Source organism: Lutra lutra, chromosome 12 (genome assembly GCF_902655055.1).
Source record: "Lutra lutra chromosome 12, mLutLut1.2, whole genome shotgun sequence".
NCBI classification, from domain to species: domain Eukaryota; kingdom Metazoa; phylum Chordata; class Mammalia; order Carnivora; family Mustelidae; genus Lutra; species Lutra lutra.
The window spans coordinates 12,874,434-12,935,381 of NC_062289.1; the positions used below are offsets into that span (position 1 = coordinate 12,874,434).

Below are 60,948 nucleotides of genomic sequence, written 5' to 3' on the forward strand. Positions count from 1 at the left end.
TTTGAAGTGATCGGTTTTCCATTTCCATGGGATCCAACCTGGGAGCTCCCCCCGACACCTAAGTATCTGGGGGTCTCATCTTACCAATTAACTATTCCGAGTCTCCCTGCTTTATAGCACCTGCCCTATGCTTCAAAATTACATTGTACAGTCTGGAAGCAGTCACAGTTTTAAAAAGAGCTGTATTAACCTTTATGACCTCGAATTTGTATAATCGCAGGAAGTACTATTAGGAGTAATGGATTTTAGGCAGAGGTCAATATTTTTTGTTTTTGGCTACTATTCAACATTCCATAAAAGACACGGACTCCTCCCACATGTGTAAGTAAGGCGTGTGGGAAAGGAACAAGAGGCTTACAGCAGGGCTTGGTATCAAAATTTTTCTGGAAAGGGCAAAACAGTAAATATTTTAGGCTTTGTAGTCCAGTGATAATCTTTGTCTCAACTACTGAACTCAGTCATTGCAGAGAGAAAGCCACTATAGATGATATGCAAACAAATGGGTATGGTTCTATTGCCATAAAACTGCATATACAAAATCAGGTGGCAGGCTGGGTTTGACGCTAAGATCCGTGTGGACTGGCCCCTGGTCTACAGAAATGGAGAAGGTAGAAAAGCTTGTGAGAATCCATAAGAAAACCATTAGAATTAATAAGAGACTTGGACAAGCCTGCCAGATACTGAGTCAGTTACAAGAATAATAGCACTTTTGCACATTACCAATAACCAATTTGAGAATGAGATTCAAAATAAGATCAAGAGTGACAAAAATTATAAGGAATCTGGGAATTAACCAAGAACATGCAACACTTCTATGGGGAAAAATGTTGAACTCTAATACAGAACATAGTGACTGATCTATATTAAAAGAGAGGTAGGCTTCCCTAACTTTTCCCCAGAGTTACCTATAAATGCAAAGCAGTTCTGTGGTAGGTAGAACAATGACTCCCCAAAGATGTCTGCCTCCTAATCCCCAGAATCTGCCAATATGTCACCTTACAAGGCAAAAGGATTTGCAGATGTGATTAAGGTTATTAGCCTTGAGATGGGGGATTACCTTGGATTATTCTGATGTAATTAACATGAATCCTTAAAAGTGAGGGACCTTTCACAGCTGTAGTCAGAAGGAAAGGTGACAGGTGAAGCAGGGTCTGACAGATGGTATGCTGCTGGCTCTGAGGAGGAAGGAAGGAGGCCAACAGCTAAGGAATGTGGCTGTCCTGGGAAAGCTGGAAAAGGCAAGGAAATAAGAATCTCCCCTGGGCGCCTGGGTGGCTCAGTGGGTTAAGCCGCTGCCTTCGGCTCAGGTCATGATCTCAGGGTCCTGGGATCGAGGCCCGCATCGGGCTCTCTGCTCAGCAGGGAGCCTGCTTCCCTCTCTCTCTCTCATCTCTCTCTCTCTCTCTGCCTGCCTCTCCGTCTACTTGTGATCTCTCTCTGTCAAATAAATAAATAAAATCTTTAAAAAAAAAAAAAAAAAAAAAAGAATCTCCCCTGAACTCTCCAGAAGCAAATGAAACCTTCCTGACACTTTGACTCTGGCCAAGTAAGACCATGTCTGATTTCTAACCCACAGAACTGTGATATAATACATTTGTGTTGTTTTCAGCTACTGAGTTTGTGGTCATTTGTTATGGCAGCAAGAGGAGGAAAATAATGCAGATTCTTATCAAAGTTCCAGTTGGGTTTTTTGAGGAATTTGTGAACTTGGTGCAAAAATCTATAATGTCCATAAAAAATTCAGCACTGGACAGAAAGGCTGAAAGGAGGAGTTCTACATTGCCCAGTACTGACATAGGATGAAGCCATCACGGTAAAACCCGTATGGGGTGTATGCTAGAACCAACTGGAGAGTTCAGAAATACCCTCATTTATATATACTGGTGCACCATTCTGATCAAAGTTTCCACAAATCACTGGGGAAGGTATGAGTTATTTAAAAGAACATATTTGAGAAAATAACCTATTTTAAAAGGAAAAAAAACTGGATTCCTACCTTATAATACATACAAAATGCATTAACAATCAATGTGAGAGGCCAAAAAAAATTAAAGTTAATATAAAAATAGGATTTAAATACAATTAATAGAAATATATTTGTGAAGAAAGACTTCTTAAAATTTCAAAATAAAGATTATAAGGGACATGATAAGCTTGTAGTATCAAAATTGAAGATTCCTATTCAAAGACACATAGCGTGGAGATCCAACAGATGAGAAAAATGGAAGAAGGTACTTGCATTCCTTGAATAAACAAGGAAATAATATTTAGAAAACACCATGTAACACTTGTTAATACAGGAAAAGGAAGAGTGATCACAAGAGAAAAATGGGCAAAGAGTATATGAATAGAAACCCAGAAGTGAAGCAGATGAATATATAAGAGATGCCAAAACTCACTAAAAATCAGAAATGTGCAAGTTAGAAAGGGAGAGAGCAAGACATCACTTTACATCTCTTAGATGAGCAAAAATTGGAAAGCCAGATAATTGATGAGCTCGTGGAGATGGGGAATGGCATCACTACTGGGGGGGGTTGTAAATGACGGCGGCCCCTATGGAGAGCATCTGGTACATTCCGTTAAATTTTATATAAGCCTGCAGTGTGATCCAGCAATTCACTCCAGGGTTTATATCCCAATGAATTTCTCACACACACTCCTAAGGGGACACGTATAAGGATATTTATTGCCGCATTATTTGAGGATGTGTGGAGTTCCGGGCAAGACTGGGTTTGTTTGTTGCTAGAAAGTGGATAAAGATTGATGGTTAGCCAGTAAGGAGTACTATAGAGAAGAAAGGGATAACAGACCAGCGGCTCAGTTAGCAACACAGATGGCGCTTATAAACATAATGCGGGGTAACAATATATTAAAAAAAAAATTTTTTTAATAACATATTTGATATGTGACCCAATAGTTTTCATATAAGTTCAGAACGCATGAACACACACAAAAAAATAATATACCTTTTCAAAAGCACATATAAATGAAAAGACATTAGAATAGTTGCTTAGGTTGGAAAAGGGGAATCCAAATGGGTAGCGGTGATAAAATGGAATGAGTAAGTTATTGCACATCAATCAATAATTGAATGAGGGGATTTTACTGGGCAAATCATGATAAAGTGCCATGGAGTCACCTCTACATTTGACCAGAAAAAAATAGGAACAGGAAATTTGAATGGAAAACAAGGGATTGAGTGACCTCTATCTTCTAAATTCAGGTCGTGTGGTTTGAGGTATGGGTGGTGAATGAGGGGGGAGTGTTTTTGCAATGCTTCAACTTTTAAATCATAATTTTGAATTATGATCCAAATATATGATATCCTCAAATATATGATATCCTTAATTATGAGATCGTATTTTAGCAAAAACAATAATCTCCTCATATCCATATCAATTCGATCTGCAGAGGCAAAGAAATGAAAAGCAAGACTTTAATTAAACACTTGTACTGAAATTAACTGCTGATCGAATTTTCGTTCCTCAGATAGATTTGTCTTTTGAATGCTTACCTTTTATGACACTAATTGCTATAGGAGACTACAGGATTTTTTCCCAGTGCAGAAATCAATAAGAAATCACCTTAAACTTAGATATTTTTTCAGAAGTTTGACCGATTTGTTCTATTTCATTTTTATATAAATTCATTTTCTACACAGATTTGTACTGTGGAATATATCACTTTCTTTTTTTAAAAGATTTTATTTATTTGAGAGAGAGAAAACGAGCAGAGGGAGAGACAGAGGGATAGGGAGAAGCAGGCTCCCCGCTGAGCAGAGAGCCGGATGGATGCGGGGCTCCATCCCAGGATCCTGGGATCATGACCTGAGTCGAACTCAGATGCTTAACTGACTGAGCCACCCAGGCGCCCCACTCATCATTTTCAATAACAGAAAAATCATGAAAAGTCTGTTCTTGAAGAAGACTAATCCTATCTGGTTTACTTTTTTTATTTCTTGAAGCAACTAACCTAGTGGCTTCCATGTTGTAACAGCTCAAGCAGTATATGTTGAGTTGAATTGAATGGGTTTTAGTCATGATAAATAATTTGTTTCAGATAAGCCTTCTTGGAACACACTGCTTTTCTTCAGAAATAATAAGAATGTTTTATTTAAAATATCCGTGTCCTGGGGCGCCTGAGTGGCTGAGTGGGTTAGGCCTCTGCCTTCGGCTCAGGTCATGGTCTCAGGGTCCTGGGATCGAGCCCCACATCGGGCTCTCTGCTCAGCGGGGAGCCTGCTTCCCTTCTGTCTCTGCCTGCCTCTCTGCCTGCTTGTGATCTCTGTCTGTCAAATAAATAAATAAAATAAATAAATAAAATAAAATAAAATATCCGTGTCTCAAACTAGTCATGTTTTGAAAATTTTAGGTATTTATTTTTCACTAGTGTTTAATGCAATTTTTTCATTTTAGTTATTTTCAATCATTCTCATGAAGATGAATTGTGATAGGGGCTCACCAAAATGAAAAGGAATGACATCTCTTAAGGACAGAGGACAGAGGACAGTCTTGTCCATTAAATATGTCCATTAAATACCGGTTTTACAAGGGAAGATCGCTTTATCCTTTAAACATGATTATTGTTATTACCGAGATTTAGGCCTTAGACAATAAGGAAAAACATTTGTCAATGAGTTTTCAAACCTCTATAGTTCTGTTTTCTTCTACAAATATCTTGGCAGAACCCTCTAGGAGCAAAACATCTAAAAGTATAGATTCTATGAGAATGACAAATTCTCACAGTTACATACATAAAGTCTAACAAAATAATCAGCAAGAAGAAAAAAATAAATCCTTTTCTGCCAAGCAACAGTTCAGGATCTATCCTTAACAAGTTCACCGTAATCTCTCATTGTGGTAAAAGAGGGGGATGTTTAATCAAATCTGGTAATGATACAATTGTTTCTAAATGAAGTATAAAAAATGTGTAAAATATTAGGCAAATGTTGAAAGGCATACCAAATAGGCACTGCCTGGTCATACAATGAGACATTCTTCTGTCTCTGTCTGTCTCTGTCTCTCTCTTTCTAACATTTACAGAGTGATTTCTTTGTCTGTTAGGTTTTATGCATGAATTTCGGGAGGACACAAACATTTGGTCTATGGTAAATGGTGTGGTGAGAAAAGACCAAAATTGTCCCCTTACTTGAGCCTTAGATTACCGTGTGTATTTCCCATCTCTGAGAGCTTGGGAGACAGCCCTTAGGGGTCCTCATGGATAATAGCGGGGAAGAAACCTTGAGGATGGCCCAACTGTGTGCGAGTACATGAGATTCAGAAGGCCATCCAACTTCTCCCTTACACAGTAAGGTGACCTCCTCTACACACTCACCAGCAGAGAAGGACTGGAGGAACTCGGGTCTCGAATGGAAAACACTAACCCAAAGGCTGGCAGGTAGTAGGTCTTCAATAATAAATGTTTGTTCTCGTTCCCTTGAAAGAAAAGATCTTACAAGTAAGACATCCTTGCAACTGATTTCTCAAATCCCTTTCATTAGCATCCTGGATACAGGGCTCACATCACCTTCAAAGGGAATCCTTCCTGCAGAGTCTGTAATTAGGATACCAGGGAGAGCTGAGCACCTGAAAAGCACAACAGTGCCGGCTTATTGTCTTGGGTGCTTCTCATCTCTCTGGACCTGTGATACCAGAAACCCCCAGTACAAATTACAGACACGAACACCTGACCAATCTCAAAGTTAGCTAATTTCCCATTAGAAATACTGGCTCTGCATGTTTCTTGAAACTGGAATGTAAGAACAGCACATCCAATAATAGTGCCTGATTTTCTTTTCACTAGAGTGTTCTCTCTCCCTCCTTCTCTCTCTCTCTCCTCCTCTCTCCTATATTTCAGCAACTGAGTGTTGAAAGTAATAATGTCTCTAAGTGTGATTCATTTTTCAAAGCAGAGGGCAGAGTCCTTTCTTGATGTAAGCTTCAACCTTTTAATTCAGATGAAGGGAAGCTAAATTTATTTTGTTGGAGAATTTGAACTGGTCTGTGAGGCACATGGTTCAACATTCAGTTTTCCTGTAATTAACTGTCAAAAATCCAAGACAAAGCAGTGAAATGCAACTGGGTCAACCTCAGAAGGGTTTAAACTCTGATGAAATTTTGTAAGAATGGCTTTCATGGAAACATTCAGCCCAGTCAAGTGTTCACTGGATAAGCAACAGCAAGTGTGGGCAGTTATTAGACAGGCATCTTGAACTCCCATTAAGTTCCAACTGCCCTTTCTGGTTATCACTGATGCTCCTTTACTAGAAACATCTTCCCACCAGAGTGTTTATGCACCAAGAGAGTAGGGCTTTGGGGACGTGAAGGTTGAGGAGCTTACAAGGAACTCTTCAATTGCTATTGTGCATTGAGTAACAGGAAACCTCCCGACCCACCACCTGAGCCACAAGATGTCCTTTTTCTCACACATACATAGATGAGTTACTGAACTGTATCCCAAACTATGAAACTCACAAGTGTTCACAGACTCACACTCACAGTGGGATACAGGCTGGGTGAACAGAGCGATCCATTTCTTGTAGAATATTGTCATAATCTGAGCAAAACAGAAGCCCTTGTCCTTTGACTCAGAAATCAAAACGTTTCCATAACAAAAGAACGCTTTCCAGCTCTGCAATGACCAGAAGCAAAATCTCTGCTCTCTTGACATTTATAATCACAGAGCCTAGTGCAGTAGGCAGGCAACTTGCATCCCTGGAACCTGAATATCATGATATTACCAAACTGTGCAAAAAGGACAAGGAAAGTTTGAATTTTTTTCACACTTCCCTTTTGCAGTGATAGAGTCAGAAATAAATATGATTTATTGGCATGAACAAGAGAGAAAGTTGGTGAAAAATAAATTTATTTCCAATTAAATTTTAAAGGCTTAGAGAAAAAATTATTCACCTCCAACAGTATTAGCTAAGGCAAATTTTTGCTCTTTGGTGGCTCCCATAAATGCTTCATTCCATCGGCTAATGATCGAATTTTACTATTTCATTACTCCCATCTAGTATATTCCAGCTTTTCTCCCTCACCAGAAGATTTTCAAGTCCCTCCTGCGTAGTAGGAATAAAATGCAATTAAGTGCTCTGTATTAAACAAGGGAATTATGCCTTAGTCCAATAAATTGCTTTCTTTTAAAAAGTTAATTTTCAGAAACTGTAGTGGTGACCACAGGTCACTGAAAAATACAAAAATGAAAACAGCTCCTTGTGGAAGAGCAAGTTCAGTTAAAGTGCACAGAAGTTGAAGTATATTAACATAACGTTAAAGAAAATCTTCATATAACACATATGCACTCACTACAACTAGTATAAGTGTAAATAAGAAAATAAGAAAGGCAACGAACCCCTCCACTTTAATTCCTAGTCTATAGTTAAACTGTAGAAGGTGCAGTTAATTTGGGATTTATCAATTCAATACAGATTTATGATGACTTTCTTCTCTTAAAAATCTTACCTGCTTTATTGGAGAATAACTGAGAGTACATTGCACACATGCAGAGTATCTAACTTGACAAATTTGGACTTAGGTATCTGCCATGAAAAGATCATTACCTCAAAATAATGAATATATAATAGCAACCCTCTAAAATAAGCCCTATCCCTTTGTGAGCCTCCCTCTTGCACTTCCTTCCCTCCTCAGGGTACTGATCTGCTATCAATACAGATTAGTTTGTATTTTCTAGAATCTTGTGTAAATAAATCTTTTTTTTTTTTTGAGGGGGCTCTGGCTTTTTTTACTAAGGAAAATTATTTTGAGATTCATACACATTGTGGCATATATCAATAATTCATTGCTTTTACTTCTGGGAAGTATCCCATCACACAAACACATCACAGTTATTCGTCCGTTCCCTGGCCGGAGGATATCTGAATTGTGCCCAGTGTTGGCTCTTACAAATAAAGAGGCTATGAACCATCGTCGAGGTTTTTATACGGGCATATGCTTTCATTAATCTTGGTAAATTTGAAGAGTAGAGTAGAATAGATAGATCATATTTTCAGCATCTGTTTAACTTTTTAAGAAACTGTCAAATTGTTTTTCCAAAGTACTTATATCATTTTACATTCCAACCATCCCTGAATGAGAGTACCAGTTTTTCTATACCCTTGCTAATACCTGGTGTGGGCAGACTTTTTAACTTAATGTGTGTATATATACATACACATATACAGACACATTTATGTATATATATTTACATATATACACACATTTATATCTATCTATCTATATATATATATGGCAAAGGATAAAGGGCTGTATTTACCAAGAGAAACAGAGAATAAACATCTCAGTTTTCTTAATAAATTAAAAATGCGAATTTTTAATGAAGAAATAAAAACTAAGACCCTTCTCTCCAATAACTGCTTTACAGTCAGTAGAGAAACTGAGGATGTTTGACCCTCAGACAAGATACATGATATGATACCACTAAGATTTAACAAGAAAGAGTAGTAGACCCTGAGGCCATAGATTGGTAAACATTAAAAAGAGTTTTAAAACATGGGACGCCCAGGTGGCTCAGTGGGTTAAGCCTCTTCCTTCGGCTCAGGTCATAATCTCAGGGTCCTGGGATCAAGTCCTGCATCAGGCCCTCTACTCAGGGGGGAGCCTGCTTCCCCCTCTCTCTCTGCCTGCTTCTCTGCCTACTTGTGATCTCTTTCTCTATGTCAAATAGATAAATAAAATCTTTAAAAAAAAATTTTTTTTAAACAAATCATGGTAACATGTGTTTCAAAGTGGTTGTAATATTTATCCAACAATTAGGAGACGTGTGTGTGTGTGTGTGTGTGTGTGTGAGAGAGAGAGAGAGAGAGAGAGAGAGAGAGTGTGTGTATGCATATATACACATGTATAACATTTTTAATTTTTAAAATTAAAAATTTTATGTATAAAATACAAAATTTATATTTCACTTTTGTGGCACGATGTATTTTCCAAACATGGCAGCATCTGTATATTTATCCCATTCCAGCTGTTCTTCTTACCTCCCCTCCCGTAATAGCTCAGGACTATTCCTCCCTTTAAATCTGCACCCCTGGAGTATAACCTGAGTGATGCTTTAGGACTTCTGAAGCTAAATCGTAAGAGTGGCATGTTCCCTCCCTCTCTTTAGGTTGCTTGCCCTGGGGTAATATCACTCACATGCAAAGAAAAGGTCCTTTGTAAACCTTGAGGAGAAACCAGGTGGAAAGCCAAGAGGAGAGGAAATGAAGTCTCTTGGTCAAGATGTGTATCTGTTATCTTCACCCTCAAATTATTTCTACAAACAAATTTGCGGATAAAATGTGTAGTTCATAACCGAACACAAGCAGGCTAATCAGGAGACTCAATGATACGGAAAGGAAACCAGAAAGTACCAAACACACAAGGCTCTCAGATAATAATTAAGCACTAGATTTATATAAGTATGCTTACTCACTTCAAGGAGATAAACAGCAAGTTTAAATATTTTGACACAGACCCGAAGCATAGCTTCTAAAAAGACAAAGCTGATTTGGGAAAGAACAAAATAAAAATTTTAAAAAGGAAAAATAAATGATACTAAGAACTCAATGGGTATGTTTGAATGTGTACATTTTGGAAACAAAGAAAAAGAAGTTGGCAAACGGGATAAATATCAGAGAAAAATCTAGAGTAAAGTCCAAAGAAACAAAATTTTGAGGGGAAAAAAAAGAGCATTAATTTAAGAGACCATGACAATAAAATGAAGAGTACTAAGATGAATGTAATGAGAATGTAAAAAAAAAAAAAAAACAAAAAAAAAAAAAAAACAAGAATTTCAGAAAGAATATTTGAAAAGAAAATGGACGACATTTTTCAAACCTGATGGCTGACCCCTGTGCAGATTCACTAAGCTCAGTGGATCACAACAACAAAGAAAGAACTGCATACACTACAATTATAAGTGACCATAAAACAATTTTTAAAAGAAAAGGAAGAAGAAAGGGAGGGGGGAAAGGAAAAAGAGAAGAAGGCAGGAAGGCAGGAAGGAAGGGGAAGAGAGTATTTACACATTTCTTTTGTATCAAAGATAACCAAACCTTGTGATCTTCCAATTCCACTCCTAGATAGGTACCATAAAGAAATGATTAACACATGATACAGGATTAATATATAATACTGTCCATAGCAACCAATATTTGTAAGAGCCACAAGAAGAAACAGCCAGATATCTACCAGTAGACTATAAATAAATGGTGGCATTTCATTCAATGGAATACTTCACAGTAATAAAAATTAACACATCACAACTATAGGCAACAGTGTGGATTGATCTCAAACACAGTTGTGGGCAAGAGTAGACAGCCTAAAATAATATTTGTTTTCTGTTTCCATTTAAATGCAATTCAAAGCTAAATCAAATTGATAAAAGGCTTAGGAATGCCCACTTTGATGGTAAAGTTATAAAGAAAAGGTTTCAAAAAAAACAAGGACTGGATTACAGGAGAGTCTAGATAGTGGTTACCTCTGATGAAAAAGGGGGCAGAGATTTGCATAAGAAAGGGCATGCAAGGGCTCAAGAAAGTTTTATATAATCCATCACGTGAATGGTCCATGCACGGGTATGTCAAAGGAAATTGCACCGGATGGAGTTAAATGGGCAAAGAAGACTTTATTTAAGACTACTGCAATATGGGAGAGAGATTGCCTTCAACTCCACTGAAACAAAGGGCAAGAGGATTTTTAAACACTACAGTGAATTCCTGAAAAAGTACTGAATTACATTAGTGGGGCGGCTGGTTGATGTATCAGGCCATCTGTGTTTGCTAATTGACACAACAATTAGGCTCCTGCCTCCCACCTGTCTTTCTTGATGATTCCATTTCAGAAGGTGGTTCTTGGGTCCTTCCTGAACTGACATTCTTGGATGGTAGAAGATTTCCATCTAGAAGGAGCAACAAAGAATTTACAACTACAAGTTTTCTAAAGTAAATGCTCTAAGAAAAGGGAGGTCAGGGGCCTATAGTCTGGAAGAAATTTGTCTTAAGGTTAGTCCAGCTGTTGGGAATGTTAAGGCCATCTTGGTCAAATGTTACCCATATAGTTGTTCATTTAGCTCTACATTTACGTTTTATGCAATTTCCTGTACACCTTGAAGAGCAGTTTGGAACAAAGTCCATATGATTTAATATCAGATTTGTTTTAAAAGAGATAAATATATCAATAGTTATGAAGCATAAAAATTCTGTTAAAAACAGGTACAAAATATAAACAGTGATTTTTTCATGAATGATAAAATATCAAGTGATTTAAATTAATTTTTATTTTTGCTTATTTTTTTTAAATTCTTCTATTCTAGCCTCATAAGTTTCAGATAATCTAAAGTGATAATAGGGAAAATAATATTTCCCCAAATGAAATGCACCTGCCTCCATTCTGTTCATATAAAAGCTAGACCGTTTTATAATTAACACTGTTGAAATACAATTCACCCCAAGGAATCTTAAGATCTCCTTTGTTTGTTCAGAAACCAAAACAAGAAATATGATTAACTATACCTACCCTTCCTCTCTCTTCCTACTTTCTCTTCCTTTTCCACAAGTATGAAGATACAGTGTGGGATTAAACAAAATCAACTGGGGTTCTCCCAGAGAGTGGTCTATTCCCTGCAGATACTTTTGACCTTACTGGGAGAAAAAATGCATTAACTCACCCAAAGACCATCCTGTTTTTTAAAGTGGAAATTTTCAGACCATATGTGACTTGAAGAGCATTCTATGGACCTAACATCCTCCTGGGGAGTAATTTAAACAGAGGGAAAACCAGAGTTTCTATGCATTAATTTAACTTGAATTCCCATGAATTCCGAATATGCTGAGGTTGTAGTGACTGTGAAAAGTACCTGAGCCGAGTCTTGTTGCCTGTGAGAAAATTCAATCTAATAACGCATGTTGAATATTTACATCTTTATACAGTTTATAATATCTTTGTTTTCCCCAGCCTTTATTATTACTTATGTATGCTTCTCTATTCAATACTTACCAAACCCTGAGGCTACCCAATAACAGTGTAATGTTCTTCACTTCAGTCAATGAACTTTAACAGAAACCAATGCATTTTAACTGAATTTTTGTTTATCTCAAGGAGCACATTTTAATGAAATCAATACATTCTTGCTGAAAGCCACATGAATCCATTGGAAAGAATACATTGTTACCGAAACCAATATACAGTTTTATAATGTCTGTATGTTTTAGCGAAGCATAACCATACATTTTAGCTGTAACCAATATATTTCTGTAGGGCTGATACTGAGAAAGCCTTATTTCATAGTGAAGTCAATTCATTCTTACAGAAAGCAATACTGTATTCCATATTCCTGAACCAGCAGTGTCAGGCTAAATGGAGACTATGATTTATATTGCTGAAAAATATAAATACTCCCAGAAATGACATTAAAAAAAATAGTAGTTTTGAAAGTGTACAAAGTACTTTAATATCTTTGTTAAAGTTACAAAAGCCGGGGGAGAAAAATTTTTTACTTGAAAAGTTAAGGGTCTTGTTGACAATTTGCACTTAGATTAAATACACAAATATAGTTATCATTATATTTCTATATTAGCCACTGAGTTTTTAGAATTTGTGTTTACTTCATTAGATGGCCACGAAAAGTGTGTATCCTTTGGGAGCAATCAGAGTTTCAAATAGTTAGAAATTTCCAGTCCTAGATCTTTTCATCTAACCTAAGAATGACAAAACTCCTATCCTGCTCCCTCCAGATCCCTTCCTTCCCTCAAAAATATTAATATTAATGGAACCATTGTAGTCAAAAAGCAACAGGAGAACACCGAAGGAAATAAATTCAAACAATAACTCAACAATGAAACAACCAAAAATATTTTCAAAGGGTTATGCAAATTTTATATGTACATATGCACATATATGTTTGTATATGCTTGTAGGTAAGTGTACAAAAGTCTCTTGCTTGTATTTCCCACACCCACATAGTCCTACTACACTTTATACTTAGCCCAAAGATTGAAAATGTATCACCTTTTACAAAGCTTTCATTTTAAAATTCAAATGTGCTTGTTTTTAGAAAGTGACTGGTTATCTCCCAAGACATTATCTAATTGGGAGAGTAACCTTGTTGTATAATTTATCCAGAGGAAAAGCAAGGGCAGGTTGCTTCCCCAGATATCTTCATTTGCCTTTTTAGTTTTTACCACTAATGACATTTCCAGAAGATGAATAAAGTGAAGGGAAGAATTATACCACAGTAAATGTAACAAACCCGAAGTCAGTTCTTTTAAAAAGCACCTTCCAGGAAAACATGTATCCTAGTGAAAATTAAAACATCATGCTTAACATTCATATAAACAATAGGAAATCTATACGCAGTAACAATTCTCAAACCACCTAGTTGACTTCTCTAATGAGAAAAGTAGACAAAACAAGATTTTAAAGGAATGACAACGTTCGCATCAGATAAGTAAGTAACAAACCAGCAAATAAATAAAAAGAAAAAAATTCTATGGAGTACATGCTAACCCAGAAAATAGCCGTGAAAACTTTTTCTCATATAAAAGCAACCCTCGAAATCATTCTGAATTCTTTGGCTTCAAGGCTGCTTTATCAACTTGCTCCTCTAGGGCTGTGTCTCTGTCCCTGTAAGGATCCCAACTCCCCTGTAAAGATCCCAGCTCTTTCACTCCCGCTTTATTTTTAATGAAGTCCAACTCGGAGGCAGTGTTCCCCCTCACACATCACTCCTTACAGCAAATCCCAGGAACATCTTCATGTGTTAGGATGCCAGAAACCGGAGTCGTTAGCGGATCTCAAGAAGCACATTTAATACATTTAATACAACCTGGAACTTGACACAAAAATAAGAGTCATGTTCTTCTACTTGGGTCGGAGAAACCCGGAGAAACCCAGGAGCCTCCGTGATGACAGCAGGTGGTGGTTATCATTCCAAAGGGCGAAACCCAGCTCAGCGACCACACACCGAGGTGAACAGCGAAGTCCAGACGTCGTCTCTCGTGGTTTTGTCGCGCGTGGCCGGGCTCCAGACGCCCGACGAGTGACACGAGGGACCGCACAGGTGCGCAGGGCGAAGGAGTCCAAGTGGGCAGATGCAACGCCCCCCAGACGACGAGCGATCCCAGTCCCGAAGGGGATGCCGAAACGAAGCCTGCCTCCCCACACTCTGCCGTTCTCCGCCAAGAAGACGGGGGAGTGGGATGAGCAGTCAGTGATGCTCTTTCTTCTTCAATTAAGTAACGCCCGCAGCTTCGTGTCACCCACGATTCACTCCCTTCTGCACGGGGCCTGGGCTGCTGCTCAGCACCTTGTCCCACTTCAACTCTTGGCTCCCCACCCTATCAACACCCATCGTTTTCATCATTACCCATCTAGGAATCATTGCGATTATTTAAGACAGGGTCTTAGCTGGGCCATCTGGGTGGCTCAGTGGGTTAAAGCCTCTGCCTTCATCTCAGGTCATGGTCTCAGGGTCCTGGGATCAAGCCCCACATAGGGCTCTCCACTCAGCAGGGAGCCTGCTTCCTCCTCTCTCTGCCTGTCTCTCTGCCTACTTGTGAACTCTGTCTGTCAAATAAATATAATCTAAAAAAGAAAAAAAAAAAAGAGAGAGAGAGAGAGTCTAGCTAATCACCTGCTCTACAGATCCTCTGCGTATCATACTACTTTTTTCTTTTGTAGTAACTTCCAGGCACTTACTGGTTCCCTCCTTGCACTTGCACACGCACCTTGCACCCATCAAGGTCCCCTTTTCTTTGCAAACTTACTCCCTACGTGGACTCTCTTCTCCTGGCTTCACTTGGTCAAGCCCTCAAGCAATTCTTCAGCCACAACACCTGCTGCGGCGGGCAGGGCCGCCCGCCAGCCCACCATGCTGGAGGCGGGGACCACACGCTGAATCCAGATCAATGTAGACAGTTTGTTATTCGGAGGAAGGAAGACCTGGGTTTCAAGTTGGGATTGGTTGGTCCCCCGTGTCCCCCCTGTCCCATGGAGGCAAGGCAGATGAGCCTGCACACATAACGGATTGTGGTCTCACTTGAGGAACTCCAGACAAGGAGATCTGATCTTCTGTAGGACCCACTGACAAACCTGCCACTCTCCCCCTCCACAGAGTGACCTTATCTTCATTCCTTGTAACACCCCTTGCCAAGGGAAGAACCCAGCCCCTGAGAGAAAGCTCAGTCTCTGTGTGGGGAGTCACTGTCTGCATTTTCTTTTTTTTTTTTTTAAGACATTATTTATGTTGGAGAGAGAGCAGCGGCGAGGGTGGGGGCATATCAGGGGGTGGGCGGTGTAGGCATTGGGCAGAGGGAGAGGGATAAGCCTCCCCATTGCTTACAGAATAAAATGCAAACTCCTTAGCATGCGTATGTGAACCCCCTCATGCTCTTGGCCGCCTTCTTCTGGCATAGTTCCCGTCAATTCTACAAATGCACTCCATTGCAAAGGCTCACTAAACCCTATGGACTTCCCCCACACAATGGCACTTTGCTCTTTTTTATTCTTTTTAATCCTGTGCCTTCCTATCTCTGACTGTGTAGCGAACTCCTACTCACACTCGAACTCAAAATGGCACTAGCATCTCTTCTGCGAATGGGCCACGAGAGACAGAAGCTCCCTCCTCCCTAATGCCTATTAGAATATAGATATACCTGATGATAGCAATAACTACATTGTTTTGTAACTAGTTCTATGTCTGCATCCCCTTCATGACCTGTGACCTTTGAGGGAAAGCAGACTTGGCTTCTGTGTCTGTGTGTTACCAGGAATACGATACAGCAGAACAATTTTTGAGCCAAACAAAACGGAATTTAGCTGCCTGTTCTGTAAAGAGCTCTGAACACTTGCATTAGAGAGTTAATTTCTCTAATCCTCTGTTCTTTAACTTTTAAATGGGGCTAAAACAAAATGGAAAAATCCTGATAAGTGCCAGGCACATAAAAGGCTCTCAATGGATAGTACTTGCTGTCCTTAGTTGTACAATCATCATTGTGACTGTGAGTTCCCAGCATTCTTCTCAATGTCGGATACCCTGTAGATACTCAGTAAGGGGATGACAAATAAGTAATTAGTAGCTTGTGATGTGTATACATGTATGATCACTTTAAGTGACTGTCTTGTTGACAATGGCTTTATGTTTTTTATTGCTGTTCTTCTCACAACTTCTAAAGAGATCTTTTCAAGTAGTTTTTCATTAAATGTTTATTGACTGAATTTCTCAGTGGTCTTTTACTTCTTTGAGAGGAGAAAGAATAATTATTTCTCTTCTTTTTTTAGTTCAACTTATTTAGTTTTATTCAACTTCCTCACTACTGGTACTCAAGATTTTATAGACAGTAATAAGTGTATAAAGAGTCTATGTTTGGATTCGACTAAAATTTCCTTGCTATTTAAGAGACTTTCAAGAAGAAATTAAAGGTTGAACTTTGGAAAATAAGCCTGGTTTAATATACTCAAACCTCATGACCACTTTTCAAAGCTCTCGAGAAACAACTTGAAAATATCATATACTATACAGGCTAAGATGAAATCCCCAGTGTTTCATTCTTGAACTCTTCTGGATTATAAAACATTCAAGATTTATTGATTAAAAAGTAAGTGGCATATTTGTAAATTTAGTTAATTAAGAAAGAGATTATAGTAAGTCCTAAGTGTGCTAACATTGCTTTGTGTTCTGTAGATATTATAAAGTGACTTGAATGCTGTCTAGGTTGTTCGAGACAGCAGATCAGCGTCCTCCCGGGGTCCTTATGGCATTTCCCACCATGCTGGGTGGCCAGTGTTTTGCCGACACTCTCTGTAGCTCCTGTATGTGATAATGATGGTGAGCTCATGAACATCAGGAGACACATACACCAAAGACATTCTGAAAAACACTCTTTTCTAAAAGCATCGCAAATGCCCACTTTTGATCCTGGAATTCCCAAGTCAAGTCAACCACAAAATCCCAAAAGACCTCTACTCGCTTGAACAAAATCATCACAGACACCAAGGCCTGAAAAATGTTGAGTTCAACAGTTTCAAAACCCACTGTTTTTTTTTTTTCCTCCTGCTTGTATAAATCCAACTCTTTCTAAAGCCAACTTTTAAAGGCTGCACATCCTTCCAACCCCTAGGGCATCATCACATAATGAGCAAGAGTCCGAAAATTCAAAGTTAACTGATGCTGCTTCACCAGAAAGAATAATCAGCAATTAGGGGAATAGGACTATCAGGAAATTTTACTAAGCATATAGCTATTGCTTTGAAGATACAGATATTTTCTTTATTTTGCAATATATAAAGAAAATACCCTTTATCCTCATGGCTTTCTGGCATATTCCTCTTGAAAGAGAACCTAAAGAACTCTGAAAAGAGAAACTTTTGCATGTAAAGGTAACACCAGTCCTCTAAAAGAGAAACATCCCGACTTCTATTCACTCTGCCGCATCCAACCCGTGTCCATTTTCATATCCCAGGAACTATATTCTCCTCCCTTTGGCGACACAATGGACAGCCCTCAGAGATTCCTAATTTCAAAGGCATATAGAGTAAACCTTGACAGGCTTTCGGGGTTTTAGAAATAAGGCAAAAGATTGCTGTTGTCAAGAGATTAATCCTGCCCTGTGCTGGAGCTCAGATCCCATGTGCAGTGGAGTCCCTGAATTTCAACCGTGGAGGGGGGGGAATATATACATATATATGTTTTAATATAAAATGGTGACCTCTGCGGTGATTTTTGTTTTATTCTATTTTGCTTGTCTTTCCTAAATGTTATACTAATGACTTTGAAATGACAAACACAAAAGACATTTTTAATGTCAGTCTGAGTACCAAGTAGGACCTTTCAACTGGGCACATGAAACTGGGACAGATGACCTTCAACATACTGGCATTTTCTCCTTACTTACCCTGCAGTCACCCACTAATTTAAGAGTACTTTTACTGTCTCTTTATTCTAATCGCTGTGAAAAAGATTGGAAGAGTGGATATTGATTTATGCCCATTGTGGCCCAGTTAAGCATCTCCCATAATCATTTAAAAGTGGTCAATTCATATCTATTTACCTTTCCACAGCTAGATTATCATTAGTGAAATGTGTTTGTCAGGTATTTTCCTCCATTCATCGCTGAAACACACAAAATCGTACTTACTGGTAAAATCTGGTGACTACGTAATACATGGCTTTATTTTGTGTTGGCATGCCATTTGGGAAATGCAGTCCCAATTTTCATATTACTTGCACACTTGAGGCATTAATCTAGTCTATGTCCCATGCTTTGCAGAATATGAAAAATAGTGTGAAATCCATAGCTGCACTGCCCATATCGATAATGACCATTGGTGACCCCAGTGACAGCTGCATTAGTTAAGTTTCACTCAGCAAACCTGGAAGTGGGCCCTTCTTATATTAAAGAAGTAGAATAGTGCCAGTGTATCTGAATCTAAATTTAAAAAAAAAAAAATCTAATCTTAAAAAATCTTTTAAAAAATCTTAAAAGAGGGGCACCTGGGTGGCTCAGTTGTTAAGCATCTGCCCTCGGCTCAGGTCATGATCCCAGTGTCCTGGGATGGAGCCCCATATCCGGCTCCCACGGGGAGTCTGCTTCTCCCTCTCCCACTTCCCCTGCTGGTGTCCCCTCTCTCACTGTCTCAATCTCTCTCTCTCTCTGTCAAATAAATAAATAAAATCTTTAAAAAAAAATCTTAAAAGAATCTTTAAAATCTTAAAAAAAAAAAAAGGCAGGCTTTTTCTCATTTTCAATTCTCTTTCAATTTTGTTTTATTTTGGGAGCAATCTAATTTCTAATGTTTGAGTAATTTGGACATGTCACTAAACATCTGTAAGTCTTAGGGGTAAAGAGATACAGAGTTGCTCCAGGTAAAAAGACGTGTGCTGTAGACAGGAACTATCTTTTTAATACTTAATATGTGTATAGAGACCAGAATGATGAGCAAACCCAGCCAAAGGAAAAGCAAGGAGAAAGACCCAAGATAGAATGTGCTCACTTAATAGGGGGACAGTAGGTCTGTGGCCTAGGGGGTCAGGTAGGACATTGAAGAAGTAGCCAGGGATCAGAACACCTAAGTTCCTATAGACCATGTGAAGAGTGAGGATTTTATTCTAAGTTTAAAATGGAAGCCATTGGAGGGTTTAAATCAAGGGAATCATGTGATCAGACTTAATTGTTAAAATTTCTATTCTGGAAGCAAGAGAATGGTCAGGAGATTATTGAGGTAGGTCAGCTAAGAGATGAAGGTGCCTTCATCTTAGCTGCCATGACATAATTAACAACTACATATGGGATAAATAATTAATAACCAAATTCAAAATGCACTTTCAAATGAATAATCTTATTGTATGCCCCCAATCGTCCCAAAGTAAAAATAGCATTTCCTTCCCATTTTTCAGATGAGTAATCAAAAGATTAGAAATTAAATGATGTACCCAGTGTCACAAAACCATTGGGCTACAGATCCGGAATTCGAATCCAGGCTTTATGGCTCCATGACCATTAAACCCTTTGCTCTATAATAACATTTAGCATTGACTGAACATTATTATTAAGCCATGGGCTGCTTTACAGAATTACAGATTTTTTTCTTTGGTAGATATTTTCAAGACGATCTCCTTCAACACTGACTGTACTGATAAGGAAACCAAGGATTTCTTCAGGTTAAGTGACTCCTTGAAGCTTGCTCATCTGATAGCTGACCGGGATGGCAATATGTTGGTGTTACTTGGTTCTTAGACTCATATTCTTTCCACAGCAGTGTAATAAATCCACCACGTTATTTCCATGTTATTTCCGTGACAGGAAATAAATAGGTATGCTGAGAGTACAGAGAAGATTTCGCCCAGTTCCCAGATATATCTAATTTACCTTGTTCATTTTTCAGACATCCATCGAATATCCATCCTCAAGCACTGTAATCAACTATGGAGATTTAGAAGTTAATGTTACAGTCCCAGGCCTCCGGAAGATTATAATCAAAAGGGAAAGCCAGAACTAATGTAAAAACATATTTCATTATAACACGGTAAAGGCCAAAACACAAATAGGAACAGAATCAAGGGAGCACAGAAAATAGAACAATCCGTAGCCGTGCTTGAGAGACGGAGGGAAGATTAAAAATGCAATTTCTTTGAAAACCTCCACCAAAGAGCTAATGGCAAACTTGGGAAGGGTATTCTAGATGGAGGGAAGAGCATGTGCAAAGCTTCGATTTATGAAAGGTGGCATGTCTGAGGGACAGGGAGCCTGTCGGTGAGGACCTGGCTGGGGTACAGGGGTAAGAATGACAAGAAGTTGGCATTGACTTCGCAGCTTCTGTAACTAAGCCATGGGCTTTGCTCTTACCCTGTGTGCAGTGGATGCTGGACAAACAAGAGTAAATCCCTCTCTCTGGATGTTCTCAAAAGAGAGAAATAATGTTTCCAAAAAAAATTGAAGGAGTAAAGGAGTAAAGCTTATCTGAAGCCTCTTCTATGGGATCACACAGGAAGGAGGTCACGACAGCAACATTCTCAGGTTATGGGGTGGTAGCTCATTCTAGATTCTTTTATAATGTGTTACACTGAGCGTAGTAACTTAAGACATCTGGTTTGCATCCCCTGAAGCCTTATCATTCTACAGTCAGTAGATGCTTTGATTCTATCCTTGGAAATGAAACAGCCCAGAAGGACAGATGGACGAGTGAGTTCCAACTATTGTTGACCATCCTTTGCTTCTCTTTTCTCCATTATCCCTGATCCCAGAGTAAGCCCATGCTTTCCCATTAATCCAACCTCACCTATACTACTAAATCACAAATCATATCTCCAGGGAGACTTACCAGTCCATTTCCTTTTGGGTGGCATGGAGGAGCGTCCTTTCCCCTTGATGGCTATTTGCGGAGCTGATATCCAGAACTAGTTGAGAAAAAGCTAGGGGTTAATTTCAAATGTTCAAAATCAAAGAGAGACCAAATAACGAAGCAAACAAGCTATTAAACCCAAAACAGAAAGCACTCATTACCTCCACGTGTGCAACCCATTACACTTTATGGAGTCTTCCAACATAACATCAGTCAAATTTTATTGCCTTTTCTATTTTACATGCGTCCCTCCTTTGTCAGACTATTAGCTCATCCCAGGGAAGGAATATATCTTACTTCTATCCCTTGTGCTGCTTAGCCTAGGGCCCCATAGACACACACACACACACACACACACACACACACACACACACGTGCACACGCAATGAATGAGTAAATAAATTTAAAAAAAAAAAAAAACTTCCTGAGGTTTTTGGCTCTTCCCTAGTGATGAGAGAGGCATGCTGTGAGCAAGGCACCGGCTAACAGCCCTCAACCCCTCCCTCCCCCGAGGTGGACTATACAGGACAAACCTCAGGCACTCCTGACTGCCCGAGAATAAAGGAAAGGGAAAAATAAATGGTTAACTGATAGAGATCAAGGTCATGCCTGATGTGAGTGTCTATCAGTTTGCAACTGTCTTAATGAGTCACATGAAAAAGCAATTGTATCCATAGCCAAACTTCCAGAAACCTACAGTCTCAATTCCCTGGAACCCTAACATCCCCCTCCGCCTCCCTAGGATGACAATCTTGTATGCTCTGGCATTCCTCACAACCCCAGTGCAGCTGTTTCTGCCCATGGATCCTGTCCCTAGGCTTTAATAAAACCACCTTTTTTCACCAAAGACAACACAAGAATTCTTTCTTGACCGTGGGCTCTAGACCCCAGCACTTCAAGCCACATCAATAGCACCGTTAGGTCGCAGCAGATTCATAGGGTCTCTGAGGCACAGAGTCTCAGCGCCCAGAGGGTTGTTAAAGGACTTCCAGTGTAACCCTACCCAGCAACGGACCGCCTTCTTCCCCTCACACCTGAAGACCCAGGATGACCGAAGATGCACTGTCTTCTGAGACTGTTGTTCAGTCTCTGAACAGCTTAAATTGTTGGCAAGTGGTTTCTTCTATTGTGCTGACATCTCTGGCTTCCTCTCACACATTCTGGTCATGCCCGCACGGCTTTCAGGGAGTACATGTATTACATGTAATCTCTCGGAAGATTTTTTGCCTTTGATTGGAGAGCCATGTCTAGGCCATAGATGACTTGAGACTGAACTTACTAATCTTAAGTTTTTTCATTCACAAATCCCAACATAAGATTATTAGAAACCCAATCGAAATTTGCTCCATGCAACCATAGCAAAGTGATGCCTTCTTTCTCAGAATCTTACCCTTGTTTCATAAAGAAGGAATAAAGGAACCTCTCAGCCTTTTACTACCCACAATGTTCAGCCAGTTTCCACACACACACTTCTTACTTCAACTACTTTCACTTGCCTCATCAATGATGGTACAAATAGAACCACTCTTCTCCTCTTACAGATAAGGTAATAGGTATTGTTAAGAGAGCAAATTGTCTCAGGTTCAAAAACCATAATAATCTGTGTTTGATTTTAGATAAACTTGACTGAAAAGTTATCGTAAATTTATGCATGAATGTAAAAAAAATGAATCCAATATTGGCAGAGAAATTGCCTTCCTCTGGGTAGGCACCATGGACTTCAGAAGCAGAGGGGAGCTTGGCTCTCTTTCCTGGCTCTGCCTCTCCACAGCTGAGTAATCTAAAGCACGTCGTGTAACTTTTCTGGGACCCGGTAGCCTCATTTGTGAGACGATGCTAGTAATATGCCCCTGGTGAGGCTGAAGTGCAGGTTCTCTGGGATCACGGATTTGAAGGTTGACCACAATGCCCAGGACATAACAATGGCGATAATGTTGAGACAACAGCAAGGTCGCACTGAAGAACTCAAGTCTTCAGAGCTAGATGGCACTTTAGCGATCACTTAGTCAAAGTATATACACACTGAAACTCTGAGGGAACGCCGGTTTCATGGAGTCGTCAAGCGAGTCAGCATGGGCTGCCTGTTCCTCGGATCTCTGTCCTCCCAGCAGTCTACAGGGTCCCCCAGGCTTAGCATCTCCTCACATAAGCTCAGACCCAAACCCGCTGGCAAGGCAGCCCCGGGCCCTCAGCTTGTCCTCTCACCACTGTGAGGGGTGAAGGAGAAAGAAAAAACAGGGCCTCCTTCCTTCCTCACACGCTCTCTCTCTCTCTCTGGTGTTCCTTTCACATTTAATCGCTAATGACAGTCACATGAAAAATAAATCCTCACTTCTATGGGGTCCGTCTACTCCCACCACTCACCTGCACATGAAAGACGCCGCTCATGAATGCATCTCAATTTTAAATGAAGAGCCAAATAAAATCCTGCCATGAAGGCTGCCCCGCAGGGGGGGGAGGGGTGCGGGGATAGGAGTCTCGATGACAGGGCTCCTCCTGAGGCAACAGGCTGCTGGCTCCCTCAGGTTTCAGCCCTGCTCCTGTTAGTGAGGAGGGTAAAAAGAGCCTGTCAAAGCTGCCTGCCCAAGACATGGGGCCCTCAGGCAGACAGATGTGCTGAGTCTGAAAACTTTGCAAAAGGCTTCCTCGCTCCCAGCCCGGGGCAGAGCAAACAGGGCTGAGACCAACCTCGCCAGACTTACCAGCCTCCAGGATTTTAACTTCACCTTCTGACTTTCCCTTGCTGCTGTCACTTCTGCTTTATGTTTTTTTGTTTTTCATTTCAATACACTTGTAAGATTATTTTTCTTGGATCTTCCCCATCATGGCTATGTGCTGCTGTGCTACAGAATGAGGAAGGTAGGTTCCTGCTTGTCCTCAGTGAAGAGCACAGAAGATGGGCAGGAAAGGTCTGGAAAGGACTGAATCCTGTTTTCTTCATGGCTCCCACTTTTCTTTACATCATCGTTCAATATGCCCTGTCTAAACATCAGAGTGATGGGTAAAAATCATCCCTCGAAGATTCGGAATTTTCCGTGGGATACCACATCTCCCCCAATTCAACCCGTCTTTAATGCTACCCTGGGCATGGGACTCTCTGTGGCCCATGTGAACAGACAAGGTAGGCACAGCAATGGGACCCAGGCACAGTCTCTTGGCCACAGAAGGCTTGTTTCGAGACTACTGTAAAGTTTTCTGCTCTCACATTGACAGACTTGAGTCTGGACATGTATGAGTCAAGCTGTGCTGGGGACCACCACAGTCTCTCGACTGAAGGCTACTCAAGAGGAGTCAGAGGCCAGAAATGGAAGAAAAAACTAAACTCTGACGAAGTCCATCAAGATCCTAGATCAAGCAATGAGTGAAGCTATAAATTTTCCTTCTTGCCAGATTCTTGTATTCTGTCGTTAGCGAATAAGAGAGAACTAACGGATACAACTTCATTGGTAATGATGTCCATTCATAAAGATTTTGAGAAGGCAGGTTCGGTGTGAAGATATGCAAACTTGCTGCGCTAGATGTTGAAATAAAAACTTTATGGCTTATTTCATAACATAATCTGGTTTCTTTGGCGAGCATGACACGAGAAGGAAAATATCAGGGGGGAATAATCATTTCAGTGATTTAGGCACTGATAGGTCTCGGGCAGTACAATGAATTGTCCCCCCACTATTTAATGAATTAAATGTTTCTGAACTCCACTCCCGCTCTGTAACCATGTCTTTCCCAGACATTTAGCACCTTTCTTGGGTTCCCTCAGATCCACTGAGTCTATCTGACTGATGGCTGTCTAAAGAGAGAAAATGGAAAGCATGCCCGGTGCCAGAGGACCCTGAGTCCCCCACTTCCAGCTCTGTCTGACCCGCATGGCTAAAAGACTCCCTGCAACTCTGGCCTGGAAACAGTTTCTCTAGATGCCAGAAGGAAAGAGTGGTCTTTCTTCCTCATGATGAGACTCGAATCTTGTCACTGCATGCTGACATAGGCATGAGCTTCCCAGGCCAAAACATTCTAGAATCTTGATCCCCTTGGCTTACACACACATTCATTCCTTGAGGCACACCCAAGGTGCCGGGGGTGACTGGATCAGATAGAATTGGGCCATGACACTCATATTGTATTCGGAGATAACCCTCACCCAAGATACACAGAGAAAGCCCCAGAGAGACTAAGAGGGAGAGGGGAGAAAAGGACTTTATTGGGTTCAAGAGGACCGTTCTGGTTTCTCTCACTGATCACTGACAAGGCTGAGCAGGGTTCTCTAGGTACATGGTGGGGTCACCCTGGATAGAGGAAGGCTCAGAGATGCTGGGCAATCAAAACATCCCCCCTTCCCAGTAGCCCCCCAGAGACCACCACCACACGCCCTCACAACAGCCTTGCATTTATGTTTTTTCTAATACAACTGTCTTAAAACTAATTCAAGTTTTTCTTAAAAGACCCAGAGCAGGCTATTATTTTCTATGAAAAATCAGCTTTCTACTGCATTATACACTGGTTTCCACCAACATTAGCCTCCGCATCTGGTAGTACTTTACGCTTCATCACCGATAGAGCTTTCCTATTTTAGAACAGCATTGACATCCAGCGTGTGCATGAAATACCTAACCTACCTTCCGCCCTCTGGTATCTATGGAAATAACACATCTGCCCACCACTCTCAGATACTACTAGCAGTCAGACAAATATCCTGCCTGCCACCCTAGGCATGCCATTTACCATCAAATAGGTATTCAAGCTCTCACAGACCACACAGCCCCTCCCCACTGTCAGGGAAGGACTGGCCTCACCATGAATAGCTGTAATTCTATATGAGAAACAGAGACCCGAGGGGCCAAGCCCCAGCAACAGTCAACTCGGATCAGAAGAGCCAAACCTCTATGCCCTAGACTGGGGGCAGTGGGAGTCACCTCGTCAATGCCAAGGTTCATTGAGCTTCCAGATGAAATGCTCTGGGTAGGATGTAAATGACTGTAGAGTTTCATCCAGGATTCGTCATTCCACATTTGGGAAGCCAGGGGAGAAGGGCAGGGGAGAAGGGGGGCCTGAGAGCCAGGCAAAAACCAGCCATCAGTGGCAATCAACCTGCCATCACCGAGTGGCTGGCCCTGAGGAATGGCAGAGCGCTCAAAAGCATGAGGAGAAGGGAGAGAAAACACCGCAGGGCTCTCAGTGAAATCTGGAATTTCAGTGCCCAGGGGCACTGAAACACACCCTCAATTCAGATGGCCTCACTCTGGACACCCCGTGTGCCCTCAGGACTCTGGGACCAAAGGTGTCCTTGGGACTGTGCCCACCTAAAGAACTGGGCTTGGAGCAATGGGTCAGAGCTGATAGCGGGGAATGTGGGACAGGGGACAGGGGAAAGGGGTGTGTTTAAACCCAGCAGCAAGTTGAGTCTTGAGGGGCTGTTGAGTGAATGACTGAGAAGACAGTGAGGGCTCCAGCAGCCCAGGCTATTCTGATCACATGATGCACGGAGCTTTCCAGAAATGCAACAGGTCCAACGCGCAGGACGGAGGCTTGGATGTGGCCTGCGTGGTGCCCTGTGAGGAAATCCATTAAGTATTTTATTTGTTTTGTTCTTAGTTCGGGGCTTTTTTGTTTGTTTTAGTGAAACTGTCAATTCTTGAGAGAAGCTGTGAGGGAAGCAGAATCTGCTCGTCCAGATGGAAAGGCTGGACCAGGCACCAGGACGTCTGTGGGCGTGAGAAGGAGGAGAATGAGGTGGGACTCCGGGGTGGGGGGCGGTGGGGTGGGCAAAGAGGACGGGCGGGTGCTGACGATCGCCGATACAAATAGAAATCTTGGGGCCCTGGGTGTTCTGGCAAAAGCACTGGGTGAGACCTACATTTGACTTGTAGCCAAAAGGGGCATGGATCTGGGACCCCAGGAGGGAAGGAATCTTGTGTAGGAACGCAGAGCCATGAGCCAAGGCTTGAAATGGCAGATAGGGTACTGGCCCCAGCCTCCTCATTCATAGTTGATGAGACGTAAAATTAACATAGGAAAAAAAAGACTCTTTGCTTTATCATCATCTGCTTGTATTCTGTTTCCAAACTTCTGATGTTTCACATCATTTTTAGCACTATCATAAAACTTATTGATGGCACACCAGAACTTTCTGGAGACACTTACTTGACATGGAAAGCTGCACTTTGGAATTTGCCGGGGTCCAGCCTCGGAAGGTCCAGGTATCCCCGAAGGAGCGGGGGTGTCGGCGAGAGGAATGAGAGAGCCACACAGCGAGTTCTGGTCAGTAGTCAGGCATCTCCATCTTTATTCTGATTTTAGAGCCTTCTTGTATAGGCAGTTTACTTGGGGGAGGAGGTTACATTCATGCAAAGGACATCAAAGGACTCCAGCACTCTTCAGAAAATTTCTCTCTGTTCAGCTCCTGTTATTCTAGTTAAGCTATAATGGGTACAGACTGGTGCCGGGGATCGGGGACAGGGTCTTGCTTCTTGAGTAACTGTGTCCCTCAGAAAGCCATGGGAGGTAGCACAAATATGTGCTTTTGGTAACTTATTCTGGAGTCTGCAGGAAAACAGGATCTAGGTTAATGGAAAACAAGAAACTTTAGGGATGAACTAGATAGTAAGGAACTACAGGAAAACAGAATATAGGTTAATGGAAAACGAGAAGCTATCTGAAGAAACTCAAGTATATAGGAGAGAAGTAGGAACGAGAAGGCGTTACCTTTGCAGGAAACAGGGTGTATATCAATGTCTCGGCTATGAAAACATTGAACAGACATCAACCCAGGGAGGAAACCATCTATCGCGGTACACATCTAAAGTTCTCCCGTGTCCTAGGTACAGAATAATTTACCTCCTTGAAGTTGCTCCGGCCCACAAGCCTGAGAGATGTTTGTGGCAGATTAGCAAGGGGCTCTTAATTTAAGAGAGATACGGCGATCAGAGAAAAAGGCAAGAGATTGTCAGACCATACTTACCTGCGGGGCTCTCCGGCCCTCGGCAGGATTAAGCCTGCATCAGTTCAAACCTTAACCTAGTGGGGCAACGCCCGCGACCAGCCTCACGGCTCCCAACAGGAATTCAGATCCTGTCCCCTGCAACGTTCGATCTGTAAGAGTAAATTGCAGGTAATCTATTAAATTCAAAATGGTCAATCTTTAATTTTTTCATATTAGAATGCATTTTGGAGACAAATATTAAAATGAAGGCAAAAGTTACAGATGAAGAAACTTGAAATACCAAAGACTAAAAACTTTCCATTGAGATAAAGAAAACTGACTCCGTACTTTTGTCATTGTTGTTGTTCCTTCTGTTTGCCTAAGTACTTTTAAAGAATTAAGTTGTCACTACTTAGGACCATATTTTCTTAGGTGGGTGGTAAGATTATCCTCCAGCATGGATGCTAGAGTAAACCATCTCTGTCTGATGGGTAATAGGATATGTTTAAAGAGAAGCTAGGTGAGTTACAAGCTTCAGTAGCTAAACCTGTTTAATGCTTTATTTAACAAGAAGTAGAAGAAATGTTACCTGCATAACTCTTTTAATGAAGGAAAAAACCTTTATTCTCAAAATGCCTTATTTTAGTTATTACGAATTACGCTAAACACACACAGAGGATTTTCTTAGCTGTTCCCAAAACCAAAGGCAAAATATACTGGAATGGTTTAAATCCTGTAATAAACAAAGGACATAAGATATAAAAACAACTCTAAAATAGCAGGGAAAATGAACTCATTTTAAAATTGGTCTTTAGCAGGTGTAATGAAGAAGATAAATTCGAACAATTAGGAACTAATGAAGACTTTGTAAAAATTGCTATTTTCAAAGAATAAGTGAAAAAATGCTTGGAAAACATGGACGTGTATTAAGCAATAGGTCTGAATGACAAATGCCCTAGGCTATTAAGGAAATTAGTCAAGAAACTTAATTAACTTACAATGATTTTTCAAAACTCTTATAATAGATTGGATACTGGCAACATGGTACCCATCTTCAGAAAAAGATTAGAAAGAATGAGCTCAGAAATTAACAGGTGGTAATTTTTCCACTAATCATATTAATTACTAATAAAATCACCAGGTTAAAATTCAGTGCATGAGAGAAAGATCGTGGCATCAGAATCATAATAATCATGAGCATATTAAAATAGAAAAGTACACAAAACAAAACAAATTTTATTCTTTCTTCCCTCAATATCACTGAAATACAGAGGGGAAAAAATAAAATTTACATTGACTATTGAATATGTATTTTGTTAATAATTTTGGAATGTGAGAAATCAAACATCCCATTGCCAAATTCCTTGTAACTGACTTATTCAGAAGTTCAGCTATGTAAAATGATGTGTCATCAGCAAGGGAAATGGATCATTCATCTTCACAGAAATTGATCATTAATCTTCTCTAGTGAGAGGTCACAACAGTTGACCAGTCTATATCCTGTACTAATGATGTCAAGAGTAAACATTGTGAATTTGGTTGCGTCTCAACAGTGAGGGCAATTCTAGGATTTCAACGTTCATTCCATTGGGAATTTGTGGTTAGCATTGGTATGAGTAGAAAGAGAGTGAATCTTAAAACCTTAAAGCCAGGGGAAAAAAATGGCTTTAAATGGGAAAATTGGAGACCCGTATTTGAAAGGAAACAAAGTCTTTAATGAAGATAAATGGGTGGATAAAAGCAAGTAATCAGTGGAAGAAGGATGTTCCCCAGCCAGTGGCAAACCTAATGAATTATTCACTAGATCCAGGCGAGGGGCTGCTGGGAGCAGTCCTCTTCTCCCTCTGTGGTTACTGGCAAGGCAATGGCTGTGCCCAGACCCGATTTATTGCACCCTGGGCCCAGCCTTCAGGCGAGTCAGACTGTGGCAGGTTTGGGGGGATTACCTTCATATTTTCGAAATAGACGATATGTCCACATATGTAAGGGGAAAATTAGAGCCGGATGGCATGGACTGATATCACAGTGCCACCTTGCATAATATTAAATCACATTGAGGTTCGAGACTCATAGTAATTTTCTTCCCACCTCCAAACCATGAAAAGTAGAAGACTTTATCTACAAAAAAAAAAAAAAAAAAAAAAAAAAACAAGACAAAACAAAACGAACCTGAATATGTTGTCAATTCATCCTCTAATCTTGGACAGATCTTTTCATTTCAATGAGCCCTGTTTTTCAATTGTAAAATAGAGATGATTCTTTGAAAGACCTTCTTAACACGGTGAGTGAGGAGATTAATTACATCAGTAATTCACATAGTAAAGTCATTCATAAATTTTTACACGCAATATGTAGTATTTACTATGCTCACATTCTGGCTAGATCACATCTGTACGCCTCCTCAGAGTATTAACATATACACGGACCCGTGTAACAAACATTGTGCCTCCCAGTCCTGTGCTCCTGTAAAGAACAGTTCTTTGCCCTCTAACTGATATTCCAAGTGAGTGGGTGATATTACAGCACAATACGACAATGGACCTAATCTTTTTCTTTAGTGGGTGTACTTGGGAGATCACTTATTCCAGTCTTATGTCAAGGAAGACTTCCTGAAGGGAGTGACATCCAAGATGAGAACTAGAGGATATATGAAGTTTAGAGACCTGAGAGAAGGTTTTGTTGAAGGAGCATAACCTGGACAGAATAAACAACATATCAAAGAGCCAGAGGAGACCTTCACAGAAGATTTCTGGAGCTGCGCACCATCCAGTTGAGATCAATGGAATAGCATATCCCATAGGTAAGGCGGGATGACATGGGAAAGGCTTATGGAAACCAAATCTTGAACGGTCTTACACAACATACAACAGAATCTGGACTTCTCCCAGAGGGTGACAGCCGCTGTTAACGATTTTAAGTGCCGCCACAGTGCTATGCATGATCAGATTAGCATTACTAAGGACTGGATTAAGGATTTAGATTAGAATGATTGTGGGAACCCAGAGGAAATACAGTAGCCAAATGTTCCTGAGGTTTTATTGGAACACACCCACGCTCATTTACATATTGTTTAGGTCTGTTTCAGCGCGACAGGGACAGAGCTGAGTGGTCAAGACAGAGACTGTCCCCCAAAGCCAAAAATATGATCAGTCACTGGCCAAAAATGTTTGCCAACCCTTGATCTAAGGAAAAAATATTAGGAATGGAAAGGAGAAAACATTGCAGAAATATCAAGGAGCTGAACCTGGACACATTGTGACCAATGAAACATTGAGTAAGAAGACAAGTCAAAGATATCTAATGTGGGTTGAATGAACAGGTGATAAATGAGCCCTATCTGATACCTTATCTTTGCAAATGTTCAACTACTATGAAGGACTCATGCTCTCTGATAATCACAGCTCAGGGTAGAATACACATACCACACTACAGCATCTTCAACCTACAAAAACTCTCATTCATATGGTTCAACACATAAATGAAATAAGCCAGTATTTTGTGTTGAAGTTGGAATGAATACTATTTTCCAAATAATGTTGAACTCGTGCCTTTAAATTTGATTTCATTTTTCTTGAATGAATCTCATAGCTGTTTGTGGCACTAACTAGGCATCCTGGGCAAACCCTTGCAAGTCTCAGTTTTCTCACTTGCAAAATCACTACTTGTATTATCCCAACATCTAAAGGTTCATACATTAATGATCTGTATCCTGAGGATTTTTAATTAATTTGCAACAGAGGAAAAGAGGGAAAAAGATGCTTGAGGTAGCTATTCATCTGACTAAGAAATAAAACATCAAGAGGGGGACCCATATTAGAAGGGAAATATTAGTGAGCTGAAAAGGAAAATTCCAAGACTAGATACTTGAGAGGCATGTGTCCAGTCTAGTCTATAACTGGACTAGATACTCACTATGGTTAGTTGGTTTATGCTTTTAAAAGGAGGAATGTGGAAGCCTCTTTCATGGCCTATTTCTGGATTTTCTAATATTTCTAATGCCATGTTGATTCATCTGTATTGAGAAGCTCAATATAATTACTGATTTGTTTCAGTGACAGTTGTCCTGTCAACTGACCAATAAGTATATTGGAAAGACTGGGTCAGTCAACTGAGATATAAACCTTGGTAAGCTGCTTTGATTTTTGATGTTCTAGAGACTCTTCCTTCTGGAAGTTTCCTTTGTCTTATTCTTTTCTTTGCATGTCCTGATAGAAGGAGAAAGAAGGGAAGGATGTTTTGTGATATGATACATTTGGTTGGTTCTAAAGGCAATTTTCCTCTTTCAGAAGAGGACCTGGGAGTGAAAGTTACATATACATAGGAGGAGGGTTGTCTCTTGCTTGTCTTTTACTCCAGCACTTATGCATTTGCATTTAAAACCCAGAGCACAAACATTCTGAGTCAGGATCAATTTTGCTGTAAATCAGTTGGGTAGATCCAGAGCCAAGGCACACTGGCAGCCAAGGTACCTGTTAAGGGAGATGATAAATTGAGTCCTTAAGTCCTTGGCAGAGGAGCTGACTTAGAGGTAAGAGATAAGAAAATGAGTTTGCAATAGAATCTCTAATGATTCATTGGGATGGAAATCAGAAGGTCTTCGGCGGCCGTCTTGATTACACTTTTTTTTTTTTATTCTCTTGGCAACTTATTTGGTACGTCAGCATATTTTGCAACTTACCCCCACCCCAGTCCCTTCGGTTACTCCTTTTGCTTGAATGGGCAGTAAATAACAAGGAGAACTAAGGACAATTAACTATTATTGTAGCCCTATGACTAATGAAAATTCGTACATTGCACTTTGGGGGAAAATGTACTTATTAACATGCCTGTGGGGGGTACGTTAATGTTGCTATTTTAACGTTGCTTAGGAGAAACCGAAGTAGAATAACTTACCCAAGGTTAGCTAGCAGTCTGTGGCAGTGAGAACGGGAGTGGAGTTCCTCCCAGCAATGGCCCCAAGCTGCCTTGGGAAGAAAGTCAAGGGTACCTGCAGCAGCCGCTGGCCACACCCCACACTCCAAACCCAGGACCCATCTGCGCCCTGAAGCTGCTTAGCTGGCTAACCAGAAATTCACAGATAGACTAAAAAAATTACATCTTGGTGCTCCCAAGCCTTTTCACATGCATTCACACGTTTATTTGATCATTCATTTTTGAGGATTTTTGAGCCCAATAAAAACTTCACAACCCCAAAAAGAAAGTTTTAATAATGATGTGACAATTGACAGGTTAAGGTGCAAGTCCATTAGCCATCCAATCATGCTGTCACTTATCTCTGTATTAATTCAACCAAAATTGATGGAACACTTGGTGGGGAGTTCACCGTAGCTGTGGTACAAGACTTAACAGGTGCTGTGCTAGTAGAGAGGGAGCGGATTTTACATGGCATGGAAAAGAGGATTTTATCCGGTAGTTAAGGGTTAGGTGAGACTTGATTCGCTTTTCTTGACTGGTTCTGGCAACAGTGTGGAGGGGAGGGGAGAAGAGAAGCTGGGGAAGTAGCCTTTTTCTGAGAGAGATGAAAAGAACTTGAATAGATCCTCGGCCATGGGTATGGAGATTTGAAGAAAGATTATGAGACATCAGTGTTCACAGGACAAACAGACAAGAAGGCATGAGTGACTGAACGTTGGAGGCAAGAGAAAGAGGGGGTGTAGGTTGACATCTCGGTTCGAGAACATGGTCGGAAGGCGGTGCCATCTGGTGAGACTGGAATCACACGAGGGAAATCAGGAGGGTGCTGGGTGAGGTGCAGCATATCCAAGGATGGAAAATGTCTTTACTTTGAAATCTGGGCAGTTTGGATTCCTGCAGACATCTGAGAAACCATTTCCAATAAGCAGCTTACTCTACGGGTCTACCTCAAGGTACAAGAGGTGTAACAAAGATTTGATGGTCGGGGCGTCTAGGGGGCTCAGTCATCAAGCGTCTGCCTTCAACTCAGGTAATGATCCCAGGGTCCTGGGATCGAGCCCCACATCAGGATTCCTGTTCTGCGGGAAGTCTGCTTCTCCCTCTCCCACTCCCCCTGCTTGTATTCCTCTCTTGCTGTCTCTCTCTCTCTCTCTCTCTGTGTCAAATAAATAAGTCTTTAAAAAACAAAAACAAAACAAAACAAACAAAAAACAAAAAAGCGAAGACCAGATCCTAATGCAGTGGACACAGGCACCTTGGCTGACCTTGATTCTTCACCCAGCAGGGGATGACCCTGAGTGAAGGTTATAATTCTCCAGTCATTCATTTGTTCTTTCACTTTATTTGTCTTTAATGTTTTTTTAAGCCATGAAAAAATCTAATGATCTTAGCAAATACTGTGGAAAACATGCAGTCCAGTATCAAGATGTGTCTAATAAACTCTGATATATTTTTATAGGCAACTCACAGATGCTTCCCCATCTTTCCTTTATTTCTAATGGTTTCCCTGAGTATTTTTGACATTTGCCCTCCGCCTCATGGTGGTCGTTAAGATAAAGTGCCTTACAGGCTGCAGAGCGTTACACAAAAGTAAAGCATTTAACTGGTCGCAGTAATGACGGTGATTAGACTTTATACACTTTATAGACTTTAGAAATCATTTAACACAATGTCTTCACGCCACAAATATTCAATCAATATTATTTGTCTTAGCCATTTCAATGGACCCAACTCTTTCCAGCAGCCCCAGCACAATAAAACAAGAGTGGCACTAATAATCAAATTACTAGTTGTAAGAAATCAATTCTAAAAATTCCATTCACTTTGCATTGATTTGCTCTTGACAGTATTTTAAGGGTTTCTTTCTGGTTCTGTTATTTCTGTTCAGTGTACCAAGAAGAGGCTTTTTATTTGTAATACGAGATTTGTTCGTTGGAGTATGTCCACTGAAATAAACCCAAAGTTGCATAATATTAAGTTTTGAAAAATAAAATTGAAAATCCAGAATTTTAGTAGAATTCTGATAGGTCTATTCCAGTTTAGCCCGGAAGTTCTTCTTTAAAATAAACAAGCCCTCATTTGTCTGTGAGTCCTGAAAAGGAAAGCGCCAGTCGGTCAACTACATACAGGCTCATAGCGACACCAAGTGGTACCATATTGGAAATGTTTTTAGACTTTCTCAAACTTCTGCGAGAAATTACCTGGGAAAATGGCTGTCGTGACCCGCATAATCTGGAACCTGGTTCTAAATGGATGGAGATTTTTCAATTATAATTACCACCAGTGCTTCCGCATTGGAAATCTTATCTCCAGCCCAGAGCCGGAGTCAAAAAGAAAATTCCATATGGACCACCATGATTAATATAGAAATGAGCATCATTAAGATAGCTTGTCTTTTTGGAAGTGAGAAGGCAGATGTTGTGCCTTGCTTCCACAGGGGTAGCTGCTGCCCCCCGCGATGAGTGATATGATGGGAAGGTTAACTGAGTAACGTCAAATCCTTCTTTGCTGCTTATTAGGTATATGATTTGCAGCCCATTATGTAAAATCTCTCATTAGTAAGTTTTTTTCCCATCTCTAAAATGGGGAGACTTAAACTCATTGGTACTAGGGGCGCCTGGTTATAGAAGGATCCGTTACCAGTTTCAGAGAGCTGGGCTCCTCTGGTCTTACCTTTCCCCGGGATGCCCTGTCAGGCTCTCCACGTTGCAAAGCGCTCCAATGGGTGGGTACTGGAGGGCAAGAAACAGAGGAAACCCCCTGTTTGACCAACATCCACAGGTGCATCAAGGAATATAAATATGATGCATGACACATCACAGAATATAAATCAGATGATGGGGTTCACGTTCACGTGAGACAGAATGGGAAGCAATGTGAATAAAGAAGTGGTGAGAGGAGAGACCCTAAAAGGCCACATCACTTGAACTAGATTTGATCACGAAGGCCCTGAAAAGTGCAGAATGGTATGAAAGTGCTTGCTTTTTTTATATTATAACCCTAATAACAGTTTAAGGATTAGGGAGGGAGTGGATGAGCCTGGAGTGGGGGAACGAGGAGGGGCTGAGCTGACGGCAGGTGCAGTGCAGGGTATTGGGTTGATTGAATGTGGGGGTAGAAGAGAGGTGGACGCAAGGGATGCTGGTCAGGTTTCTCCTGTTGGGTCTTGGCGATGATGTCCTGTTAGGCGAAAGTCTCACGGCCTAGAGCAAGGCTCAGAACAGACCATGGGAAGGGAGGAGTGGTAAACATCGGAGACTCTTCCCGGCTCTCACGCTCCCTGGGCTTTCTCCACCCCTGAGGACTGTAACGACCTGGATTTGTGCCACCGGACCCTTAATCCAAAACTGTTTAATAAACTGTTATAATGTGTTAGGCAGTGCTCTAGGTGCTGGACAAGTCACAGATTCTTGGGTCTTGGATTCCACAGGATGGAGGTGGCATTTAGAATATGCCTAAAATCCCTCCCTATTCAAATGTTGAATCTCTGTGACTTTCTAATAAATCCCTTCTTAATCACTTGTCACCTTTGCAATAACAAAATTTGTTTATCCCTCACGTTCATCACCCACAATATTTCTCTCTGCGCCCTGCCTAAAGGTAAGAAAATTATCCTTATTCAATCTCCCCCTGAAAGCAGAATTATCAGAGGTTCTGGGTATTCTAGAAAAAAACTGATTTCAACCAGAGCAATCTTGAGTTCAAATGGGGCGGGGGTGGGGGTGGGGGTGGAACTGATCTCAAACCTGTTTCTGAGAAAACACACTTGCCCGGTTCAGCATCTGGGGGGAGATGACCTATGTGGAGGCAGCTAGAAAGATTTCTTATGTATCTTCTGGAACACTTTGTGACCCATTGGATCAGCAAGGCCTCCCCCTGCTGAAGGACTCTATGGCCTGCTTCACTCACCAGCGGTACTTGTCAGGAAGAGATGACCAGGTCAGCTGTCCCTTCTGCCTCCAGACCTAGGACCCCCAGGTCTCTCCTGGGGAAGACGCATATAAGGTCTGTCAAAATATAAATAAGCTTACTTCCAAACAGAGGCACTAAAGCAATAGGAGACAAAGCCCCAGGGCAGTTTTTCTCCTCCCAACCCTGGTTCTCTAACTGAATGCTGCTCTATTTATGGGAGAGTGGGAGACTGCCCAGAGACCTTGATTAGCCCAGGAGCAGGCTTGCTGAAACCCTTTTCTCTGTCAGGAGCAGCAGCCAGGGAGAACTGTTAGCAAAGCCTTCCTTCTGTTGAGAGAAACTTCAAAGACCCCAAATGAGGAAAGAAGTGTCACTGGGAAATGTTGACGTGACAAATAGCAATATTCCCACTGACAAAAGATGAAGATGAAACAAATGTTAGAACAGAAAACATGATTTTATTTTGCCATGCTCTCTCTGGAAAACTGTCATCAAAGTCTTTAACTGAAATGGAAAAGGTGTCGATATAACGAGCACACGAGAGCCAACTTAGATTTCTAACAACGAAAGTCATCTTTGAAATAACAAAAGCTTACAAAGTAATGAAAAATCTCAATGAAGAAAGTAAAGCGCATGGCTGCGAGTAGTCTTGGGCGGCACGTTTATTAGGCAATGTTCGAGCTGGAAGGTACTTAGGGATCAGCTGGGCAAACCCTTTCTCCTTACAAAGGAGGAGACTCTGAACCCAAAGGACTCTAAATAACTTGCTCAAGGTCATATAACTAGTTAGTAACTTCTGAATTGCTAGCAGCTGCTTCCTCTCCATCCATGGAGCCAGTCTCTGGATTCTTCTCTCTGCAAATTCATCTTTGCCAAGTTATTGAGATGGCCCCCATCAGAGCTGAAGGTCAAGGTCACCGGATGCTGGCACCTAGAAGGGGCCTCACTTTGATCCACTCTGCGTTGTGCTTGTGAGCTGCACACAGACTGGCCCAGACAGGCTCGGTATTGTGAGTCAGCAGATGCTGAGGGACAGGGCCCAGGGAGACAGTGATTGAAGCTAGCTCCATGTCCCCCACCTTTCTGCTGCAAAGTGATAAGCAAGCTAGAACTGGTCTCTGGGGAATACAGAAGAATGTGTAAAGAAAGGTTGAAAATCCGGCCTGAGAGAGGAGATTTTAATGTGGATGCTAGAGTCCAAGAGGAGAACTCATCTGGTTCTGAACTTTGAGAGTTAAGGTAGAAGGCAGAAGAGTGGAGTCTGTGGGAAACGGGGCAGCCAGGCCAGACCTGTCTGCCTATCTGCCCTCTGGGACAGATGCAAGTTGACACACTTTTCCACAAACATGAGTCATCTCAACTAAGCACACTTTTTGATGGGAAGCCTACTGAAGACACATATAACAGTAGAGATAATTGAAGTGAGTTGCCTACGCCAATAACCAAAATTATGCATTACTTGATAGGAACGGACAAACTTTACAATGAACTTTGAAGAATATCATTGGCTTACTATAAAGAACAGGGCTGATCAACTCTCAGAAGACCTGATCTGGAGGAAACAATTTAGACAAGAACATTAAAAATTCCAATCAGTATTGTTCGCTAATTCCAGAACTCATCACACATACTCCTGTACGCACGTGCACACACATACACATACACATACAGGCTGATATGAAAAAGAAATTATAAAAAAAGGCTAGAAAGTATGTTTGTGAAATTTAAAACATAATTACCCAAAAAAATCAATAGAGGGACTAGGAAAAAATATTCAGAAAATCTTTCTAGCCTTAAGAATAACAAACAGAAAAGCTGAACTGTCCATGATCAATTCAGAGAGTTCAACACTAGATGCTGATGCCCTCTAGACAGGAAGATAGGATAGAAAGAAATAATCACATTGATTGTACCACAATCCATCAATTCTAAAATGATCTCAGCTCTAAAATGCATTATTATTTCATGTATTGCTAAGGAAATAAAGGCTGTGCCAATTGCATTAGGATACAATACCTTATTTCACTTGAATTTTTATTTTATAAATATGTAAAGAGTTCTTTTGGGTGTATTTACATGTATATTTTATTATATCTTATACTTGTTCGAATGTAAAATTAAATATTTGCAAAATAAATTACAAAATAACCTTGAAGCCTGTTCAGAATTTGTCTCTTTAAATAATTATGAGGCTTAAAAGCATAGATGCTCCTGGTTTTTTGTCACAGTGTTTAGTGGGCCATCAAGAACTTTGGTATGTGGCCATTACCAAACACCACCAAACGTGAGCAGACAGAGCATTAGCTAGCTAGCCTCTGTAGGATTCTCTTCCAGGCTGCTGACCCCCTTTCTGCAAGCTTCAATGCTGACAGGTGATGGGTAATCCTATAGCACACCTTCTTCTTCTTGCCCTTCCTTAGGTTCTATAAGTCGTGGTCACTGCTTTGCAACAGAATGGGAGATTTTTTACTCATTCCACCAAACACAAGGGTTTGCTTCTCTGAGATCAGATTTCACATCACTGTTCCACTATAATAATTTTTGGCATTCACAGTAATTTTTTCGTGCCAAGTAGTAATATAATCTTCAAAAACTAATGGCAACTGTACACAACACATATAGCACCAATAACTTGAAATGAAAAAATAAAAAACTGTGACTGAACATGAGAACAGAATGTTCTCAGAATGGCAATGACGTCGAGACACATCTTACTTTCAGAAATGTAAAGATGTACAAAAATGGCTCTGTCTGTGAAGTACGGTGTAGTATTGAACTTATTCATCTAGTTTTTATTATTTGTTTTTTTCTGTGTCCATTTGTCCGGTATTGAAAGAACCACATTGAAGTTTAAATTTATCTTCACTGTAAATTGTACCCTTTTCTGTATCAAATGACAGCATTTCTTCCTTTCATTTCCTTAGAGTCTAGTTTTTCTGATATTAATAGCTTGACTTCTACTGACCTTTTATTTAAATTTGCCTGATACATTTCTGCTCACTTTATGTCACTTTATTTGAGATATGATCATTGAAAACCACATTTGGCAAAATACTGCTCTTCATTTTCAATCTGAGAGATTTTTGTCTTTTAATAGGGAAGTTACATTTAGTTTGATTATTAAACTTAACAGACCTGCTTTCTTAGCTGACAACATTTTTATCACACTATATTATACCATGATTTCTCTATTCTTTTGTTAAATTTCTTTTCACTGTGAAATGTATCTTACACACCATGGATCTACCAATGGATATATTTTACAATTAATAGTAAACTTAATAAACATCTAATATCCATCATCTGGCTTAAGAAACGGAGTATCATGAAACACTTTGAAGCTTTCTATTGACCTAACTGATCACATTCTATTCCTGCCCTGAATTTAATAGTATCCTGTATTTTGCATTGAAAATTCCTCAATTTTTTATAGCTTTACTACATGTATATATGTCTTAACAGCAAAATGATCAGTTTGCCTACTGTTTAACTTTGTGCAAATGCAATTGACACTTGTTATTTTTGCTCTGCATTCTGTTTTATGCTGACAGCTGTGATTAACTCATTTTCCCCAATATATGGTATTCCATACAAATTTGTACAACCTCCAGAAGACATCGGTACATTATGATCTATAAGAAAGGTGCTAACAATGTGAATAGTGCCCCAGAGTTAAGCAAGGTGATGACCCTGATTCCACTGTATGAATACAACATGACTTATTCATTTAAATAATTCAACATTTTTCCTAGGGGGGTTTTCAACATTTTTTTCTTGCTCTGAGCTACAATATTGCTATGAGCATTATTTTATATGTCTCTTGAACATTTCATTTCTCTAGCAGCAACCTGAGAGTAGGGTATCTGGTTGTAGCATATAAAAATGCTTGCAATAGTGAATTTTGCTTCTCCTCCTAAACTTTTTGTTAAAGAGTCTCAGTGAAAACCTAAGATGGGTAGAAGTCAAGTTTTCTTGCCCTCCGAAAGCATAAGATGGACTGGACTTCCATTGCTGGCTTACAAAATGGAAGAAGGAGAAAGAACCCAGTGACCGCTAACAAGGAAATAGGAATTTGGTATTTGCAACCACATGGAGCTCAATGCTGCCGATAACCTGAATGTCCCCGAAATGTATTCTCCCTCAAAGCCCCTCAAAGGAGACAGGCAGCCCTGCTGGTGCTCTGACTTTGACCTTGTAAGACTGGTCAGAGCCAAGTCTACTGACCTACTGAACCATGAACCACGAGACAACAAATCCATATTGCTTAAGCCTCTGAGTCCCTGGTAACCCAACAAGACAGCAAGAGGAAACCAAGAGAGTAGGTGAGTTTTGCTTGTGATAATTTTATTGGTCCAGATCCTTTTAAATAACTGGATTGATGTTATTTTCTGTTGATTTTTTTTAGTTGTGTTTATCTTTGACTAATGGAAGGCAGCCATGAAGTAAGACCTATCACTGCTTGATTAATGCCAAAACAGGTTGATAGAAAACAGACACTTGATGCTCTTCTAAGCTTCATATTATCACTTCCCTGGTTTATCCGTAGGGTTTTACAAAGAGCTAGGATGTCAGTCCATCCTAGTTCCTTTGTCCTCGTTGTTCATTCTAGGATAACTAAGTGATAAAAGGGTCAATCCAAGACAACAGTTGCTGGGTGGAGGGGTGGAGATTCACCTCAAGTTCTGTGGGGAAAGAGAAGGAAGCAAACACTCAGAGAAATAGCAAAGGCAGAAATGGAGAGTGAGCCTAAAGACACTTGAGTCTACATTCCTAGTTATTCCTCAGGTACTTTTTTAAGCTTGAGATGAGATGATAAACTATTTTCATAAGTTCTACAGAAATGTGTTTCTACCATTCGCAAAAGAAAAGCATCATGCCGAATATTAGTTTCTTCATGGTGCTGTGACAAGTTATTGCAAACTGAGGGATATAAAACATGAATTCATGATGTCAGAGCTCTGTCGGTCAGTCATCACACTAGAATCAGGGAGCCTGCAGGGCTATGCTCCTCTCTGGAGGCTCTAGGGCAGAATCCATTCCCTCGCCTTCTTCAGCTTCTCCATCCACATTCCTTGGCTCAGGCCCCTTTCCTCCATCTTCCAAAGACAACAACATTGCTCTGCCCTTCCTCCATGGTCACACCTCCCTCTGGTCGCTAATGTCTACTTGAATTTGCTTTCTTTCATTAATGATATTGAGCATCTTTTCATAGGTTTCTTGCCTTCTTTTATTTTCTTCTTCGTGAAGTAGCTCAAGCCTTCACACTTTTTTCCATTGGCTTGCCATTTTCTTACTGAATTCTTTCATGAAAACATTTTATTTTTTGGGTATTTGTCTTTTAATGGCTAAACATGTTAAACTATCATCTCCTGGTTTGAACCTTTATTTTTATAATTGTTATTGTGTATTTTAAATGTATTTTAGTGTAGTTGATTTTGTCAATTGTTTGCCTTGTTTTGCTTTTTATATATTCCTTAAGATATCTTTCCCTTCCCTAAAGTCATACTCTGCTATATTTTGTTGTAAAACTTATAAAGTTTGGTTTTCATATTTTCGTATGTAACCTCTCATAATTAACTTTGTTTCCTTTTATATAAGGAAGTTGTCCCAGCATACTATATGGAGTTGTCATTTCCCTAATGACTCCAAGCCCAATTCTGTCCCGTTTCCCATTTTCACATATGAATAAGTATGCTTCTGGGCTCTCTTTGGTACTATTAATCTGCTGGTCTGTCCCTCTGTAAACACCACATTATATTATTAAACCTTAATAATAAGCTTCCATATCAGGTAGAGCAGAATTCCGCAACTCCCTTCTTTTTCCTTACAAGTATGCTAGGTATTTCTGGCCTTTTGCTTATTCATAAAAATTTTTAAATGAATATAATTGTTAAATTCCAGAGAAAACATTACTAGAATTTGGATTAAAATTACATCTCTAGGACAGCTGAGGGAAAACTGTTGACTTTTCAGCTCAAGGTCTCTATTCATGTTATGAAATATCTCACTTTCCTTTGGCCATCTTTAATGACTTTCAGTAGCATTTCTTAATTTTCACTACAACAGTCTTGCTCATCGCAAGTTATCATAACTGAGCACATTATATTTTTAATGTAAGATTAACTACATTTTCTAACTATTGCTTTTAAATGCAGGAAAATGCAATTGAGTCTTGTCTAATAATTATAGTTACCAATTACATGCTGGGTACTGCTACACTAGGCATTGCTCCAGCCTCTTTACGTAACCATTAAGTCCTCTCGACAACTCTAGGAAATGGGTCCTGTTATCATAATCACTTTTCATATTAGTTCCTTTGGTGTTATGCCTGGAATGCAGAGTCCCTCCTAGGACTTTTGCAGTTCTGATCCCCATCTGGGCCAGGTTTCAGCTGTACAGAACATTTCTACTTCACTAGAGAACTCCTGATCTACCACCGGCCCAGAGATTTTGAGACCACTGAACTCTGACCTTGACACAGAGGGATCTCCCTCTAACCCCTAGTCTCCTTTACTTGGAAAGCCAAGAGGTCTGAGTAAAAGTTGACAGGTCTTCTTAGCTCATGGTCATTTTTCAGACTTCAGAGGGCTGATTCTGATGGGCCTCCCACGGCCTGGTACCTGCCCACTGGTTCCTTGGTTTCATGGGTGCTACATGTGTCAAAATTTATCAAACTAAACGTGTTAAGTATGTAGTTTATTCTGTATGAATTATATTGCAACAAAGGTGTTTTTATGGGTTTTTTGGGGTTTTTTTGTTTTTTTTTTTTTTTAAGTATGAGGTGGATATGAGATTAAAAGTAAAAGATGCAGACTTTCTAGTCCTGTGGATTCACTTTTGGCCAAGTCTTCTTTGGAAAGTAGGATCCCTGAAATGAATGTGGCCTAACAGAGAACATATTCTAACTTGATGAATTTTAAGTAAAAACTATAATATAGGGGTATCCGGGTGGCTCAGTTGTTAAGCGTCTGCCTTTTGGCTCAGGTCATGATCCCAGTCCTGGGACTGAGCCCCACATAGGGCTCCCTGCTCAGCAGGAAGCCTGCTTCTCTATCTCCCACACCCCCCACTTATGTTCCCTCTCTCGCTGTCTCTAATAAATAAAATCTTTAAAAAATATAACAAAAAGAACTAGAATATGAATGGTTCATGTAACTGTGAACTATGAATCCAAAACAGAATCAGGAATAACCACTCATTTAAAAAAAAAAAAAATAGCCAGCAGCAGTTAGCAATAGTGTAAATGGTCATGTTTAGGCAGGGTGAGAGTGGCGGGGAGGTTGTAAACCAGGACAACTTTCTGGAGACCAATTTGGAAGCAGTCTCAAAATGTCCCCAACTTTTATCTTGACAGTACCATTCAGAATATTTCTTTTAAAATATTAAAAATGTGAGCAAATATTTAATATATTCATAAGAGTATATAATTTTAATTACCTAAATTGTCTAAAAGTAGATCCAATAATAGAAAATATACAGAGATACAATTTGACATATCAAATTATGACACAGATAATTATCTTGAGGAGAGTTTATGTCAAGTAAGGGTAGAAATAGCTACAGAAGTCTATGATTAACATGCTAAAATGTTTATGTTTGTATTTGCATACACAGAATAGGATATAACTATAGGAACTATAACAGGAATAACTATAATTAACACTGATTTCACAGTGATAGAATTGTGGGTGACTTCAGTGTTCTCTGGTACTTTTCAATAGTTTCCAAATTGCTACCACAATACAAATCCTTTTTTAAGCCAAAAAAAAAATACTATAGGGAGGGCCATGCTGGAGCCACACGTGACTGTATGTGGCTTACCTAGAGGGTCAGCTGTCCTGACAGGTGCTTCACATGAAGGTCCTGGGGCAGGGAGGGGGTGGTGCTTCAGACGAGGAGGGCATGGAGGAGACTACAGGGCATGGCTTATTCGGAGCTCTGCCTTCTAGTGCAAGCCTGAAGGTTTATAGCAAGAAGATCTGAAGGAGTTGTCTCCATGAGGAACTGTGTGAGATTTGGGACATGTAGGACGGTCTCTGGGATCCTGACAGGGCAGAAACAGAGTGGCTGCAGGCTTTCCATCAGGGCATTCACCTCTGGCCGTGTGTGCAGTGGCGCTGGGCTCTGGCATCTCCATGGGAGCCTGGCAGCGGAGGGGGACAGAGGTCACTGCAGGATAGGAATGTGGATCCTTGACGTTCTCCTCAAGATGCCCACAATGAGAAAGAGGAGCTGCCCGAACCCTCCAGAACACACACAGCCTTCTCCACCCCAAACTCCACACATGTGATGCCTCAGTTTCTCAGCAGCTGTGGAATCCTCGGTGAGGACATCCACATAGACTTTCCAGATGCACACTCCTCGTTTGGGCATCCAAACCACCACACCATTCAGTCCCAGGAATCTGTATTAAGACAAGGTTGGCAGAAGCGAAAGGAGGGTGTTTATAGTGACTGCACCTCCCTATGGAGAGCAGAACCTGCCACAGAACAAAATGCTGCTGGTGCTGTGGTGTGTGATGAAGAAAAGGAAAGGGTGGTCTGCACAAAATCTTGGTTCGGGTCTGATGCACCGAGCATTCCTGACCACGGCTGTGGCCCCTGCCGCCTCCGTGCCCTCCTCGTTCACCTCTACGAAGCACTTGTGCGCCACCTTGGACACGGGCACATTCTTCTTAGCTGACATTCCAGAAAAGTCTGCCTTGGCTTCCTCAAACGCATCAGTCATACCTAAACTTCGAAGAAAAGATTCTAAGTCATAACTCTCCTCCAGCTTCATTCGGGGAAGGAAAACTTGAACTTTATCCTTAGTCATCTTCTCTGGATTTGTCCAGTCTCTGAACTTCTCATATGTAAGTGCTTTTTCCACCTGAAAAAAGGAGTCATTTACTCTTAAAATATAAACGACAAACCTGGTGCCCTTCTCTTCACTCAGCTCCCCACCCCACCATGACATACAATGACAGGAGTTCTGGTCCAAGACAATCTACAGATTTTCCCTTTGTACACACACCAAAAATTTTCCCTCAAATTCTCATCTTTTTCACTGTTTTATGGATATAAAAGGAAAATAGCTTAAAAAAAAAAAAACACGGAGCGAGAAGAGATTTTTTAATTACCTGTACCAAACTCACTTCAAATGTTTATAGTTTGGAAAGTTCTCATAACCAAGCGATTATATTCATGTGATGCACATTAGTGTGAATTAGAGATTGTTTGACAAAAAAGAGACAGAGCACGGCTCAGAACTCTGACAGGCGAGAGTGGGAAAATCAGGGATTATCCAAACAGGAAGGAAGATGTGGCTTCTGGGGAGGGGAGAGCGGAGATGGAGAATTCGACAACACTGTGGCTCCTGACATTCTTGTTCATCTTCTGCCTTCCCTGGCATTCACTTCAAAACCTCCAAGACCCACCACTCTGTCTGTACATAGTGAAGAAAGAAAGGAAGAAGGGACTTCCACCGCCTCTCCCTCTTCTCTTCACCACCTGCAGCCCAGGTGAAAGTTCTTCTCCATGGATGGCTATTTGGACATTAGCTCGAATTCCCAGACTCTTCTAATTTTGAGTAGCCACGACAGATCTCACCCTTGACTTATGCCAATAGCTTTCTGATTCCATAGAAAACCAGGGAAACTGGCCAGGTCCTGCCCTCGACATCCTGTGCATCAGTGTGCTGGAGCTGGCTGTACCTCCGGCAAGAGCCGGTTATGAAACCGTCTGTCGCCTCACTCAGCCAGACACCATGACTAAGGCTGCTCTCCAGCCCCAGAGAGCCCGCTAACAAGCCCTCTACTGGCCTTGACCTCCTTACAAATTGACTTTCTCGCACCCTGAACTTTGTTGCTTTTCTGTCGTGGGAAGAGATCGCTCTCCTCCTGTCTAAGGAATATTCCTCACCTGTTCTTGACACTCTCGCCACCCAAAGTGTGTCCCTGACCAACAGCATCTGTACCGGTTGGAATGTGGGCAGAAATGCAAAATTCCAGGCCCTCGAGGCCTGAATCAGAAACTGCCTTTTAACAAGCCACCCGGCGGAGTCCTACACACATTACTGTTTGAGAAGCACTGCCCAGATCCATCCCTCTCCTTGTCTAGCACTTTTGTTTGACAATTACTGGGACTCGACCAGCCCCCCCCCCCCCATCAGAATAAGGCACAGTGTTCTTATAAGTTCGGAAGTCTGTCCTCCTAGCGTCATCAGGATGGGAGCTCACCACCAGTTCCACTCCCGGATGCCCACTCACCGGAAACGCAAACCCATGGTCACCCCAGACATGACATGCTGCTCACCCAGGACTCCTAATAACCCTCAAGGGGACATTCCTCACGCACTAGCGGACAGACGGACAGGAAGACATGAGCTGAGCCCATGTCCATGGACGCTCAGATGCCCGGCCAGGGCTTACCACGGCGAGCTCAGTGTCGTCATCCGGCAGAAGAAGCACCAAGCTGAGCTCCTGCCCCACGTAGGGCAGCTCCAGCACCTGTGTGTGCACCTCAGCCACGTACCCCGTTTTAAATTTAGCTTGCTTGAACATCATCTGCACCGTCTTTTTCTCCTAATGAAAAATATGGAATTAAAATCAGATAGCTGAAAAATGAGCACGGCTTACGGAAAATGAGCTAAATCTCATCTGCACAAGCCCTCGGTCCATGTGAGAGAATTGTTATTTCCGCGTGCTCTGCTGACAGAGGCGAAATGCTCACTGTGACATATCAGCATGGAATCCCATGTGCTCTTGTCCCAGCAGATCGACCATGACCCGGTGAGCAAGAATAAAACTGACAGACACAGACATAAAACCCCACATTATTTTTGGAAGAAGCTGTGGTTTTCTCTTCTGAGAAGATGTAGTAGGGAAGCACTCCCAGGGACCTTATAATTAAAGATTATTTATCCAAGTTAAATGGAGAACTAACTAATATTCAGGTTTGGGGGCTGAAGGATACAGTAAGAAGAGATGGGCAGGCCACCAGGACTTTATTTTTATTGTGAAAAGTTGCTCAGTTATATAACTGACTATATGGCTTTGGTTTTCTTGGAGAGAAGACCTTGACAAGATTCATAGTGTCCACTGATTCTAGAGCTTGTGCCAAATGTAGACTTTTAAATCTCTGTGCGACATGCCATCATCAGGTTGATGGAAGTCAGATTTCAAGCTAAGTGTTCTTGATGCCAACCATCATCATACCCAAAAGTGAAGGGACAAAAGTGTTTTTAAAGTTAGGTTCTAAGTTTAGAAATCTGATGTCCAGCATGACGACTACAGTTACTAACACTGTAGTGAATATTGGAAATTTGCTAAGAGAGCAGGTTTCAGGTGCTCTCATCACAAAAATAACATGATAACCATGTGAGGAAAATGTGTGCTAACTGGCTGGACCAAAGCTATTATTTCTATGTGAATTACATCAAATCATCATCTCATGCACATTATATACAATTTTTATATTTTAAAAAGATCCAAAAATAAAGACAAAGTTTGCCTGAACATCTGTTAACACTTTTTTTCTTGTGTTCAGAACTGTATGGCTCTAAGTTATCAGGCAATATATACACATAGTTGTCACTGACATTGTAAAAAGGTGTCTGTGTAAATACAGACAGCAACAGTACAAGACAAACATAATGCCAAGGGTTGGAAGAAATTTTCTTTCAATCCAAATAATATGGCCAAAGATGCAAGGACGCAAACACAGATCTGTCTTTTCTCTTCCCCTCTCCAATAAAAGATACATAGGGAGCATGAAATTCACTCATAAATATAGTATGAAAACAATTTTTTTTTCCATTCATTCATAATCTTTCCCAGCATATTACTTGAAGTTAGCAGTACTCCCAAAAAATACTTTCCTACCTGGTTGACTTTAAAGGGCATTCCCCTTGTGTACTTTCTGTCAAACTGCTCATTCCACTTTCCTTTGAAATAGATGGCATTCACGAGAACCAGCTTAGTCAGTGGATCCACGGTCCCAGCACCCAGGATCTCTGAAATCTTACCTGCAAAGAATATGAGAGAGGTTTATTGCCATGTGGGGGACAAGGGAAGGGAATAAATGTTTTTTTCCAACAATTCTCCTGACATCTGAAGCTTGACTTGGTTGCCAGCCAGATTGGAATCCTGTTTTCCTGGAGTCCTGAGGAACAGGGCCGTGGGCTGTAATGCTGTGCATGCACGCGGTGTGGATTACCCCCGCTGGTCCCTGAACAGCAGTCCTGAAGCAGGCAGGTCAACTCATTTTACCCTCAATTTACAGATGTAGAAATTCAGGTCAGAGCATTTGGCTGACATTTTGCCAATGTAACACAGGTGGCAAGTGGCTGAGCTGAGACAAGGGCCTGCGAGTCTTACTTCTTCTAACTGTAAGCTTCCCAACCTCAGTGCCATAATTTTTCAACCACGTGACTTCTGGCATTTTAAGCCAGATCATCCTTTGTTGTGGGGGACATCCTGTGCATTGTAGGATGTCCCGCCAGTAGCATTTCCCCAACTGGGACAACCACAATGTCTTCACTGTTGGCAAATGTCACATAGGGGCTGATTCTGGTTGAGAATCACTGCTCCACGCCAACCTTCAAATCTCATTTAGGTGAGGAGAAGCTTCCGAAGGATGAAGGACTACAGACCTATAAATGGATGAGAGCAGTCCTCCTGAAGGCAGCGAATACGGGAAGGAATTCAAGGGTACAATAAAGGGGCCCAAACTGAGTTCTCCATTGAGACTGGGACAAGGTGACCCCCAATGTCCCTTGTGGCTCTGATATTTTGGGGCAACATGCTGGCAGTCAATCTGATGAAGAGGAAGAGAGTGATGTAGGGAGAAGCTTCTGGCTTCCCTGGGGGACCCAGTACTGCTGGATCGACTGGAGAGCGAGAGATGACTGCACATACAATGTAGGAAAACATGAAAAGCTCTGCCCTTCCTAAGACCATTACTTTATTGGCTTTCAGTATTATCGTGGGCGTTGCTGAGACCGACACACGGTGGGTACACCCTAAAGCCTGAACGGATGTCCTAACGCATGCTAGGTGAGCACAGGAAGAAGTAAGTGATTTAACTCTCCCCCGCTCCCCACCCCCCACCACACACACGTATTTCTGGAAGTCTCTAGATTATATTAGGTACTTTGAGTGCTTAAAAGCATGCCCTTCTCCGTACTCCAGTCAAGCACTGGCGGAAATATTCCTGGTAAGACAGAGTGTGGTCTGGACCAGGGAGGCTGCAGCTCCACGGGAACTGCATTTCCCGAATCTGGAGCAAAGTCACGCTCTGCAGGCACACGTGGCCGCAGCCGTGACAGAGGGAGGCGAGCCCTGCAGATAAAACCAGCTGCGCTCGTGACCACTGGGAGATAACGGGCAAGGCCGGCCCATCTCAACCACAGCCTAAATTGAAAGTCCTGCTGCTCTCAGCGCATGACAAGGGCTCTCGTCCTCTCCCCTCGGACAGAAGATTGCCCAGGCCCAAACAGGAAGCCTTTTGGGGGATTTTCCAGCACATTCCAGAGGGAACGGGGTCTGAAACCCTCACAGTCGGTTTACATGGCTTTTAGAAATCACCACTCCGTGACCTCACGAACCCGAGAAACATAAGCGAACCTCCTCGCTGGCCTGGAAATCCGGCCAACACTCACCAGCCGACGCCGCGGAGGTCGCGCCTGCAACGATCTCGGCTGCGCCCCCCCAACACCCCAAGTGCGGCGCCGCGCACGCGCCTCACCTTCCGTCTTCTCGGTCACCCAGTCGTTGATGTGTCTCCTGCTCGCCTCTGTGTCTTCAGCGAACGACAGCTCCTCCAGCTCGGCCTGGTAGAACTCCTGACAGGATTCCCTAAAGGCCTGCGAACACAAGCGGGCCCTCTTCAGCCAAGTTCGCACCGGAGCGAAAACATTTCCTCTCTGAACCTGTGCGGGGTTCAAGTGCGGGGCGTCCTGCACTTGAAGACTCATTCAAGCGAATGACAAAAACGCGGCGACCGCTGCCACCGAGCCGGAACCCCGTGTCAGGGCCTGGACACCAGGGGCTGAAGACATGACGCCGGCCCTGAGACGACTCACGGTCCCAGGGGAGCAACAGCACAGGGATATGCAGAGCCGCACGGGCTTCGAGAACGCGGCCAGCGGCGCGCGTGCGCGGAACCGCCCCGTCCCTCCCTGCCCAGCACTTCCGCTCCACGCTGACTTCCTGTTTGATTTTCTGCGTCTGCTCCGGACTCTCGCTTTGACCCGTTTTGGTATCACCAACACCAGCTACGATGTCTGAGTTTTGTGAATGAGTGAGAGGCTCCCTGGTGGAACCAGATCATCCAGAAATCTTATAGGTCCCTCCAGCAGTGGAATGTGATAGGCCTGGATCACATGGGAGGCTATTGGGGTGGGGGGTGGTTTAGGGAAAACAGTGGCCAGGGGTGAGCCTTGGAATGTCGTTTGGGGTCAAGTCAGGAAGTGCCTGTACCCATTACATGAAAACCCAGATAACTCACCTCACAAAAACTTGGTGTCAGATATAATGTGCCTGGCAATTGGCTCCCATCCTCCGCCCATCTCCTGTTCTCAAATATTTTAGCTTCTACAGAAGAAAGAAAATGTAGAGAGAAAGAGGAGCCAAGCAACTGAGAAAATGGGAAGGTGGCTTTTTGTGTCCCCAGTACCCCCAAGGACAGTCCCCAAAGATCAGGCTGACATTAAAAAATGAACATCAATTAATGAAGATTCCTGGGATCATTAATGCCTGTCCTAGAAGACCCAGAATTATCTCCAATAATATTCAAGCCCAGAGCGAGTGACCTCCATGGGGTCGCACCCAACAGGAGCCAGGACAGGGATGTATTTGAATCTCACAGAAAAATCCTTGGAATTGCCAGCCAGGAAGATAACTGGGTTTGCCCAGATCTCTTCATTAATCTGAGGTAGTGACACTCTGAATGGATGCAACATATTTTTTTGGCCCTCACTCGTTGCATGATGGCAGGCTTTTACTGGACCGGGGAACTTGAAAATTATATGCTTTAGTACTTAGGAAGTGCACAGATTTAAAACCTCAGTTTTAAGACCCAATTTTAATTTTCAAAAGACTATTCCGTCAGTAGTGTGGAAGAACCTGGCTGGACTTGGAAAGATCCATCAGGAAAGACTCAAAATAATGATGTAGGAGATCAAGTGAGAGTCTGGACCCAGGCAGTGGTGGTGGTGATTCAGAAGAGGGGACAAATTTACGAGGCCTTGAGAGACTAGCTCTGCCAGAACCACCCAATAACCAGAGGTGAGCTTGGGGACAGCCAGGTAAACACACGGGACTATGTGGTCACTGAGGCTTAGGGGATCAAGGCGAAGAAGCCGATCTGCCTGCAGGAAGATAGACATACTGAGATTGATATCTGGAAGGGATCTATCAAAAACAACTTTAGGGGTGACTGGGTAGCTCAATCAGTTAAGCGTCTGTCTTGGGCTCAGGTCATGATCTCAGGGTCCCAGAATCAAGCCCTGCTCTGGGCTCCCTGCTCGGCAAGTAGTCTGCTTCTCCCTCTCCATCTGACCCTCCTCCCTGCTTGTGTGCTGTCTCTCTGTCTCAAATAAATAAAAACTTCTTAAAAATAAAAAATAAAAAAAACTTTAAAAAGGACATACTTCAGAGGCAATCATAAAATTCAAAATTAGAATTATAAAAGTACAATTCAAAGCACATTTTTTTAAGCAACAGAATTATACTTTATCTCTGTTCTTCTGCAGTTTCTACCTTATTTGCCATTTTTTTAACATGAGTGCATGAGGACAACTTACAGGAAGGAAATCACACGTCTTCTCTCCGAAGAGTCTGTTGGCAGTTCTGAGCAAGTACTGAGTGCCAGACTTGTTAACCTCCTTGAGAAGGGACCGGAAACCTTTGTGAACTTCACCTCTGTTCAAACAAAGCACCTGGTAACAGACAAGGACACGACTTGTAACTTTGCCACCTTGCTCCCACAGAGAGCTATCTCCAATGAGCCCTGCGCTAAAAATCACAAATGATCCCATCTTGAAAGGCAATGGCATTGGATTTAACCATCCTACAGCACCTTTCCACCTGGGCACTGTTGACATTTGGGGCCAGATATTCTGTGGCAGGGCCTAGGCACAGCCTAAGACATTTTGCAGCATTTCTGGCCTCTGGCCACTAGATGTCAGTAGCACCTCTCAAACAATCAAGCTGCTCTGGACAGTGGCAAATGTCGCTCTGGGGTGTAAACCCACTTAGAAAGGCAGGCTGACTGAGGACAAAGCAAAAGCTGGCACCTTGCACCCCCTCTCCATCCGCTCCGCTCGGTAATATGTGTAGCATTCCTCAGGCACCCCAGACCGCCATAAACGAGAAACAAGTAGTTAACTTGCGGAGATCACAATCCTGCAAGACAGGAATCTCCCAACTATCTTGATGTTAATGGCTTACCAAAAGACAACATTGATCAAGCTGTGAGACCTCCGGTATCCTGGCATCTTGTAGACCCTCTTTAGCATATGAAAGCTCCTTTGAAACCTCCCTTTCCCTCACCTTTCCCCAACCGCAGGGTACATAACCTGCCGTCCCTCACACCCCGGGGCAGCAACTCTTCCTGCCTATGGGTCCTGTCCTCGTGCTTTAATAAACCACCATTTTCCACGAAAGAAAGAAAGAAAGAAAGAAAGAAAGAAAGAAAAGAAAGAAAGAAAGAAAGAAAGAAAGAAGAAAGAAAGAAAGAAAGAAAGAAAGAAAGAAAGAAGAAAGAAAGAAAGAAAGAAAGAAAGAAAGAAAGAAAGAAAGAAAGAAAGAAAGAAAGAAAGAAAGAAAGAAAGAAAGAAAGAAAGAAAGAAGAAAGAAAGAAAGAAAGAAAGAAAGAAAGAAAGAAAGAAAGAAAGAAAGAAAGAAAGAAAGAAAGAAAGAAAGAAAGAAAGAAAGAAAGAAAGAAAGAAAGAAAGAAAGAAAGAAAGAAAGAAAGAAAGAAAGAAAGAAAGAAAGAAAGAAAGAAAGAAAGAAAGAAAGAAAGAAGAAGAAAGAAAGAAAGAAAGAAAGAAAGAAGAAAGAAAGAAAGAAAGAAAGAAAAGAAAGAAAGAAAGAAAGAAAGAAAGAAAGAAAGAGAAAGAAAGAAAGAAAAAGAAAGAAAGAAAGAAAGAAAGAAAGAAAGAAAGAGAAAAGAAAGGCAGGTGTGAAAACTCAGGAGGAAGACCGAACAGAACAGAACAAAGAGGTAGCTGGAATGAATCTAGCACAACCCACAACCCAGTGAACACAAGAATAAGCAGAAATCAACAGCAAATACTGAAGTAATTTCACAGAAGTTCTGTAGACCAGACTGGGACTTCTACGTCAAGTCAGAGTGGAAATTAAGGTTGTTCCTCTGTCTCGCAATGGCTCCAGTCCAAAGCCTCCCTCTGCCAGAGACCTGGAAGAAACCACTGCCCCCTCCCAAGCTGCCATCCCCAGAGACACTTCCAAAGGGCACCCACGCACCCCTGCTATCAATGGGGAAGTCATGTGCATTGGCAATGTTCTGGGACACTCACAAGACTGTCAGAGAAACTTAAGATAACAAAGAGGTTAAAGACTACTTCCCTAAGGTACTTGCCACTACTTCCTTTGTAGCTCAAGTCCCACAGAACCCATTTTAGATCAATCAGATTATACAGTTCCTCTCAATAATCCCAGAGATGGAAGTCCACATTTGTGTTGCTTTCTTCTGGTGTATAATCATATGCTACAAAGAACCCATTTAACAGCAAGTTCATTCAAACAGCTACATTTCAATTTGATATTTAACGTGAGCCAAAATTTAAAATGTAACAAAGATGAAGTTTGGGGACTTTTTTTTGTGGGACAGAATGCTAGCACGCTTACCTGGGACATCTGGGCAGCAGTGTTTCCTTTGGCCCCCATGAAGACCATGGCCAGGGCTGAGGAGATGCTCAGAGGGGAGAAGAACACATTTCGGGAGCTGTCCTCTTCACCCAACACTTTCAATAAGTTGATGGCAAAACTGCCATTTGCTTCATAGAGATCGTCCATGAGGGAAGGTCTGCGAGGAAAGCACAACATGGAGGCACATCAGTCACGCCCCCTATTACGTCATCAGGCCATTAGCCCCGGTTGGTAGACACAGCGTGTGGTCGGAAGAATAACTGCTCCCCCGCAGACGCCCACGTAGAACCTCCCAAAACTCTGTTATCTTGCTGGGCATCAGGCACCTTGCAGATGTAAGGGACTGAATTAAGGATCTTGAAATGGGGAGACTGTCTGCAGAACACAGGTGGGCTCAGTGTAATCACTGGGTTCTTAGGAAGGCAGGAGGGTCAGAGTCAGAGGAGGAGATGCGACAACAGAAGCAAAGGTCAAAACGGCGCAGGGCCAAGGACCAAGGAATGCAGGCAGCCTCTGGGAGCTGCGGAAGGCAGGAGCCTGAACTCCTCCTCATTCCACAAGCGCCCTCTTGCTGTAAGCTCTCCCTCCGTTTGGTGTCTCTGGCATAATCCAGAAACAACGTCCTACTATAAAGAAATCTTCATAAATAAAAACGACATGTCTGTCACCGTGTCATGTGAAGTCAACTGGATGGATTTCAACACATTTTAAGGGCGGGTTTAGGATGGTCTGACCTAAAATACGGGCTACTGGGAAAACAGAAAGTTCATTCTGAATCAGGAGGACTCTAAAAGGATGCACTGTTTTCCGTGCAGTGGCTGCAACAGGGCTGGTGAGCAGGCACAGGAGCCCATTAGCAGGGAAATAAAATATGAGGTTCAAATCTCAAGTCATCGGGTGAGCACTCTGAGTCAAGAGTCATCAATTCCAAGACCAGCCTGACCAATCCAGCCTTGACTTTCCCCCAACTTGAAGAGACTTTTTTTTTTTCTAAAGATTTTATTTATTTATTTGACAGAGAGAGAGAGATCACAGGTAGGCAGAGAGGCAGGCAGAGAGAGAGGGGGAAGCAGGCTCCCTGCTGAGCAGAGAGCGCAATGTGGGACTCCATCCCAGGACCCTGAGATCATGACCTGAGCCGAAGGCAGAGGTTTAACCCACTGAGCCACCCAGGCGCCCCTTAGACACACTCCTTCCTGCCTCTCGATGACCTCCCTTTCCTTAGGGCATTTACTTTAGACAACTTGTCCCTGTAATTGTTTCTCTGCTCTTTTGAGATAGAAATATTTTGAAAGCCTCTCTCCTGTTTCAACCCAGGACAGCCTTTCTCAATCCCTCGAACCCTTTCCTATAAAAATGGAATTATCAAGGAAGACAGCGCCCTTGCCTCCCAGTCTCTATGGGAGGGCAGGGGCAGAACCTCAGCAGCCCCCTTGCTCCAAGATGAGAGATATAATTGCAGCTTCTTAATTATTATAATTTCAGCAAGCTGTTATAAATCCTGCATTAATTGTTTATTTCTCTTCTGCCTTCTAGAACCCTGGACTACTATTCAGTAAATTCTTAAAGTTCATCAACTCATCTTGGTTTCCCTGAGTCTCTTTGCTGTTCCAGGTGAAAACATTCTAGAAAATAAAATACAAATCGTCACCCATAATCCCATGACTCTGCAAGCTGCTTTTTTTCTATGATGTTATCCTTTTCTCCCCTCTATTTGCATATATGTTTTTAACTCACAAGTTTTAAAGCTACACAAGAAAAATAGATACCAGTTTGGAAAACTGGCAAATAAGGAATACCAAAAGTACTAGAATCTCTGCCTCCAATAAGAGTCACCACACATCCGTGCAGTTTTATCAACCAGTGGACGGTCATGTGGTATTTCTTCTTTCAGTTTCACAGAAGATTAGCTGTGCTTCCTAGAGCATTCTTGCATCTGTATCTCATTAGGCCTTCCTTGGGGTGGGGGGTGGGGGCATGGCTCCTGGATTTCTCAGGGGCAGGAGAGGAAAGAGGAACTCAGTCGGTGGGAAGAGGACAGGGAGACAACTGTTTCAACCAGAGCCTCTCCAATTGCTGACTGGTTCCTTGAAAGCTTCTTCCTAAAATATTTTTTTCAAGAGAAGACATACCATGCCTCTGATTTAGGAAGAAAAAAAAATGTGATGTCAAATAAACAAGTATAAAGGCTCTGCTCTAAATACAGACTCTACAACAGCTCCAAGCAGAGCAAATTCAAGTTTAAAAGAAATGATTTAAAACATCAACCAAGGGGCGCCTTGGGGGCGGGCATTACTCCATAGGTTAAGCAGCGGACTCAGCTCAGATCACCATCTCCGGATCCTGGGATTGAGCCCCACGTGGTTTTATCAGGCTCTGTTCTGGAGTGAGTCTGCTTCTGGATTCTCTCTCCCTCTGCCCCTTCCCCTGCTTGTGCTCTCTCGCTCTCAAATAAACGGGTAAATCTTTAATAAATAAGTAAGTGAATAATAAAGCATTAACCAAGAGAGTACAGTAGTGACAAAGTTTACCCAGCAGCATGCTAAGCTTGACAGGTGGTATCGTGGACACTGTCCTCACTGTCCTCACTCCAGAGCTTTCCGCTGCAGGGCCTGAACCGGCAGGCTGCAGGTGTGCAACAGCCCATGGGTCTGCAGTGGGCAAGTCCCATGAGAGAGAGCAGTGTGCAGCCTGCCTGCAGGCCACCTCCGGGCCCCAAGTTTCCCTGCCTTACACTGGAGGACTTTTCAGAAAACAGCCAGGAGCCAGGGGGCCGCAAACTGCACGGCATTCGGCCCACCACAAGGTGGCACCAAAGAGACCCAGAGGAGGAGAGAATTGGGTAACAGGAGGGGACAGACAGAAACACATCTGGATTTGATCCTACCTGAGCCTAAGTTTAGGCTGTTGAATGTGAGTGGTGTGTGTGTGGGGGGGGGGTGTGCACGCGCGTGCGTGCGTGCGTGCGTGTGTGTGTGTGTGTGTGTTGTCCTGCCTGCACAGGCAAAGGAGGGTACTAGAAAATCACATCAATTCCAACTTAATGCTCTTAATGTCAAATGCCTACTTCTGGTTTCTTCCACCGTTCTTCTTCCTTCAGTTCATTTCCACAGGGGCCGGTGCTGGCCAGTAGCACGGTGTTTCCCATCAGCGTCTGCCTCACAGCAAGGACACCCTAGCTGACGCTCACCAGGCAGGCACCTCGGGAGTGTGTCCCAAGTCACACCCATGAAGAGGCAGGAGCCGAAGCAGGATAACCCAATGACTCTCTTTCCCCCAGTCTCATGTGCACATTAAACTTTCAAGGGGGTTGTACCTGAAACAAAGTGGAACTTGCCCAATAAATCTAAAAAGAAATGAATTTCACGGCACCTGGGTGGCTCAGTTTGTTAAGCCTCTGCCTTCAACTCAGGTCATGATCCCAAGGTCCTGGGATGAGTCCTGCATTGAGCTCTCTGCTCAGTGGAGAGTCTGCTTCCCCCTCTCCCTCTGCCTCTCCCCTGCTCATGTGCTCTCTCGCTCACTCAACCTCAAATAAATAAAATCTTTTAAAAAATAAAAAGGACTTTCACTATGATACAAATTTCAATATAATACAAAACAATACCTCTGGGTACCAGTACACCAGTCCACTGTGTCATAAAAACACAGCAATGTGGAAAGGTTTGATTTCCAGCCTATAAAATGAAAAATGAATTGGCATTAAACTAGTTTTTCTTTTAGTGGTGAGTGAAGTCCGGATCATTAAAGACTGTCCAAGGCTCTCACTGTAAGAGCAGAAGAGTCGGCAGCAAAAGCAAAGCCTTCTGCTTCCAAGGAAGAGACACTGCTGTCCTCCTGGGGTCCCGACCGCCTGCGGTCGCCCTGCTCCACTCCACCTTCCCACGGACACCTCCAAAAGTGAATCTATACAAAGAACATTTATTATAGAACTTTGCTTACATGGTTTAGAGAAGAAAATGAACACTAAAGACCATAATTGCTGATGGGGCGCTCCCCTCCCCCCCACCCCCCACCACCAGAGACACGCAAACATAAACGTGTGGTTTCAAGCCAGACTGCACTCTGTCACCTGGTAAATTTACAAAGTGCTACGGAAGTCCCCAGAGAAAGAAGCAGAAGTAATTCTCCTTAGAAGCTCAGGAGAAGATAAGGGGCAGCTGGCTTTCACACATTGGACAGGAGTGTCTGTGCGGTGGTGAAAGGGTAGGCGAGTGCTGTGGGTGCAGGGGTGGGATTGGCAGCAGAGAACAGGTGGCGATGGTGCAGGTCTGTGTACCGCGGAGGGACCAGAGGGACTGGGTCTCTGTAGTTGTGTGAACCGGGCGCACCTGGGCAAGAAGTCTGAACTTGAGCTATAGTCCGGAAAGCCAGGTATGGTGTTTAGACAAATGCCTTCTAGGAGTGCACTGGGCTTTAGAAAACGCAGTGTAACCACAGAGCAGGAGGGAGCATGAGCACTGCAGGGTGCCCGGTGGCATTGTCAGGCCAGGTGACCAATCACAGGAGGGACAAGGAGCAGGAGGAGTCAGGGAGTACACTGAGGCCGGTTAAAACCAGACCCCAGACCCCAGATGGAGGTGCTTATGCTCAGCCCCAGATGCAAAGACCTAACTGAATTAGTTCTCGGCTCTCCCGGAAATGGAGTCTTAAACCAGTCAATGGGGAACTGCCTAGCCTGCCCTAGTGAGGTCCCCCGCCTGCCAGACCCCTGCCATCTGCTAAAGGAAAATAACTTTGTAATACCCAACCCTCTGTTTTGCTATAACTTCCTTGTCCCCACTCCCTTCTGCTTATAAGTCTTGGATTTTTGAAGAGCTCCTCAGAGCTCCTTTCTACCTGCTTGACTGGGTGCCGCCCCACTCGAATTCCCCTGTGCTCCGATGAACTGAATTTTTAAACATGCCTCCGTTTATCTTCTAACATACTCCTAGGTCATGGATGCTTGGGGCGGCCGTGACCCACTGGAAATTTATATGAGGAGCCAGATGGAATGAGGAAGGTGATACATTCGATTTGAGACGTGCAGACTCGGTACCCGCCCTGGATCCCTGCAACAAAGACAGCTGAGGGATGTTTGTAAATCCAGGCAGGTTACTGAGTCGGGCACAAGTCCCGGAGCATGAGACTGGGGGGGCCGTGAGCACCCAGGTTGCGGGAGATCCTAGGCAAATGGGATGAAATTACAACGTACAGAGAGGCATAAGAGGAGAAACTTACCTACTTTTTTAAGAATTTCTGGTATTTGCAGATAGGAAGAGGAAGAGACAAGGGCTGATGCCCAGGGCTGGAGGAGGACAGACAGGTGGCAGGGTCCTAAAGAGGCTCGCCAAGCAGCAGGAGCAGGAGGTGGGGAGAATCCGGGAAGTGGGGAGTCCATTCAATTACCTACTGTGGCTGCGGGCCAGGTGAAAACAGCAAGGGAGCATATTCTCAAACTGGGGAAAAGCAGCCAATAAAGAGCAGGTGAAAGAAAGAAAAAAAGAAAAAAGAATATGGAAGAAAAACAGGATAAAGGAAGGAAGGGGAAGCCTGGAGGGAGGGAGGAGGCAGAGGGAGGGGCCTACCCTCGCGGGAGGTGGCGCTGACCCAGCACCTCCCCGGAACTTGCCCAAGGCGCCCTGGAAATTCCAGGCAAGGCAGCACCCGGCGCCCCGGTCTCCCTGCTGCGCCCTGCGGCTGCTCCCACGCACCCTCCCAAAAGCTTCCGCCCAGCGGTCTCCCGCACCAGCACCCCGGGCTTGGGCGACCCGCCTCTCCCTCCTGCGCGCAGATCTCAGCGCGGTGGCGTAAGCCGGCCGCGGCGTCACGACCCCTCGGGGGACACCCCACCCCTCCCCCCACCCCCGCCCAAAGGGCGTGTCTGCGCTCCGGCCCTCGCTGCCACGGCCGGCCGCGCCCTCAGTCACCTTAGAGCCCCGCGCACAGCTGCCCCGCCGCTGTCCGGTCCGATCACCCCCCCACCACCACCCTGCCCACAGCGCCTCGTCCTCTCCTCCTGCTCCGCACTCTGCATCCGCCTCCCGCCCGCCTCCCTCCTGCCCCGCGTCCCGCCGCGCTCCCGGCGGGGGGCCTCCGCACGGGGAACCTGGGGACCCGCGCGCTTCCCGGCCGGGTACCTGGGAGACTCCGGCGGCGGCGGCTCCTCCAGCTTGCTGCGAGCTTCCCGGCGGCTTTGATCCTGGGCGAGGCTTCCGGCGGGTGACTCAGAGCCAACCCGATTGCCAGGCACCCAGCGCGTCCGCGGGAGGGGCCGGAGCCTCCCCCGCGGTGCTCTCGCCCCGCTCGCGCGCACGCGGCCTGGTGGGGGAGGCTGGGCCGCGACCTCCGAGGGTGTCTGCCGAGTCCCTCCCCAAAGGGGACTGGTTTGTTTTCTCGGGTTGGTCCGCGCAGTGTTCGTGTTTGGTGCGTGTACGCAAGAGCAGTTTCAACATTGGGACTTCACTTTGGAAATTAACCAAAAGCAGGAGCAGAGTGTAAAGGTTCTTAAAGCCAGTGGC

The 60,948-nt window shown here is 42.6% G+C and overlaps 1 protein-coding gene across 3 annotated transcripts; it reads right to left on the reverse strand.

Annotated features, from left to right (window-relative positions):
* Nucleotides 1-43,804: 43,804 nt before the first annotated feature.
* LOC125082346 (serpin B8-like) lies at nt 43,805-60,701 on the reverse strand. 3 transcript variants are annotated; one of them, XM_047697851.1, is made up of 7 exons: nt 60,568-60,701; nt 54,428-54,605; nt 52,360-52,494; nt 50,301-50,418; nt 48,437-48,579; nt 46,985-47,137; nt 43,805-45,444 (listed from the first exon to the last, which is right to left on the reverse strand). In XM_047697851.1, the coding sequence occupies exons 2-7, from the start codon at nt 54,593-54,595 to the stop codon at nt 45,040-45,042; spliced, it is 1,122 nt and encodes a 373-aa protein (XP_047553807.1). In that variant the 5' UTR covers nt 54,596-54,605; nt 60,568-60,701; the 3' UTR covers nt 43,805-45,039. The 3 variants fall into 3 exon arrangements, with proteins under 3 accessions (XP_047553807.1, XP_047553808.1, XP_047553809.1); XM_047697852.1 differs by lacking the exon at nt 60,568-60,701 and adding an exon at nt 58,056-58,210; XM_047697853.1 differs by lacking the exons at nt 52,360-52,494; nt 54,428-54,605; nt 60,568-60,701 and adding an exon at nt 51,063-51,145.
* Nucleotides 60,702-60,948: the final 247 nt, after the last annotated feature.

Excerpts from the sequence above, each read along its gene's own strand:
- LOC125082346 (XM_047697851.1), bottom strand. The coding sequence starts at position 54,595 with ATGGACGATCTCTATGAAGCAAATGGCAGTTTTGCCATCAACTTATTG. Across the intron at positions 47,138-48,436 it reads TGCCCTTTAAAGTCAACCAG|GAGAAAAAGACGGTGCAGAT; the intron begins GTAGGAAAGTAT and ends ATTTTTCATTAG. Across the intron at positions 45,445-46,984 it reads ACGACACTGAGCTCGCCGTG|GTGGAAAAAGCACTTACATA; the intron begins GTAAGCCCTGGC and ends TCCTTTTTTCAG.